This window comes from Cherax quadricarinatus, chromosome 79 (assembly GCF_038502225.1).
Source record: "Cherax quadricarinatus isolate ZL_2023a chromosome 79, ASM3850222v1, whole genome shotgun sequence".
NCBI classification, from domain to species: domain Eukaryota; kingdom Metazoa; phylum Arthropoda; class Malacostraca; order Decapoda; family Parastacidae; genus Cherax; species Cherax quadricarinatus.
Genome location: NC_091370.1, coordinates 18,809,115 through 18,869,114, shown reverse-complemented (window position 1 = coordinate 18,869,114; position 60,000 = coordinate 18,809,115). Strand labels below are relative to the sequence as shown.

The window sequence follows — 60,000 nt, the reverse complement described above, 5'->3', positions numbered from 1 at the left end:
TGCTTTGGGGTCCCTGGGAGCAGGTTGAGGTTTCTCTCAAAACTTAGAATTTAAAGTCCAGAGTTGATAAATGGATGAAGGAACAAGATAATGCTGTCCATACCCTGAAGCAGCTAGTGACGACTCCAACTCTCAAGTGAGCAGATTACACTAAGGCATATTACCCGGAGGCTGATGACAATTTCTATAGTTTAAGCGTTGTCTTGTCACAGAAAGTGGGTTGAAAGCGACACCCAGTGACCTATGCTAGTAGGTTTGACCTATGCTATTAGGGTTGACCTATGCCAGTAGGGGTCGAAGGCTTCAGGAAAGAATATTAAGAACCATAGCACCATGAAATTAAGAGCCATTTGCATTAAAGTGGACTGCGACTGACAAGTTCAAAGACTAACAGGCAGTAACTTTAAAGTTGTCAGTGGCCATAGCCTTAAGATTTACATAAAGTAAAATTTGGGGCTGTGGAACACTGATACGATCCTGTCTTTTCCAGACTTTATTTTGAAAGTGAATCAATGGGAAATTAAGTCAAACACCTCTTTAGATGTGGTGGAGGAGGTGATAGTAGATGCTAGAGAGAGAGAGATAGTGAGGAGCTGATACATCCACTCGCAAAGATGTAAACACATCCGCTTCCTCCATATTCCCTCCCTCCAGTCTGATATGAAGTGAAGAATAAAAAGGCACAATACCGTGACTGGAACAATACACCAATAACCCGCACATACTTGTACCATTAACTAATTAATGGTACAAGTCTGTCCGAAAGATCGTCCTAAGTTTGTTTCTCCTAAGTTCGGGTTAGTTATGTATTGATATGCAGTCTTTCATTACTCTCGTCTCTTCCTATGTATAACATCTCGAATTCCTCCACAAACATTCACAATTTCTCTCAGAACTTGCATAAAACTGCGTCATCAGTAAAGTGCAACTGTGACAACCATCACTTCATATCAAATTCATTATCTTTGTATCCCACACTTTTCCCCACCACCATAACATTAACTTGTTTTACAACCCCATCCATAAATATGTTAAAGCGCCCCAATGGAAATAAGTCACTGACTTTTTTGGGTTATTCTAGGTTCTCTACACATATGCTGTATGATAATCTATGTAACTGTATTTGTGTATACTTGAATAAACTTACTTAAACAATCATGTAGTTACTTATCCCTCTCTAAGGGCTACTGGAATATAATCCCTCTCTAAGGGCTACTGGAATATAATCCCTCTCTAAGGGCTACCGGAATATAATCCCTCTCTCTCCCCTACATACCCTAACCTGAGCTTAAGTATCCTCACTTTTGTAACCTCCTGCCTTTTGTAACCTGCCACCTATTCCATGTATCTGTAAAATCTGTCACATTACTTCCCAATCCATCTTTATCATATGTTTTTATCTATAAATGTGACAAAAGTATGCAGTTATATGCTACAATGTCAACTATTGATCTACACATCCCATGTTCTTCCTAAATCCTCTATACTCCTCTGCAATCCTAATTTTTACCTAACTCTTAATTCTTTCAGTAATAATCTTACTATACACTTAACCAGGTATACTCAACAGGTTGACTCCTCCAGTAGTTCTTGTTACCTTCTGTCATATAAGAAGGAAGTATAAGTTGTATACTCTCTGCTAGTCTATAAGTACCATCCATCCCGTCTTCCAGGCAATATTGAATAAACACACTAACCACTCCAACACTATATCCCCACCTTCTTGTAACATTTCCATCTTTACCCTCTTAAACTCCACACACTGCCTCACGTACTTAAACTACACACACTGCCTCAAGTACTTAAACTCCACACACTGCCTCACGTACTTAAACTCCACACACTGCCTCAAGTACTTAAACTCCACACACTGCCTCAAGTACTTAAACTCCACACACTGCCTCAAGTACTTAAACTACACACACTGCCTCAAGTACTTAAACTCCACACACTGCCTCACGTACTTAAACTACACACACTGCCTCAAGTACTTAAACTACACACTGCCTCAAGTACTTAAACTCCACACACTGCCTCAAGTACTTAAACTACACACACTGCCTCAAGTACTTAAACTACACACACTGCCTCAAGTACTTAAACTCCACACACTGCCTCAAGTACTTAAACTCCACACACTGCCTCAAGTACTTAAACTCCACACACTGCCTCAAGTACTTAAACTACACACACTGCCTCAAGTACTTAAACTACACACACTGCCTCAAGTACTTAAACTCCACACACACTGCCTCATGTACGATTTTTATGTATATAGTATATGTGTTAAGGATCGTGAGACAACCAGTTAGTTGATTATATCCTCTGCCCTCTCGTGCACACCCTCTCGTGCACACCCTCTCGTGCACACCCTCTCGTGCACACCCTCTCGTGCACACCCTCTCGTGCACACCCTCTCGTGCACACCCTCTCGTGCACACCCTCTCGTGCACTCACATCGTGAGTGTCGACCCCAGGCAAGAGCCCTGACCACTCAACATGGTCTAAAACGATGTCATTTTTGGGTCTTTCTCCACTAGCTGTTAAAATTATCAACCAATGCTTCCAGTTATATTTATTACAATTTCTTCCTGCCATTGATAAGGATAATAAACATTAATTTATACAAGTTAGTCTCCTAAAATAATGAAATATATCTTCTTATATGTAAATATATATATTTAGATATCTTAAAACACATTTACATTGTTATATTTCACTCCATAAATCTTTTTCTAAATATATTTACATTTTTTTCAGTATTTCGACTTATTTACGAGTTATTTCACAATATACCCAGTTATATTCCTTAATATATCAAATTATATCTCTAAATATGTCTACAGATATCTCTCAATATACTGATATCTCTAAATATATATTATATCTTCTGATATATCTACTCATATCCCTTAATATATTCATTTCTATCCCAATAAATATACTTGGTATAGCCAAGTATCTTTTTATCTCTTTCAGGCTAATAATAATAATAATAATAATAATAATAATAATAATAATAATAATAATTATAATAATAATAACACTATTAGTAATAATGATAATTATTTTAATAATAAAAATATTGTAATAATAATAATAATAATAATAATAATAATAATAATAATAATTACAATAATAATAATAATAATAATAATAATAATAATAATAATAATAATAATTACAATAATAATAATAATAATAATAATAATAATAATAATTACAATAATAATAATAATAATAATAATAATAATAATAATAATAATAATAATAATAATAATAATAATAATAATAATAATAATAATAATAATAATAATAATAATAATAATAATAATAATAATAATAATAATAATAATTACAATAATAATAATAATAATAATAATAATAATAATAATAATAATAATAATAATAATAATAATAATAATAATAATAAAATACATGGTCACATTACGAACAAAAAAAAATTAATGAGATATGGAAGTAATTTTTGTGTTACCTGTAAACAGAAGCTTAACAACGGGCCGTTGTAAACCTGTTTCGTGACTGTTAGGGGAAGGAAAAAGAAGACATAATCACGCGAAACATGCCTTGATCTGAGCAATGTTTCGCCCTTAAGGTGAGTGAAACGTTGTGAAAAAATACTGATTTATGTATACAATGGTTTTTTTCCGGGATTTGTGGCTGCCAACGTCAGTGTGTGGTTTTTTAGGGGGTTGTATCGCCCCGTAAACCGCGAAAAAACGCAAATCGCGAGGACGAAATCGCAGAAATACGCTTGTTTAAACTTGTCACTCACTTGACACTGGTTCGCGAGGGAATCACACGAGCTCCGAGGCGAGTGAAAGGTGTGGGTGGTGCTGCCCGAGTGGTGGCACTCTGAGGGCAAGGTACTGGCACCGCTGGATCTGCTATACTGGAAGGTTGAGGCAGGCAACACGTATCCAAGGGCAACCAAGTCAGTCCAGCTCAGCTCTGCCACCAGGGGAACGGTAAACAACGCCCAGGTGTACAGCACGGTATGTACACCGACTGGTATGTGTACACACTACGCACATATATGCTACACATGCACACACACACTATAGTCAACTGAGAGTTGACTATAGGATTATTATTATTACGAGGAAGCTGTAAACCCGAGGGGGGAAATGGAGAGTAGTCAGGTTTGATCCTCAGGAGGGAAAAGGGAGGGGGGGGTTAGCTCCAATTCCTCGGATCAAGAACCCTTTTGCTATAATATCTTTCTCTTGTCATTTCCGTAATCTGGAAACGTTGTCAAGGTTAGATGTGTATCACAAGACGAACCTCGGGAGGTTATTGATCTTTTAGGTTCAACCTCACACCTCACACACCACACCTCACACTCTCACCTCACCTCGTTCAACTCACACCCTGATCCATCACGAGGCCTGGTCTCAGACCGCGCCGCAGGGGCGTTGACACCCGAAACCCTCACCAGGTATACTCCAGGTAGGTCTCCACCTAACCCGTCACCTCACCTCACCTGGTGTGACTTTGTCAATGGTCCAAGTCGGACCGAAACGTCGTCGTAAGCTTCTCTCTTTTATGTGCGGGTTATTTGTGTATACACCTCACCTGGGTTCAACATCAACCCACACCTGTATCTGGCTTCTGACACAATCACGCCACAATTGATACCTCAGGAGTTAAGAATATTTATGAATGATAAAGAATCATTTACAACCAAAAAGTGTCAGCCTTCGATACATGGACACAGCTGAGTGCAAGGATTATGGCGGACAGTTTAGAGTGAAGGGCAGAGGCCCAGTTGCTCTTTCTTGTTCTCCTTGATTTATAAGAGTCATCATTCTGTATGACAACAGCAGCACTACCAGCTGCACCAGTGGTTTAGTGAATACAACCATCAATATACATAATTTGTGAGTGTGCTGCGTGACTAAGGCATCAGCGCAGCTTAAGGCATCCTGCTTGGCATCAAGACGAAGCTTTGCTTGGGATTTAAGAAGCTTTTTGGTGGGGGGAAGGGAGGGATAGTGGTTTGGAATGGGGTAATATTCCCTGGAGCTGGGAAGTGTCACTGTTGCCTTACTTGACATAGATCATGTATCTGGTTCATGCGGAGGTCAGTTCCAGTTTTTATGATCCATCTGGAGGAGTGTTCACCAGTGCTGAGGAAAGTTTGGAGAACTTCTGTGCATGGGTTTGCCTGAGCATATTAATTAACACCAATGAGGACGTTTCTTCAGTGACACGATCTGTGATGCTTGGGATATCAAGTTTTTTCCGCGTGTTTAGAATTTTGGCAATACGAGGGCATCCTAGAATGATCCTAATTGCTTTATTCTGCAATTTTTCCAGCCCTCCAGGCTTCCAGTCTGACGCAAGAGCAAGTATTGGTGCGGCATAATCAACCAGTGATCTAATATAAGCAAAATACATCATTTTCACAATTTTAACAGCACCATTCCTAGGATGAAAACCTGCCACAACTCTAAGTGCTCTCAGCCTTTCTTTGTATTTTCGACAGTCTCGTTACAACAGGTCCGAGCAATGGGACCTCAAAGACTAGATACCTGTATCCCTCAAGGGAGGTTCCTTTGACCCTGGTGAAGGGCTCTTGATCTAGGGAATTGAATCTGTGCTCCGGTTCCCTGAATTGAGCCTGAATACCTTCCACCCCCTCCCCACATGCGCTGTATAATCCTACGGATTTAGCGCTTCCCCATGATTATAATAACAATAATAAATACCTGTATCTGGTTACATATTCCAGAAGAGACCCATCTTGCAACTGAACACAGCGAACTGCGCCTCTCTGTACAAGAGGACTCGTGTTAAATTTCTTTATTTTCTCAGCAGAGATAATCAACCCCAGGTCCTGACACCAGGCTAGTACATGGTTAAGAATGTTTTAGGTGTTGGAGAATCCGGAGGAGTGAATCATTATATCATCAGCAAAGCTAATAATTATAGAATGATCGGGCTGGCAAGGCATAGATCATTTAATAAAGCATTAATTAGAATACTGAATAAGTCGGGAGTGAGCACACCTCCTTGTGGAATTCCTAATTTACGATCTTTAGTTACACTTGCTTGTCTTACAAGTTGAACTGAGTTTTGGCCACTAAACATTAATATTGAGTGCAGTGGTGTATGACCCTTGTGGGTTTAGCGTTTATTATTATATTATTATCTTAATAATAGTTGATACTGGTCATTTTAATGATGAACAGCCAGCAGGGATTTAGAGATGGTAAATCCTGTTCTTTGTGGAGTGTTCATGGCTCATATTCCTTGGATCAAGAGACAATGATGATGACATGGGTGGCTGATGGTGACTTGAGTCGGGAATGGATGGTAAAATGATGACTTGGGTGGGTGTGGGCGGCATAATGATAACTTAAGTGGGTGTGGGCGGCATAATGATAACTTGGGTGGGTGTGGGCGGTATAATGATAACTTAGGTGGGTGTGGGCGGCATAATGATAACTTACGTGGGTGCGGGCGGCATAGTGATAACTTAGGTAGCTTTGGGCGGCATAATATGATAACTTGGGTGGGTGTGGGCGGCATAATGATAACTTGGGTGGGTGTGGGCGGCATAATGATAACTTAGGTGGGTGTGGGCGGCATAATGATAACTTAGGTGGGTGTGGGCGGCATAATGATAACTTACGTGGGTGCGGGCGGCATAGTGATAACTTAGGTAGGTTTGGGCGACATAATATGATAACTTGGGTGGGTGTGGGCGGCATAATGATAACTTGGGTGGGTGTGGGCGGCACAATATGATAACTTGGGTGGGTATGGGCGGCCCAATATAATAATTTGCTAAATATCTTAATGACCGTAAGTTAGGTCTCCGCATTTGTTACGTACAGAAGATAAAAAGAAAATCCGGTTATACATACATATTTATATATTTTTAGTTGTGCCGAGCATGTGGCAGAGTCTTGGCGACCCTTTTCCATATTACAGACAATTATTAATGGGTTTTACACCCAATTTATGGAAAAAAAATATTATCCAGATGCCTCTTACAAAGTTATCATTGGAACAATGCTTAGTAACCTTGACTGGTAGAAAGTTTTACTTTTGGGGATGATATACTGCAACTGGGGTATGGGTTATATGTGAGATTTCTTGTCTTGGTGGGTTGGTTGGGTGGGTTGCATGTGTGGGGTTTAAAGTTGGGTTTATTGGGTTAATTATAGTGTTCGGGTGGGGGAAACCAGGGTCGTGGCCGAGGTTACAGACACGGGAGAGCCAGTCTTCGGGAGGTGTCGTCTAAGTCCTTCAAAACCACTGTATTAATAACCCAAATTTTGCTTAAATCCCGCCCACCCTCGCCCATTACATCCCGTGGGCGTGGTAGTCGAGCAGGGGCATCGTGGGGGCAGGTGAGGAAGGCAGCAGAGGGCAGAAAAGAGGCAGAAAGAGTAAGGAGGAGCAGGAGTTTCAAACTTCCGTCAGTGCTTCATGATTCATCCCGGGAGAAAAATAATAACAAAAGTTTGAGGGTTATCATATGTTGGAGCCATCATGTCTAAAGAGTACGACCACCTCTTCAAGTTGCTCATCATAGGAGACTCAGGTGAGGGTGTGGTTGTAGGGAGGCAGGAGACACTCCATATATCACATGTTTATGTATTATTAACCTCGTTCTCCCACCTTACACCTCCCATCTTTCTCTTCTGCTTCTCTCTCTTATTTCTGTCTCCTTCATACAGTTAGGCATCACTTTCTTGGGAATAAATGGTAGTAACAAGAGTTTTACTATAGGCCTGGGGGAGGGGGACTTTGATAGACCTTTGTTACATCTGCCAACACTTGCTTATCTTTTAAACTTATGTGACACTTATTTGCTCTTATTTCCATGTTTTTATAATTATTTAAGTCAAAATAGAACACTAGTTAAATTCTAAGTCACATATGCTACTTAAAACTGGAAATTTCGATCTGAAAATGCCTCAAATTTGTTTCTTTATTGTTTTTGCTAATATGTCTATACTTAGTTGCCTTTTTTTTTAATAAGTTATTCATATTATGTAGTGTTGACCACCTTAAAGCACAGTTTGTTGTGCCTCCCGGCTCGTTTGCATTTTCTTTGTGTAAATAATGAATCGAGCAATGTCGAACTCCGTAGCTCGACTAGTAGCAGCTTCAGCTCACATTTGAAGGACCGGGGGTTAGATCCCAACACGAGTAGAAATGTGAGGCATGTTTCCTTACACTTGTTGCTCCAGTGGTTCATATGTGGACTGCATGCAGCCAGCAGTAACAGCCTGGTTGATCAGGCCCTAGTTCACCTTGAGACCTGGTCATGGAGTAGAGGGGTGTTGGCCCTCCAGAAAACCCTCCAGCTAGTTCACCTAGCAGGAAGTAGGTACCTGGGTATTAGATGACTTCCAGTGGTCACACCCTGGGGGAAGAGGGTCACACGACCCCAATGGAAAGAAGCTATAATGGGTTGCTTGGATGATTTTGGGTCATTAACCCTCCATGTTATTCTGGGGTCACTAACCCTCCATGTTAATAATCATGTTAAAATAGTCTTCTTGTGAAAAATCTATAATTTCCATCACACAAGGTATAATTAAAAATAATTATATATTTTCATAATACTATATCTATAATTGACTTACGTCGTGGACTGGTTATGACTGAATGGGTAAAATTCTTATGAAAAAAATTGTATAGATATCCTAGGTTAAGTCATCATATAAAATAACTTCAAAGTTAGCAATTTATATTATATACATGAAATAATGAACATTGATTTATAATTCCCATTTGTATGTGTTGTATTAATAAAAAGAATTAAAGGCACAATACAGTGACTGGAACAATGCACAAATAACACACAGGAGAAACAAACTTATAATAATGTATTGGTCCAACTTGGACCATTAACTAGTCACATACTAGTGACTAGTCACATACTAGTGACTAGTCACATACTAGTGACTAGTCACATACTAGTGACTAGTCACATACTAGTGACTAGTCACATACTAGTGACTAGTCACATACTAGTGACTAGTCACATACTAGTGACTAGCTAATGGTCTAAGTTGAACCAAAACATTGCCATGAGTTTGTCTTTTATGTGCAGGCTATTTGTGTATTGTGTTGATACAAAACTTTAGTCATTCTCCTCTTGGATCAAACATAATTCCCAAAGTCAGGTAAAGTCATACATTTTCTGAAGATTACACCCTTCAAGGGAAGGCTGTAATCTTTTATTGACCTTCTCTCTGAGAAAAGTGAGAACATCAAAAAACATTATCCATCCCCTCTTCAAATCTTGTATGCCATTTTGTTGATTCAACTCTTGTAAGTACAGTGGACCCTCAGTTTTCGTGTTTAGCCCATTCCAGAGCCATCTGCCAAAAGTGAAATCAGCCAAAACCAAAACCATTTTCCCCATAAGAAATAATGTAAATGGAATTAATCCATTCCAGACACCCAGAAGTATCAACAAAAGAAATTTTTTTTATTTACCTTAAAGATAGAGTTACATGCACAAAAGAATGAACATTACACATGACACTTACCTTTATTGAAGGCTGTTGTTGCTGGAAGGAAGACAGGGAGGAGGGGAGAGGGAAGAGAGGTTATTCTTTGGAAGGGGAATCCCCCTCCATAAGGACTAAGTACAAAGTCCTTATCCGGGGTTACTTCCCTCCTTTGTTTTTTAATGCCGCTAGGACCAGCTTGAGAGTCGCTGGAACCCTGTCACACAAAATATTTGTCCAGAGTGTTCTGTTTCTGGCATCTCTTTAAGATTTGCCTAAAATGGGACATAGCATTGTCATTGTAAAAGTCACCAGCATGGACTGCAACAGCTGTCTCAGGGTGATGTTCCTCCACAAATGAATGCACTTTAGTCCACATTGCACAAATCTCCTTAATCTTAATCTTCTTCCATCTCTCTTCCTCCTCCTCTGAAGCTATTTCCTCAGCTGTGATCAGTTGCTGTTGCAGATGAAGCTCTTGCAGCTCATCAGTGGTTAGCTCTTCATTGTGGTCCTCCACCAACTCTTCCACATCATCGCCACTCACACCCAACCCCATGGAATTCTCCAGTGCCACATTTCATTGCACAACAGGTGTAGGGTTGACAGGGTCAGCCTCAAACCCTTCAAAATCCTTCTTTTGGACACAATCTGGCAACAATTTTCCCCAAACAGAGTTCATCGTCCTGGAAGTCACTCTTGACAACACTGTTTTTCTTGTACACTGGGATTTTCAGAGTGATACACCAGTAAAGCCTTCACTTTGAAATCCCCACTAGCATTACCACACAACAAGAGAGTTAGCCTGTCTTTCATGGGCTTGTGTCCTGGGAGTGCCTTATCCTCCTGCATAATATAGGTTCTCAGTGGCATTTTCTTCCAAAACAGGCCTGTTTCATCACAATTGATCAAATTTTTCAGCCACTTATTTGTCTGAACTGGCACCCTCACTGTGCCTTACAACACTGTATGCCACTTCGCTTCTTGAATTTTTTGAACCAGCCTTTGCTGGCCTTAAATTCACCTACATCAGCACTTGTTTCAGGCAGTTTCTTTGAGATTCTCGTGCAACTGCCTTGTCTTTTCACAAATTATAGACTGCACAACACTATCCCCTGCTGACTCACTCTCTCTGATCCACACCAACAACAATTTCTCCACTTCTTCAATTGTTTGGGATCTCTGTTTGGTTATCGCATTCACCCCTTTCGCAACATCAGCTTCCATGATTTCTTTCCTCTTTGCCACAATGGAGCTGATTGTTGATGGCGACTTCCCATACACCCTGCCAAGTTCAGCAATGCGTATGCCACTATCATATTTTCTTATGATTTTTTTTCAGTTCTACGATGTTCCTCACTTTGTTTACCAAAGCACTGGCACTAGGAGCTAACTTTGGGGCCATGGCCACTTATTTAGCAGTCACACACAATAAACAAGTGGCAAAAGCAATGGATTATTACGAAATGTTTCATATGACCTGGCAGGATATGTTCACTCACGAGAAACAACGCTACATTGGCTGAGAATGTATGTGGGAGGTGGCTTTGTCTGCGTGGTGGGCACTGGACAGGTTCTGTACGATCAACGAAAATGGAGGTAATCAACAAAAACAGAACAAAAAAATGGATGAAACAAAACCGAAATAGGCGATAACGGAGATCGACGAAAACGGAGGGTCCATTGTATGTAAGTTTATTTAGGTACAGGTCACATAACTACGATTATCATACATAGTATTAAGTCAGTGACTTATTTCCATTGGGGCTCTATACACCAAATCTCAAGTAAGAATGTACGCATCATCTTTATTCAGGGCTCAGGATGTGGTCAGACCTCTGGAGACACATTTTACTCTCAATTACGTATAATGCTTTTAAACCATAATCTTAACTTCAGTGGAAAAAAAATTACTTTTTTAACATTTGAAAAAAGTGAGTCAAAATACAATATTAATCTTACATGTTAAATTCTTTTATAAGGTTCTGTGTGAAAGCTTCAAGCACTGTATATGATGTGGTGAGAAACTCACTAATAAACAGTATTTTGTTGTTGTTTGTTTTAAGACTTTGTAGTTGCCAAAAATAGTGAAATGTTCAAAGCTTCAAAACCTGAATGATTTGACCTGACCTTAGCTGCCTTTTCTTCTTCATACCTAGGGCTCTCCTTTTCTTTTTTGCTCACAACTTGACAATGCTTGAGGACAGATTGAAATGTCATCTTGTTTCCATTTCCACTGTGGGTTACTTACAATTGATTACTGGATGAAATGGGTTTAATGGCTTGTGACAGAAGAGAGGTCATAATGCAGCCACCCTTTACATTATTTGACATTTAACCCTTTAAATGGGACATCAAGGCATTTATCTACCCTACTTATATTTACTAAAGTAAATTACATTCCCTTACATAGTAGCATATGTGTAAATTACTCTTTATGGGAAATTTTCCATCTTAAGATAGAAAATATCTTACATTAATAGTCATGTACCGTATTATTTTAAAACTGGAGCATTAATAACCAAGGATAACCCAAGGAGGTTGAGCAGACATCAGTGATATACTGCATAGAAAGCGCCTGGTTATGCAGAGCGTTTCAGACAACTTACGTTAATTTTGTCACCTGGATGCGACTCGCACCAGTTGACTAGCACCCAGGTACTATATGCTGTTAGGCAAATGGAAAGTAGGTGTCTTAAAGAAATGTGCCCTAATGTTTCCACCCATGCCAGGGATTGAACCACAGAAACTCATTGTGTGAGATGAGTGCACTACCAACCCAGCTATAAGCTTAGGTTCTTTCATGTATAATGCTGTGCACAGCAGTCTGCTTACTCAACTGATATCTAGGTGAACAGATTGAGCCCATAAAATGTTATATTTTCAGTTATTGAACTGAGGTATGTGTACAGTAATTACGTATACACAATACACAGATTGGCTACCATCAAAATTTGTCTTGTTGCTACATGTACCCGCCTATTTGTGGTTTCAGGGGCCATTTCGCAGCTCTTTGTTGTGTTGTTGTTATAAAGATTGCTTCACAGTAATATACATACTAAATTACAGTATCTGAAAAATGCACTTACTGTCTATAAATAATGTTATTAGCATTTAAAAATTACTGTATTTATGTCAAAGTTGCTGAGCAGTTATGACTATCACATGAGCAGAGAGATGCCCGGTATAATGCACTATTAAAATCCTATACTACATCTTCCATTTCTTCCCCGGATAAACTGCCTTGTTGAGAATGTGCCATGTTGTATAAATTCAGGTATTTAAGCACAGTAAATGCTGTATAAACTATTATACAGTGGCCACATTGTAAAATTACTTGGTATGTTAGATTCTTTTGTAATTGGCCATCTGGAATAGACCATGGAACAGGTGGGTTTTGAACCCATGACAGGTGGGTCTTCAAACTCCAGGCCAGTATATAAGCTGCTAACCTGGAGTTTTAGGACTTGCTTGCCATGAGTTCAAACCTCGCCTGCTCTGTGCTTTATTTGCAATCATGTTATTACGATTTTGTGAATCTGTAATGGCTCTGATGCAGTTAAATTTTTATTAAATTCATAATCTTCGAAGTCACTTTTAAGCATAATTTTAACATGCTTTCATTTGCAGGAGTTGGGAAGAGTTCTCTACTTCTAAGATTCGCAGACAACACCTTTACGGGCAACTATATCACAACGATTGGTGTTGACTTCAAGATCCGCACACTGGAAGTTGACGGGGAGAGAGTTAAACTACAGATCTGGGACACAGCAGGGCAGGAGCGCTTCAGAACTATCACATCTACGTACGTGTTTACAGCCGTTTGGTGAACCACTTTTGTTATTGATATTCACTTGCATTTACTAATTCGTAAGTGATGTTAAAGTTTTATCAGGTGTGTAATAGAAACAATTTACTTAGTTATACATTTTTATGTTTGGCTTCCATTTTCATTCTTCATGCATTTATACCTTTATTATCTAATATACCTGATCTACTGTAAGTTAGTTTGTTAGTTTAACATCTTTATTATGCACTCCTTACCCATCCTGCGGGCGGTAGTCAAAAACGATTACAGAGGTACATAATGGGTCCAGGGACTGTGCCCCAAAGTTTTGATAGCTGAACAGGTTGCAAAGGCAATGAACCATTCACACACTTAGCATCTTCATGCTATGGAATTTTTGAGATCAGAAATTACGATAAAATCTTTTAATAATGATCATCATAGCACTAACTTTGTACCACTAATAATACAGGTAGAAACTCTTAAATCGGCTCTTTTTATATGTTCGTTATTCCATTTAAAAGGTAATCAAATACAATCCGGAAGAAATATCCCAAAAAATTAGACATAAGTTCTCAATTTTTTCTGATTTGTTGTGTTGATTGGCTCTGTATTTGGATTTTCTGCTAAAATTGGGGCTCTAATTTTTCCTTAATTTGTTTACCTTACTGCCTGTTGTAACAATGCCCCCCAAAAAAAATGTGTAGACATCCCTTGTGACTAATAGTGTGAAGAATAAACTTCAATATGTGTTGTTAAAGGTGTAGCTGGTCGAGAGAGTGGAGGAAGGAGCTTTAGTGTAATGCTAAGTGATTAGTGTGTTAGGTCAAAGGACACATGTGTGATTAATGTAATACTTTATTGTGCCAGTGTTTCACTCTCCAGGAGCTTCGTCAAGCCATTACAAACAGTACAGGGACACAGAGAGTATATATAAGTAACAGTGTGAGGTGAAAAAGCTTAAGCATCACAGTAGGTTAACTGACCCATTCTGGTGGTGGCAGTGGCAGCAGCTGCCACTGCTTCCTCTCCTCCCCCTCTTGCTAGTGCTTCAGATATGACAAAGCTGCTTTTCTTTGGACCTTCCTTTTAATTTGGATGATTTCAAGAAAATTTATGCATTGATCAGTTACAGTATAGAAGTAGACATGAATGTTTCCTCTTGATTCTTCAGTTCAGGTATAGAACATGTTTCTCAAAACTGCATGCACTTAATGTGTTCATTAGTTTACCTTTGACTTTTTTCCAGACAGAAGGTGCTCCACCTTTTGAATTCTTTGCTTGCACGACGTATATTATTCTTCCTTCAGGTATTACCGCGGCACCCACGGAGTAATAGTAGTGTATGATGTAACCAATGGAGAAAGCTTCGCTAATGTTAAGCGCTGGCTTCATGAAATTGAGCAAAATTGTGAAGTAGTCAACAGAATATTAGGTATGGCAAATGCTTATGTTTTCCTGAATAAATATTTACTGTGTGATGCACTATGCTATATACATATACTGTAGTAATAGTACTGTAATGTTTTGTGGCTATGGGTGAAATGTGAGGCATTGAGAATTAAATGTCAAAAGTTGTTCAATAAGTATTTTTTCAAAATTCCTAATTTATTCTTTATTTTTGACATTTTTAACTTGCATATTTAATGCTATGTAAAGGAAAGATTCAAATCATGAAATTTTAAAATTGCTAGTTGATCTTGCCCCAACACTGTACATATAACATAATTTCTATTTCTTATGATATACAATGACTTTCTCCCAGAATGTACTTAGCCTTCCTCTCACAATATAGTCTTAAAGAGCTACAAATCATGATTAACACCTGAAAGTAAATGGTTCCTCTCGTTGCTTAGTTTGGTAAACACTATTTAGTACCTAATTAAACTTGGCAAACCTGGATCTCGCCAACAAAGCCAACACTCGTGGATATAAGGAATTACGTTGTTGTAGCAACAGGAACGGAGCTCTTGTCTTGGTGTTAGGTTTTTAGTACAGAATTTATCATAATTTGTTTATTATTTATTACCTCTTGTATCTCATGCTTCTGTTCTGTTACTCGGGAAAGATTTTCTAGCATTCTTACAGCACTATTTTCATGGGTTACAACTGAGGCTTTTCTGTACTTGTTGATGGTGCTAAGAAGTCTTTTTATAGGTTAGTGGATGAGTTTGAGAATGTGTGTAAAGGTAGAAAGTTGAAAGTGAACATAGAAAAGAGTAAGGTGATGAGGGTATCAAATGATTTAGATAAAGAAAAATTGGATATCAAATTGGGGAGGAGGAGTATGGAAGAAGTGAATGTTTTCAGATACTTGGGAGTTGACGTGTCGGCGGATGGATTTATGAAGGATGAGGTTAATCATAGAATTGATGAGGGAAAAAAGGCGAGTGGTGCATTGAGGTATATGTGGAGTCAAAAAACATTATCTATGGAGGCAAAGAAGGGAATGTATGAAAATATAGTAGTACCAACACTCTTATATGGATGTGAAGCTTGGGTGGTAAATGCAGCAGCGAGGAGACGGTTGGAGGCAGTGGAGATGTCCTGTCTAAGGGCAATGTGTGGTGTAAATATTATGCAGAAAATTCGGAGTGTGGAAATTAGGAGAAGGTGTGGAGTTAATAAAAGCATTAGTCAGAGGGCAGAAGAGGGGTTGTTGAGGTGGTTTGGTCATTTAGAGAGAATGGATCAAAGTAGAATGACATGGAAAGCATATAACTCTATAGGGGAAGGAAAGAGGGGTAGGGGTCATCCTCGAAAGGGTTGGAAAGAGGGGGTAAAGGAGGTTTTGTGGGCGAGGGGCTTGGACTTCCAGCAAGCGTGCATGAGCGTGTTAGATAGGAGTGAATGGAGACGAATGATACTTGGGACCTGACGATCTGTTGGAGTGTGAGCAGGGTAATATTTAGTGAAGGGATTCAGGGAAACTGGTTATTTTCATATAGTCGGACTTGAGTCCTGGAAATGGGAAGTACAATGCCTGCACTTTAAAGGAGGGGTTTGGGATATTGGCAGTTTGGAGGGATATGTTGTGTATCTTTATACGTATATGCTTCTAAACTGTTGTATTCTGAGCACCTCTGCAAAAACAGTGATAATGTGTGAGTGTGGTGAAAGTGTTGAATGATGATGAAAGTATTTTCTTTTTGGGGATTTTCTTTCTTTTTTGGGTCACCCTGCCTCGGTGGGAGACGACCAACTTGTTGAAAAAAACAAAAAAAAAAATCTTTTTATGACCTTTTATCAGCCTGTAAGGGCATTTTTAATACTTTCAGCTTTACATTTTGTAGCTCTGAAAGCCATTTTGTCAGTATTTGTCAGTAATAACTCCCAGATCTCCCTCAGTCTGAGAGTTTTAATATTTCATTTCACATCCTCAAAATTCTTCATGTTGGTTTGATGTGGCTGTTGACCTTTTCCATTACATGATGCATATCTACAAGAAATTTCATCATCCATCTGTCACTCTGACTTGCTCAGTGTATTGGTCATCTTATAGGGATTTCCAGCCATTTTTATTGCTTCTCTTTTATACGATTTTTTCAACATAGACATGTTTATATGAATAAACAAGCAGTTTGAATGTTGTTAAGAAAAGGTTTCTGGTGTAGATCTTACTCTACATCTAGCTTACTGATCCACCCCATAAAGAGATTCACTTGTATCACATCATGAGTTGTGTACTATATGATATCACTTCCAGGTCAGGGTTCTATTAAATGATTCTAGTCATTGAACTCTACCAGGCATAGAACACCATCTGACTTACTAAGGAAAGTTTTCTATGATGTAGTAGAGCCAGTGACTTCCCCACCACCTCCATCATTCCCTTGCAAGGAGTTTTCATGTTGAGTAACTGACAAGTCAAAGCTTGCATCTGTGAGTGCTGGACTGGTTTGTGGGTTCCAAGGGTTGCTTGATACTTGGGAAATATTTGTTTGCAGCTGTTAATGAAATGAGTAGATTAACCACCGGTTAAGTGGTAAGCAGGTCTTGTAGCACTGTGAGGCTTTATATTGTGCGAGTGCAAATTAAGTGTATTCTGGAGCAGGTCGTTGAACCTACTGCAGCATAGAAAACCCTTTTCATAGGTCAAAGGTACTGGTAAGTATACTGTGGTACAAAATTAGTCGAAAAATTGTAAAAATTTAGCAGTGAATATAATTTTAAGTCTGTTGAGAAGAACAGAAATGAAAATTTAAAGTTTTTAACTCAAATGATATGAATTACAGTACAGTATATAAAATTGAAAAGGTTTTATCTGTGTATGATGCATCATGAAAGTACATTGATAACTTATGATTTTTTAATCAGGCCCAATGTCTTTTATAATTTTTTTTTCCATCTTTTAAGTGTAAAACCACCAACACCAGTAGCCTACTTCCTCTCCAAACCAAAACCAGCACCATTCTTAACTTGCACTTTCCAACCAACACTTTCATTGCATCGGCTTCTTTGTTGCTGCTTGCATTTAATCTTGGGCCATGGACCCTTTCTTTACAAAATTCAAGTGAGTTTAAGTACTGATCTCCTCACTGACTTTAGCTAGGGTAGCACATGCCAATAAAAAATAAGAAAATAATATGGAAAAAGATGCAATTATTTTTAATGCCGCATGGCTTATATTTAACTTTTACACTGCATTATTATAGGAAATTAAGTATCACCACACAAATAAACATTCAAATCCGTATTTAAGGATTTTCACAGAAATGCTGTAAAAGTTATCTGAATACATTGTCATAAGTTCATATTGACTGATTCTTCTGGTTCATATGCAGACCATGTTTCAGAAAGAATGAATGAATGGATTTAGAAGAAAGAATAGAATTAGAATCGATCTAAGAAGAATACCAACCCAGAGACTTCAGAGATTGACAAGCAAAATATACTATGTACAAATGTAAGGAGGGAGGAGGTTGATGTTTTGAAAAAAAAGGAATAATGGATAAAAACAACATTGAACCAGATTGTTCATTAAGGTGTGGTAAAAGCAAATTAAATGAAAAACAAAATGACAAGATACTTTAGTGTGCCAAACAGCAAACTCGGGTATCAAAAACTGAAGCTGTTACAGGATATTGACAAGAATAGAACAGTGGGACCAGACAGATAACACCTTGGGTTTTAAAATCTGTGCAGAAGAACATAGCTATCCATTCCTGAAATTATTTGACATTTCAGTTTAAGGTGATAGTCTTGTAAATGGGAAATGGCTTACATTAAGCTATTTAAAGAGGTAATAGGCCTTTCTTAATGGCTTGTAAAAAATAGTATGCTAATAAGAGCCACTAGAGAAAAGTGGATCAAACACTTGGAGGGCAAAGACCTCTTATTAAACTGTTCAGTTTTTATGAAAAAAAAAAAAGCTGTATATCAGCTCTTAAATTCCTGTGTGAGTCAAGTGAATTATTCAGGAAAGAGACACATGGCCAATTTCAATTATTTAGATTAGAAGAAATGCTCAACCCGCACATAGGAGAGAGAAGCTCATGGCAGTGTTTCAGTCCAACTTGGACCATTTACAAGTAACTTGTAAATGATCCAATTCTGACTGAAACATCATAAGCTTTTTTCTATGTGAGAGTTATTTGTGTATTGTTCCAGTCATGGTATTGTGCCTTTTTGTTCTTCTTGATTATAAGAAATATTTGGATAGTTTCATGAGTGACTAACCTAAAAATTACAAAATATAAGATGACTAAAAGACAAATTATTGCATTCGATGATAGATTTTGTTTGATAAGAAAATGTGAACTGTGATGAGAGAAAAAAATGCCCTGATGGAAAATTGTTACCAATGGTGCACCACAAGGATCGTTGCTTGCACCTGTAATATCTTGTATAAAATGTTTAAAGGTATAAAAGCTAAATGAAAATTTTTGCAAATGATGTAAATATCTTGTCCAAAAGTAACTAAATACAAAGTCTGGATAAATTTAGTAAACAGAGAGAGTTTGGGGGATGTAGGAGTAATTACAGAGGAAAGATTGTGACTGATTATATAATGGGAGTCCATGTTGGGATGCAGTTCACTTGCCAGTTGTTGCACAGTGTTTCTGTTATGAGGTGGATGCAAAGTCCTTTAAGATGATCATTTTAGAAAGATATACCTTTTTTGATAATTATCTTGTGTCAGTTAGTCTTTCTTAGATCCATCTCTTGCAAAGGGAGAATATGCCTTGAAATTAGTAAAGAGCTCTTGGTCCAAGTAATTGGAGCTATTCTTACTTGAATCAAACTTGATTATCTGCCACCCCTCCCATTTCCCAGGTATTGTATGACCCTTATGGGTTTAATGCTCTCTTATGAATATAATCCAGGGTCCAAGCAATTATGGACATGTCAGAGAAGGTAAGATTGTCCTTATTATACAGATAACCTACACATAGGAGAATGACGCTTACAATGTTTTGGTCCAGGTAGGACCAAAACGTCTTCATAAGTATCATTCTCCTATGTATGGGTTGTTTGTGTATTGTTCCAGTCTCAGTATTGTGCCTTTTATTCTTTGTCCTTATTGCACAGTAGATTGGCACAAGCAATGGCAGTACAGGAAGTCCTCACTTAACGTAGCTTCGTTCAATGTCATTTCGTTATAACATTGAAGAGAAAAAGAAATTAATTCCCAACCAGGAATGGAAAATATGGAAAGACTTAATTATCTGGATGGAGGCCATGCATCGGCTTAGCTCTCCATGTTCGCTAATGGCCATACAAATGAAAGCTTTAAGTTTATTTGAAGATCTAAAGAAAAAACAGGGCTCTAGTGCTGAAAAGGAAACCTTGTGGCAAGTCATGGTTGGTTTGAATGTTTTAAGAAACTTTTAAAACTGCATAACATGTAGATAACAGCTGAGTCTGCAAGTGCCATCAAAGAAGCTGCAGCTGCTTACCCAGCTTTATTATTATGTCAGTTTCCTCCCTTATGGCTGTTTGTATTCAGTTTTTATGATACTTATTCCCGTTTAATTCTGAAAAACATATGATACCTAAAATAATAAAAATGTCAATAATTGAGTAAATATATGACTTTATAGCACCCCAGAGTGACATACTCTATAGGCATGGTGTCTGCAGCACTACTGCCTCCCTAAATAACAAAAAGGCACAATACCGTGACTGGAACGATACACAAATAACCCGCACATAAAAGAGAGAAGCTTACGACGACGTTTCGGTCCGACTTGGACCATTGACAAAGTCACGTGATTTTGTCAATGGTCCAAGTCGGACCGAAACGTCGTCGTAAGCTTCTCTCTTTTATGTGCGGGTAATTTGTGTACTGACTCCCTCTCAGCTCTCCCTTGCCACAACAACTTGACTCTTGTTTATATCAATTAGCCTACGGTAAAATTGGTTTCATTATACATGTGTTGTTTCGCTTAAAAGTCGCAGTTTCCAAGAACCTATCGACTACGTTAAGTGAGGACTTCTGTACTTAAGACTGATTGCCATAATGTAATATCAATAAACATTTATGAGTAGATAAGCTGAAGTGGTCTAATTACATGTGCCCCAAGTGGCAGAGGAGTAATGAAGGTGAATAGACTGCAATTCTGGAGGTAGAAAGTACAATACCTGCTCACTGAAGGATTTGGTGAATAAGTTAGTGTAGATTGCCATTTGAATTGTGATGTCTGTGTACTTCTTGGAAAGAAAGCAGGGTTGACTATATCTCTTTCTGCAGGCATATACAGATTTTTTCATTTCTATGATGGGATTCTCTAAGTGTATAAGAATGCTCATCTTTTGTGAAATTTGCTCAGTTCTCCTACCAACACAAACACACCCTCATAGAGACCAGTTCCATACACCATTTGTGACAAAAGCATTTTTTTGGTAGCCACAGGATACCATCTGATTTTTTTGTGGTGTGAGGATGTATAAAATATATTTTCAACTTGTTTCATAGAACTTTTAGACAGATTGATTGTAAATTTTGCACATGTCATTTAGATTGTGTAGCTGTTTGACATAGTTTCAAAACAGATCAAAGTGGCACTTTTAAAAGGTGTTGGTTTCATAAAAACTCAATTTTTTAAACTAGCTGCTCAAATAGAACCATTGATGTAACTTGAATAATAAAGTAATCTGGAGAGGAAGATTAAAGTTAGGTCATAACTTAATTGTTAACAATATAAATTGTTTATCATAAATAATTTGTAAATTTTTGTCGGTGAAAAATAGCATGATAGCACTTGCATAATAAATTTCAGTTTTCTCTCTGGTGAATATCCTTGAAGTAGAGCCTCTTCATTAATGATGCTTGTTTTTATATAATAATTGTACAGGAGGGCCCCACTTATACAGCAGGTTAGGTTCTGGGCTACCGATGTAAAGCAAAAATCCCGTAAAGTGAAAAATAGCCTTTTTCCACTTTCAAACGCATATAAAAGCCTGATAACATGTTTACAATATCATATATTAAGTGAGCAATAGAGCTAGGCCTAAAAAGTGCATATTCAGTACACACATTACTTACCTTAAAATGATTTTGTCCTTAGCTTATAGTGTGTGGTGAATATATTTATTGTAGGAAGACTGAATAAATGAAGAATGGATATAATTGAAAACCACCGCATTAGTGAAACTGTAAAATGAAGCTCTGTAAAGTGGAGCACTCCTGTATTAAGTATAGCATAAAAATAAAGCAGGTTTTGAAGCTTAAGCAGTGAGTTGCCTTTAATTTTGACTGTCATTGTGATAGATGGTATAGTGTGTTGTGCAATGTGGTTTTTGTGTGTGTATTGGAGAGACCTGCTGGCCATTGACAGCTGACTCATTGGTATCTCAAGCATTGTATCTCGTTTTGGTTCGCAGCCTTTATATGTTCATTTCATTTTTCTTAGCAAACTTAGTCAATCTGTGATGTGTTACCTTACATTTTTGTATGTTCAAACATGTTGTAAGTTGGTGCATAAAAACTATGGTCAGATTACCATATAAAAATGTTTAACGTAGTATGTACTGTACTGTACTCATGGGATAATGTTTATTAAGTGTGTGTGTGTATATGCAGATTGTCTTCACAGCATGGTGATTCTATGGGCAGTCTTCCTTACAATATAAAAATGGATGCATGCGACTGAAACACAAGTAATATTAAGCTACTGATCACCCATATTTTTAAGTACAATTTAGTTATGCAATTGATTAAAACATTTGTAACAATCAGTAAGAATAACCCTCATTTAGAATTCCCCACACTTCCATGCCACCTGCTGCCTGCTTCTCTCTCGTTTGCTAACACCTTTACATAGTTGGTGAGTATGAAATAGTGTACCCTATTTTGTAATCGTATAGTTTTGGCGTTTAAGGAGCTGTTTGTGCAAGTTAATTACCCAGTTATAGTCTCTCCTGATTTCGGGAATTTTTGCTTTGAATGGTGGTTATTGTTCCTAAAAATGTACGACTGAATTAAATAAGTACGAAGCTCTCTTGCCGTCAGTAATAAAGAAAAGACACGGGTGTAGAGCTAGCTTTTATTTTTAACAATGTTTTGCTCTTGATTTGATGAAAGCTCTACACGATGAAGCACCTGTCTTGTTTCTTTTCTATAGACAAAATGTTTTGAAATTTAAAATGCAAATTCAGTGAAGCAAATTAGTAATGAATATTAGAAAAATTGAGTTACCGACTTGTGACTTTTTTTCTTTTTACCGAGTACCAAGCAATCACACAAGTGTGTTACAACTATCTTATTATTTGTAACCAGAATTTTGGTAACAAAAAAAAATTCAAAAATTACAAAATGGCTTCATGATGCATACACAAAAATAATTCAAGCAGTTACAACAATGGCCTCGTTTACAGAGCATTTTTGTATTTTGTAAAATATTGTTTTAAAATCTAAAAATTGCTGATGAATACTTTAATTGATAAATGGCCAGAGTAGAATCAAAATAACTGTTAACCCTTAAACTGTCCAAACAGATCTATGTTCACATGCGTAGTGCTCCAAAAGTAGATCTACGTTTTTTTACATATTTTCAAATATAACAAACAAAAAAAAAATAGATCAAAGTTTTTTTACATGTTTTCAAATGTAAAAAAAAATAAATACGCATTTTTACATAATTTCAAATGTTGAAAAAACGTAGATCTACGTTTGGACAGTTTAAGGGTTAAATAGACTGTTGGAAAGAATTCCTTTCTCACTAAATATTTGTCCTTTATAAAATTAATCTGGTATTTTTACCTCAACAGAAATTCATATAAAAATGCTTTAAACAGCTTGAGATGTATTAAATTGTTCAGGGAAGAGCTTCCTCTAATGTGGTATACATTAAATTTTCAACTTACAACTGAAAGAAAATTAGGAATGAAACTTGTTGGTTAATAAAGTTTTGAAATTTTCAATTTGCAACTAGGATTTATATTGACAGAAAATCAGGAAGGAAATTTATTAGTTAATGAAGCTCTGAAATCTGAGGTGTATTTTAGGGAACTATGACCCTGTACTGAAATGGTAAAAGGTAAGTGTGAGTTTATATTATCCAGCATGTGTTACAAAGCAGTTTTCTTACTTTTATGATCTCTTACCCCCTTATTACAGTTTTATGAGACATCTTTGTTAAGACATAATTATTTTTTCAGTTGGAAACAAAAATGATTGTCCAGACAGGAAGGTTGTACTCTATGAAGATGCCAAACGCTTCGCTGATCAAATGAATATTAAGCTCTTTGAAACTAGTGCAAAGGACAATATTAATGTGGAAGAGGTAAGTGATTTAGTTTAGGTTGTAGGTGTTAGTATTATTTTCTTTGTACAAAAACAGAGATTTGATCAGAATAGAGATTTAAACACTGGAAAGCTGTTGATTTGGAATAGTGAGAGGTTTAAATGTGGGAAAGCTGTTGATTTGGAAGAATCTTCAGGTAATTAAATCAGTTTGTTGGTTCAACAAAAACAGTAAGTAATGAAGGACCACAAATGCAGAAGTCTGTGAATTTGTAAGCACAACTATAGTCTATACTCATACAAAGAATATTTTATGGTATACATTTTTTTTTTTAACGAACCGGCCACATCCCACGAAGGCAGGGTGGCCCAAAAAGAAAAACATAAGTTTTTTTTTTTTTAAATATAGCAATTTGTACAGGAGAAGGTGTTGCTGGCCCCTTGCTCCCGGCATTTTAGTCGCCTCTTACAACACGCATGGCTTACGGAGGAAGAATTCTGTTCCACTTCCCCATGGAGGTAAGAAGAAATAAACAAGAACAAGCACTAGAAAGAAAATAGAAGAAAACCCAGAGGGGCGTGTATATATATGTTTAAGGGCAATGTGTGGTGCAAATATTATGCAGAAAATTTGGAGTGTGGAAATTAGGAAAAGGTGTGGAGTTAATAAAAGTATTAGTCAGAGGGCAGAAGAGGGGTTGTTGAGGTGGTTTGGTCATTTAGAGAGAATGGATCAAAGTAGAATGACATGGAAAGCATATAAATCTATAGGGGAAGGAAGGCGAGGTAGGGGTCGTCCTCGAAAGGGTTGGAGAGAGGGGGTAAAGGAGGTTTTGTGGGCAAGGGGCTTGGACTTCCAGCAAGCGTGCGTGAGCGTGTTAGATAGGAGTGAATGGAGACGAATGGTACTTGGGACCTGACGATCTGTTGGAGTGTGAGCAGGGTAATATTTAGTGGTAATATTCCATGGGGAAGTGGAAAAGAATCTTTCCTCCGTAAGCCATGCGTGTCGTATGAGGCGACTAAAATGCCGGGAGCAATGGGCTAGTAACCCCTTCTCCTGTAGACATTTACTAAAAAAGAGAAGAAAAACTTTATAAAACTGGGATGCTTGAATGTGCGTGGATGTAGTGCAGATGACAAGAAACAGATGATTGCTGATGTTATGAATGAAAAGAAGTTGGATGTCCTGGCCCTAAGCGAAACAAAGCTGAAGGGGGTAGGGGAGTTTCGGTGGGGGGAAATAAATGGGATTAAATCTGGAGTATCTGAGAGAGTTAGAGCAAAGGAAGGGGTAGCAGTAATGTTGAATGATCAGTTATGGAAGGAGAAAAGAGAATATGAATGTGTAAATGCAAGAATTATGTGGATTAAAGTAAAGGTTGGATGCGAGAAGTGGGTCATAATAAGCGTGTATGCACCTGGAGAAGAGAGGAATGCAGAGGAGAGAGAGAGATTTTGGGAGATGTTAAGTGAATGTATAGGAGCCTTTGAACCAAGTGAGAGAGTAATTGTGGTAGGGGACCTGAATGCTAAAGTAGGAGAAACTTTTAGAGAGGGTGTGGTAGGTAAGTTTGGGGTGCCAGGTGTAAATGATAATGGGAGCCCTTTGATTGAACTTTGTATAGAAAGGGGTTTAGTTATAGGTAATACATATTTTAAGAAAAAGAGGATAAATAAGTATACAAGATATGATGTAGGGCGAAATGACAGTAGTTTGTTGGATTATGTATTGGTAGATAAAAGACTGTTGAGTAGACTTCAGGATGTACATGTTTATAGAGGGGCCACAGATATATCAGATCACTTTCTAGTTGTAGCTACACTGAGAGTAAAAGGTAGATGGGATACAAGGAGAATAGAAGCATCAGGGAAGAGAGAGGTGAAGGTTTATAAACTAAAAGAGGAGGCAGTTAGGGAAAGATATAAACAGCTATTGGAGGATAGATGGGCTAATGAGAGCATAGGCAATGGGGTCGAAGAGGTATGGGGTAGGTTTAAAAATGTAGTGTTAGAGTGTTCAGCAGAAGTTTGTGGTTACAGGAAAGTGGGTGCGGGAGGGAAGAGGAGCGATTGGTGGAATGATGATATAAGGGAGAAAAAGTTAGCATATGAGAAGTTTTTACAAAGTAGAAGTGATGCAAAGAGGGAAGAGTATATGGAGAAAAAGAGAGAAGTTAAGAGAGTGGTGAAGCAATGTAAAAAGAGCAAATGAGAGAGTGGGTGAGATGTTATCAACAAATTTTGTTGAAAATAAAAAAAAGTTTTGGAGTGAGATTAACAAGTTAAAGAAGCCTAGAGAACAAATGGATATGTCAGTTAAAAATAGGAGAGGAGAGTTATTAAATGGAGAGTTAGAGGTATTGGGAAGATGGAGGGAATATTTTGAGGAATTGTTAAATGTTGATGAAGATAGGGAAGCTGTGATTTCGTGTATAGGGCAAGGAGGAATAACATCTTGTAGGAGTGAGGAAGAGCCAGTTCTGAGTGTGGGGGAAGTTCGTGAGGCAGTAGGTAAAATGAAAGGGGGTAAGGCAGCCGGGATTGATGGGATAAAGATAGAAATGTTAAAAGCAGGTGGGGATATAGTTTTGGAGTGGTTGGTGCAATTATTTAATAAATGTATGGAAGAGGGTAAGGTACCTAGGGATTGGCAGAGAGCATGCATAGTTCCTTTGTATAAAGGCAAAGGGGACAAAAGAGAGTGCAAAAATTATAGGGGGATAAGTCTGTGTGTAAATTCAAGAATTATGTGGATTAAAGTAAAGGTTGGATGCGAGAAGTGGGTCATAATAAGCGTGTATGCACCTGGAGAAGAGAGGAATGCAGAGGAGAGAGAGAGATTTTGGGAGATGTTAAGTGAATGTATAGGAGCCTTTGAACCAAGTGAGAGAGTAATTGTGGTAGGGGACTTGAATGCTAAAGTAGGAGAAACTTTTAGAGAGGGTGTGGTAGGTAAGTTTGGGGTGCCAGGTGTAAATGATAATGGGAGCCCTTTGATTGAACTTTGTATAGAAAGGGGTTTAGTTATAGGTAATACATATTTTAAGAAAAAGAGGATAAATAAGTATACACGATATGATGTAGGGCGAAATGACAGTAGTTTGTTGGATTATGTATTGGTAGATAAAAGACTGTTGAGTAGACTTCAGGATGTACATGTTTATAGAGGGGCCACAGATATATCAGATCACTTTCTAGTTGTAGCTATACTGAGAGTAAAAGGTAGATGGGATACAAGGAGAATAGAAGCATCAGGGAAGAGAGAGGTGAAGGTTTATAAACTAAAAGAGAAGGCAGTTAGGGTAAGATATAAACAGCTATTGGAGGATAGATGGGCTAATGAGAGCATAGGCAATGGGGTCGAAGAGGTATGGGGTAGGTTTAAAAATGTAGTGTTAGAGTGTTCAGCAGAAGTTTGTGGTTACAGGAAAGTGGGTGCAGGAGGGAAGAGGAGCGATTGGTGGAATGATGATGTAAAGAGAGTAGTAAGGGAGAAAAAGTTAGCATATGAGAAGTTTTTACAAAGTAGAAGTGATGCAAGGAGGGAAGAGTATATGGAGAAAAAGAGAGAAGTTAAGAGAGTGGTGAAGCAATGTAAAAAGAGAGCAAATGAGAGAGTGGGTGAGATGTTATCAACAAATTTTGTTGAAAATAAGAAAAAGTTTTGGAGTGAGATTAACAAGTTAAGAAAGCCTAGAGAACAAATGGATTTGTCAGTTAAAAATAGGAGAGGAGAGTTATTAAATGGAGAGTTAGAGGTATTGGGAAGATGGAAGGAATATTTTGAGGAATTGTTAAATGTTGATGAAGATAGGGAAGCTGTGATTTCGTGTATAGGGCAAGGAGGAATAACATCTTGTAGGAGTGAGGAAGAGCCAGTTGTGAGTGTGGGGGAAGTTCGTGAGGCAGTAGGTAAAATGAAAGGGGGTAAGGCAGCCGGGATTGATGGGATAAAGATAGAAATGTTAAAAGCAGGTGGGGATATAGTTTTGGAGTGGTTGGTGCAATTATTTAATAAATGTATGGAAGAGGGTAAGGTACCTAGGGATTGGCAGAGAGCATGCATAGTTCCTTTGTATAAAGGCAAAGGGGATAAAAGAGAGTGCAAAAATTATAGGGGGATAAGTCTGTTGAGTGTACCTGGTAAAGTGTATGGTAGAGTTATAATTGAAAGAATTAAGAGTAAGACGGAGAATAGGATAGCAGATGAACAAGGAGGCTTTAGGAAAGGTAGGGGGTGTGTGGACCAGGTGTTTACAGTGAAACATATAAGTGAACAGTATTTAGATAAGGCTAAAGAGGTCTTTGTGGCATTTATGGATTTGGAAAAGGCGTATGACAGGGTGGATAGGGGGGCAATGTGGCAGATGTTGCAAGTGTATGGTGTAGGAGGTAGGTTACTGAAAGCAGTGAAGAGTTTTTACGAGGATAGTGAGGCTCAAGTTAGAGTATGTAGGAAAGAGGGAAATTTTTTCCCAGTAAAAGTAGGCCTTAGACAAGGATGTGTGATGTCACCGTGGTTGTTTAATATATTTATAGATGGGGTTGTAAGAGAAGTAAATGCGAGGGTCTTGGCAAGAGGCGTGGAGTTAAAAGATAAAGAATCACACACAAAGTGGGAGTTGTCACAGCTGCTCTTTGCTGATGACACTGTGCTCTTGGGAGATTCTGAAGAGAAGTTGCAGAGATTGGTGGATGAATTTGGTAGGGTGTGCAAAAGAAGAAAATTAAAGGTGAATACAGGAAAGAGTAAGGTTATGAGGATAACAAAAAGATTAGGTGATGAAAGATTGAATATCAGATTGGAGGGAGAGAGTATGGAGGAGGTGAACGTATTCAGATATTTGGGAGTGGACGTGTCAGCGGATGGGTCTATGAAAGATGAGGTGAATCATAGAATTGATGAGGGAAAAAGAGTGAGTGGTGCACTTAGGAGTCTGTGGAGACAAAGAACTTTGTCCTTGGAGGCAAAGAGGGGAATGTATGAGAGTATAGTTTTACCAACGCTCTTATATGGGTGTGAAGCGTGGGTGATGAATGTTGCAGCGAGGAGAAGGCTGGAGGCAGTGGAGATGTCATGTCTGAGGGCAATGTGTGGTGTGAATATAATGCAGAGAATTCGTAGTTTGGAAGTTAGGAGGAGGTGCGGGATTACCAAAACTGTTGTTCAGAGGGCTGAGGAAGGGTTGTTGAGGTGGTTCGGACATGTAGAGAGAATGGAGCGAAACAGAATGACTTCAAGAGTGTATCAGTCTGTAGTGGAAGGAAGGCGGGGTAGGGGTCGGCCTAGGAAGGGTTGGAGGGAGGGGGTAAAGGAGGTTTTGTGTGCGAGGGGCTTGGACTTCCAGCAGGCATGCGTGAGCGTGTTTGATAGGAGTGAATGGAGACAAATGGTTTTTAATACTTGACGTGCTGTTGGAGTGTGAGCAAAGTAACATTTATGAAGGGATTCAGGGAAACCGGCAGGCCGGACTTGAGTCCTGGAGATGGGAAGTACAGTGCCTGCACTCTGAAGGAGGGGTGTTAATGTTGCAGTTTAAAAACTGTAGTGTAAAGCACCCTTCTGGCAAGACAGTGATGGAGTGAATGATGGTGAAAGTTTTTCTTTTTCGGGCCACCCTGCCTTGGTGGGAATCGGCCGGTGTGATAATAAAAATATAAAAATAAGTCTGTTGAGTATACCTGGTAAAGTGTATGGTAGAGTTATTATTGAAAGAATTAAAAGTAAGACGGAGAATAGGATAGCAGATGAACAAGGAGGCTTTAGGAAAGGTAGGGGGTGTGTGGACCAGGTGTTTACAGTGAAACATATAAGTGAACAGTATTTAGATAAGACTAAAGAGGTCTTTGTGGCATTTATGGATTTGGAAAAGGCGTATGACAGGGTGGATAGGGGGGCAATGTGGCAGATGTTGCAGGTGTATGGTGTAGGAGGTAGGTTACTGAAAGCAGTGAAGAGTTTTTACGAGGATAGTGAGGCTCAAGTTAGAGTACATAGGAAAGAGGGAAATTATTTCCCAGTAAAAGTAGGCCTTAGACAAGGATGTGTGATGTCACCATGGTTGTTTAATATATTTATAGATGGGGTTGTAAGAGAAGTAAATGCGAGGGTCTTGACAAGAGGCGTGGAGTTAAAAGATAAAGAATCACACATAAAGTGGGAGTTGTCACAGTTGCTCTTTGCTGATGACACTGTGCTCTTGGGAGATTCTGAAGAGAAGTTGCAGAGATTGGTGGATGAATTTGGTAGGGTGTGCAAGAGAAGAAAATTAAAAGTGAATACAGGAAAGAGTAAGGTTATGAGGATAACAAAAATATTAGGTGATGAAAGATTGGATATCAGATTGGAAGGAGAGAGTATGGAGGAGGTGAATGTATTCAGATATTTGGGAGTGGACGTGTCAGCGGATGGGTCTATAAAGGATGAGGTGAATCAAGAATTGATGAGGGGAAAAGGGTGAGTGGTGCACTTAGGAGTCTGTGGAGACAAAGAACTTTGTCCTTGGAGGCAAAGAGGGGAATGTATGAGAGTATAGTTTTACCAACACTCTTGTATGGGTGTGAAGCATGGGTGATGAATGTTGCAGCGAGGAGAAGGCTGGAGGCAGTGGAGATGTCATGTTTGAGGGCAATGTGTGGTGTGAATGTAATGCAGAGAATTCGTAGTTTGGAAGTTAGGAGGAGGTGCGGGATCACCAAAACTGTTGTCCAGAGGGCTGAGGAAGGGTTGTTGAGGTGGTTCGGACATGTAGAGAGAATGGAGCGAAACAGAATGACTTCAAGAGTGTATCAGTCTGTAGTGGAAGGAAGGCGGGGTAGGGGTCGGCCTAGGAAAGGTTGGAGAGAGGGGGTAAAGGAGGTTTTGTGTGGGAGGGGCTTGGACTTCCAGCAGGCGTGCATGAGCGTGTTTGATAGGAGTGAATGGAGGCGAATGGTTTTTAATACTTGACGTGCTGTTGGAGTGTGAGCAAAGTAACATTTATGAAGGGGTTCAGGGAAACCGGCAGGCCGGACTTGAGTCCTGGAGATGGGAAGTACAGTGCCTGCACTCTGAAGGAGGGGTGTTAATGTTGCAGTTTAAAAACTGTAGTGTAAAGCACCCTTCTGGCAAGACAGTGATGGAGTGAATGATGGTGAAAGTTTTTCTTTTTCGGGCCACCCTGCCTTGGTGGGAATCGGCCAGTGTGATAATAAAAATAAAATAAATAATTCAGGGAAACCGGTTATTTTCATATAGTCGGACTTGAGTCCTGGAAATGGGAAGTACAGTGCCTGCACTTTAAAGGAGAGGTTTGGGATATTGGCAGTTTGGAGGGATATGTTGTGTATCTTTATATGTGTATGCTTCTAAACTGTTGTATTCTGAGCACCTTTGCAAAAACAGTGATAATGTGCGAGTGTGGTGAAGTGTTGAATGATGATGAAAGTATTTTCTTTTTGGGGATTTTCTTTCTTTTTTGGGTCACCCTGCCTCGGTGGGAGACGGCCGACTTGTTGAAAAAAAAAAAAAAATATATATGTGTAGTGTGACCTAAGTGTAAGTAGAAGTAGCAAGACGTACCTGTAATCTTGCATATTTATGAGACAGACAAAAGACACCAGCAATCCTACCATCATGTAAAACAATTACAGGCTCTTGTTTTACACTCACTTGGCAGGAAGGTAGTACCTCCCTGGGTGGTTGCTGTCTACCAATCTACTACCTCTTTTATGGTATACATTTTTTTTTTTTTTTTTTTTTTTTTTTTTTGTCTCAACAATTCGGCCGTCTCCCACCGAGGCAGGGTGACCCAAAAAAGAAAGAAAATCCCCAAAAAGAAAATACTTTCATCATCATTCAACACTTTCACCACACTCGCACATTATCACTGTTTTTGCAGAGGTGCTCAGAATACAACAGTCTAGAAGCATACACATATAAAGATACACAACATATCCCTCCAAACTGCCAATATCCCAAAACCCCTCCTTTAAAGTGCAGGCATTGTACTTCCCATTTCCAGGACTCAAGTCCGACTATATGAAAATAACCGGTTTCCCTGAATCCCTTCACTAAATATTACCCTGCTCACACTCCAACAGATCGTCAGGTCCCAAGTACCATTCGTCTCCATTCACTCCTATCTAACACGCTCACGCACGCTTGCTGGAAATCCAAGCCCCTTACCCACAAAACCTCCTTTACCCCCTCTCTCCAACCCTTTCGAGGACGACCCCTACCCCGCCTTCCTTCCCCTATAGATTTATATGCTTTCCATGTCATTCTACTGTGATCCATTCTCTCTAAATGACCAAACCACCTCAACAACCCCTCTTCTGCCCTCTGACTAATACTTTTATTAACTCCACACCTTCTCCTAATTTCCACACTCCGAATTTTTTGCATAATATTTACACCACACATTGCCCTTAGACAGGACATCTCCGCTGCCTCCAACCGTCTCCTTGCTGCTGCATTTACCACCCAAGCTTCACACCCATATAAGAGTGTTGGTACTACTATACTTTCATACATTCCCTTCTTTGCCTCCATAGATAACGTTTTTTGACTCCACATATACCTCAACGCACCACTCACCTTTTTTCCCTCATCAATTCTATGATTAACCTCATCCTTCATAAATCCATCCGCCGACACGTCAACTCCCAAGTATCTGAAAACATTCACTTCTTCCATACTCCTCCTCCCCAATTTGATATCCAATTTTTCTTTATCTAAATCATTTGACACCCTCATCACCTTACTCTTTTCTATGTTCACTTTCAACTTTCTACCTTTACACACATTCCCAAACTCATCCACTAACCTTTGCAATTTTTCTTTAGAATCTCCCATAAGCACAGTATCATCAGCAAAAAGTAACTGTGTCAATTCCCATTTTGAATTTGATTCCCCATAATTTAATCCCACCCCTCTCCCAAACACCCTAGCATTTACTTCCTTTACAACCCCATCTATAAATATATTAAACAACCATGGTGACATTACACATCCCTGTCTAAGACCTACTTTTACCGGGAAGTAGTCTCCCTCTCTTCTACACACCCTAACCTGAGCCTCACTATCCTCATAAAAACTCTTTACAGCATTTAATAACTTACCACCTATTCCATATACTTGCAACATCTGCCACATTGCTCCTCTATCCACTCTATCATATGCCTTTTCTAAATCCATAAATGCAATAAAAACCTCCCTATCTTTATCTAAATACTGTTCACATATATGCTTCAATGTAAACACCTGATCTACACATCCCCTACCCACTCTAAAACCTCCTTGCTCATCCGCAATCCTACATTCTGTCTTACCTCTAATTCTTTCAATTATAACCCTACCGTACACTTTTCCTGGTATACTCAGTAAGCTTATTCCTCTGTAATTTTTACAGTCTCTTTTGTCCCCTTTCCCTTTATATAAAGGGACTATACATGCTCTCTGCCAATCCCTAGGTACCTTCCCCTCTTTCATACATTTATTAAACAAAAGTACCAACCACTCCAACACTATATCCCCCCCTGCTTTTAACATTTCTGTCATGATCCCATCAGTTCCAGCTGCTTTACCCCCTTTCATTTTACGTAATGCCTCACGTACCTCCCCCACACTTACATTCTGCTCTTCTTCACTCCTAAAAGATGGTATACCTCCCTGACCAGTGCATGAAATTACTGCCTCTGTTTCTTCCTTAACATTTAAAAGTTCCTCAAAATATTCTCGCCATCTACCCAATACCTCCATCTCCCCATCTACTAACTCCCCTACTCTGTTTTTAACTGACAAATCCATATTTTCCCTAGGCTTTCTTAACTTGTTTAACTCGCTCCAAAATTTTTTCTTATTTTCATTAAAATTTCTTGACAGTGCCTCTCCCACTCTATCATCTGCTCTCCTTTTGCACTCTCTCACCACTCTCTTTACCTTTCTTTTACTCTCCATATACTCTGCTCTTCTTATAACACTTCTGCTTTGTAAAAACCTCTCATAAGCTACCTTTTTCTCTTTTATCACACCCTTTACTTCATCATTCCACCAATCACTCCTCTTTCCTCCTGCCCCCACCCTCCTATAACCACAAACTTCTGCCCCACATTCTAATACTGCATTTTTAAAACTATTCCAACCCTCTTCAACCCCCCCACTACTCATCTTTGCACTAGCCCACCTTTCTGCCAATAGTCGCTTATATCTCACCCGAACTTCCTCCTCCCTTAGTTTATACACTTTCACCTCCCTCTTACTTGTTGTTGCCACCTTCCTCTTTTCCCATCTACCTCTTACTCTAACTGTAGCTACAACTAAATAATGATCCGATATATCAGTTGCCCCTCTATAAACATGTACATCCTGGAGCCTACCCATCAACCTTTTATCCACCAATACATAATCTAATAAACTACTTTCATTACGTGCTACATCATACCTTGTATATTTATTTATCCTCTTTTTCATAAAATATGTATTACTTATTACCAAATTTCTTTCTACACATAGCTCAATTAAAGGCTCCCCATTTACATTTACCCCTGGCACCCCAAATTTACCTACTACTCCCTCCATAACATTTTTACCCACTTTAGCATTAAAATCCCCAACCACCATTACTCTCACACTTGATTCAAAAACTCCCCACGCATTCACTCAACATTTCCCAAAATCTCTCTCTCTCCTCTACACTTCTCTCTTCTCCAGGTGCATACACGCTTATTATAACCCACTTTTCACATCCAATCTTTATTTTGCTCCACATAATCCTTGAATTAATACATTTATAGTCCCTCTTTTCCTGCCATAGCTTATCCTTCAACATTATTGCTACTCCTTCTTTAGCTCTAACTCTATTTGAAACCCCTGACCTAATCCCATTTATTCCTCTCCACTGAAACTCTCCCACCCCCTTCAGCTTTGTTTCACTTAAAGCCAGGACATCCAGCTTTTTCTCATTCATAACATCCACAATCATCTCTTTCTTATCATCTGCACAACATCCACGCACATTCAGACTTCCCACTTTGACAATTTTCTTCTTCTTATTCTTTTTAGTAATCTTTACAGGAAAAGGGGTTACTAGCCCATTGTTCCCGGCATTTTAGTTGACTTTTACAACACGCATGGCTTACGGAGGAAAGATTCTTATTCCACTTCCCCATGGATATAAAAGGAAAATTAATAAGACCAAGAACTATTAAGATAAAATCAAAGAAAACTCAGATGAGTGTGTATAAATAAATGTGTACATGTATGTGTAGTGTGACCTAAGTGTAAGTAGAAGTAGCAAGACATGCCTGTAATCTTGCATATTTATGAGACAGACAAAAGACATCAGCAATCCTATCCATACATAGTTACATATAATATATTAAGGTATGAACTCCCATCATTTAGCTCTTCTATGTGAGTATAGAGGTCTGTTATGACTGCAAATGTTTTCTTAATAAAATTTGTTATGGTGCCAAATGTTAGAGTGTCTGAGCTGTGAGAATTCCTCTTCCTGGAGTCTGTTTTTTGCTAATATGTAAAGCTTGCATAATTTTGGACTTCATTAACTTTTGAAAAAAAATACAAAAATAAAATAGTATACATTTTACAAGCTTGTGTAGTGTGAATATAAATAGATATGGCTTCATTTATTTAATTAGAATCATAGAGAGTCAATTTATTTTGCATTTTTTTTTGAGATGCATGTACATATCTAAGTACAGTGGACCCCCGAGTTTTAACGGCATCGAGTTTCATGAAATCCGACTTTCGGCAAGTTTTTTCAGCTAAATTTAGCCTCGCGGTTCGTGATTAGACTTGTGATTCGGCGACTGTCTGGTACCCGTCCGCCCGTCACCACACACACAAAGCCAGTCTCCTGCACTATTCACGCTCAGTGTGCCATTGTTTACCAGCACGTGACCATCACCCCACGAGTTCATACAATACATTTCGTAATAATCCACTGTTTTTTGTGATTGCAACTGCTAAATAAGTCACCATGGGCCCAAGGAAAGCTAGTGCAAGCCCTTTGGTAAAGAAAGTGAGGAACATGATCGAATTCAAGAAGGAAATTATTGAAAAATATGAGAGCGGAGTGCGTGTTACAGAACTTGCCAGGATGTATGGCAAACCCCATTCAACCATCACTTCGATCGTGGCGAAGGGAAAGGAAATGAAGTGTGCTGTTCTTGCAAAAGGGGTAGATATGCTGACAAAAAAGAGATCGTCTTCTTCAAAGATTAAGGACATTTGTGCAAAGTGGACTTAAGTGCCGACATTTATGGATGAACTTCACCCTAACAAAGCTGTTGTAGGCCGTGTTGGCAGCATGTACAATGACAGTGTTGTGCCCCACTTCAGACAAATCTTAAAGAAACGCCAGCAACAGAGTTCTCTGGACAGATATTTTGTGCGACAGGGGTCCAGTGACTCTCAAGTTGTTCCCAGTGTCTTTAAAAAACAAAGAAGGGAAGTAACCCCAGATAAGAACTTCATACCTGATGTCTTAATGGAAGGAGATTCTCCTTCCAAACAATAGTGTACACCTTCCTCCTATCTCCTCCTCCCGTCTTCCATCTACCCAGAAGTCTTCAGTAAAGGTAAGTGTAATGTTATTATTTTTTATATGTATGTACTTGATTTCTCATTGTTTTCAGTATGTAAATCTTTATTTAATTTGAAAAAAATATTTTATTTTAATATTTTTGGGTGTCGGGAACTGATTAATTTTATTTCCATTATTTCCTACCTGGAGTTTACCTGGAGAGAGTTCCGGAGGTCAACGCCCCCGCGGCCCGGTCTGTGACCAGGCCGCCTGGTGGATCAGACCCTGATCAACCAGGCTGTTGCTGCTGGCTGCACGCAAACCAACATACAAGCCACAGCCCGGCTGGTCAGGAACCGACTTTAGGTGCTTGTCCAGTGCCAGCTTGAAGACTGCCAGGGGTCTGTTGGTAATCCCCCTTATGTATGCTGGGAGGCAGTTGAACAGTCTCGGGCGCCTGACACTTATTGTATGGTCTCTTAACGTGCTAGTGACACCCCTGCTTTTCATTGGGGGAAAATGGTTTCGCCATTCGGCAATTTCAACATTCACCAGGCTTTCTGGAACGGATTAATCACGAAACTCGGGGCTCCACTGTACATTAAATGTTAATTTACCACCTATACATTTTTATACATTATTAGTGATGAACTCAGATTAAGTTGTAATAAACAGCTTGATGAATAAAGAGAAGGATGGACGAGGAGCTCAAACTGTGGTCCTTCCTATTAGAAGCCCAGGCGGCCAGGACAGAGCAGTGGACTGTCAATTTATGGATCATGGTTCGAGCCCCTCATCCATCCTTTTGTTTATTCATTATTAGTTGTGAAAATGATTTCACTTTTTTTTTTTTTTTTTAACTCTAGGGCTGTCTCCTGCCAAGTTAGGGTGTCATATTTGATTATTAGTTGTGTAATTATACTTGTAACATTGCAGATGTTCACAGTGATGACTAAGATGGTGTTACAAACAAAGAAGGAGCAGAGAGATAGGCAGACCAACACAAGTGACCCAGTGCGTCTTCATAATCCTAAAAAAGGAAAAGGAAAGCAGAAATGCTGCTAGCAAATATAGAATGGTGAGAGCAAACATTTGTAAACATTTTAGCTTGGTGTGAGTGGAGACAAGGAGTTTTTGAGATTTGTTGTGCTGTTGGTGTGTGAGCAAACTAATATTTATGAAGGGATTCATGTAACTTGTGTAGCCAAACTTGCATGCTGGAGGTGGGAGGTACTGTGCATTGCCTACATTCTTAGTGCTAGGTTGTAATTTGGTGGATCTTTACTGCTCACAGCTTATCTGAGTGAGCTGAGCTCATGGCATGGAACTACGGGACTGACCCTGGGCTTTAAGCCTTAGTACAACAGGATCCACCCTGAAGGGTTAACAAAGCTATACATATGACTATCTTAGATAAACAATAAGAGTGCACTACTCAGCACCCAATAATTTTTTGTGTGTGTTTTCAACATACTGGTCTTCTTCTGCCAAGGCAGAATGATTCAAAAAAGGAGAAAAACCTTATAAAGCTCTTTTTCTTTTTTACACTTAATAATGTATACAGGAGAAGGGGTTACTAGCCCCATGCTTCCGGCATTTTAGTCACCTCTTACAGCACGCATGGCTATAGAGGAAGAATTCTTTTACCCAATATATCATATTAGTCATTTTTTAATAAAGTATATTATTTATACCCCTCAAAGGAGGTTCCTTGGTGCTGGTAAGAGTCTTTTGATTCTTGGAATTGGACTTCTCCTCCTCCTCATAATCAAACTTCATTTCCTACCATTCCCCAAGCACTATATGACTTGTAGGGATTTAGTATTTTCTCTCAAATGTGATGACAATATTTATAGGACTGGTAACATACCTTTCAACAATTGTAATAAATTATTTTTTAATTGTTTTTCAGATGTGTGAGCAGCAGGAGCGAGGGAGGCAGGGTATAAAGCCCTTTCAGCCCCTATAAGAGTGTGTCTTGGAAATATATTAACTTTCAATTATAATTAATGTGTGAGAGGAGAGAATTTTTTGATAGTTATTAGAGAAATACCATGTGTACGTGCTTGCATGTGTGTTGTCACAGAAATATATGAAAGACCTTATAATATATATCTATTTTTTTTTATACCATATGTCTAAAACAAATTAGGTTTGTCAATATTTTATCTAATGCCTCGTTGACTACTGCCTTTTCACGTTAAAAGGACAGTGTGGTATCTTCTGTTCCCAATATTCTTGTGTAAATGTCTTAAATACTTCCTTTAGAACATAAATGTTTTTTTTTTTCAGTGGTTTTAGCTATATTTAAAAAAATTTAGAGAGAAAGATAAGAAAACTTGATGTACAGTAGATAAAGACTTTTCTGAAATAAGGGCGTTTAGCTCTACTGTCATATTTTCAATCTTTGCTTTAACATTAAAATATTAATGACAAGACACTGATGACATTGTACAAACCCCTTTGTATTTTTTTTTTTTTAAAAGTGAGCTTGACTTTCCATGGTTAGTTGAGTGTGTGAGTCAATGCATCTCATTTTTAATACAGAAAGAGTGATATACAAATATTATAAATTATGAAATTAATGTTTATTATTGGCGTTGATGAAACGGACAATAGTAATATATGAAATGTATAAGCTATTTTAATGGGAGCATATTATTTTCCTAATATTTGGGATAGAGGAGCATCCTGTCTGGTTTCTAATGAAGTTCAATACTCTGCCCATAAGGTGAACTTTGTACAACAGTGGCGATAAATGCCATATTTTGATAGCGAATGATTGCCTATGCACAACATTGATTATAGTATTTGTGATGGCTTTGAATGATATGTAATATAATTGTCAGCTGTATGTATTACAGTATGACCCATTTTAGGTTGTTCCTTAAATGTTTTGTAATTAATATTGATGCACAATATTCTACTTTTCATAATGCACAAGCCACTTATACATCCCTTTTAAAGCATGTCAATTTTCTTATTATTTCAAGGTTATTATTGTGAACTGACCTTATTAAGGTGCATGGCAGATCAGCAGACAAGCCAAGCCAGGTTTATATTTTGAGTTTACACTTGGGTGTACAGGTCTTTAAATCCAGCACCCCTCTGTGGAAAATGTTCATTGTTTCATAATTGCTTTCTTTAAGAAAGTGATCCAATCTTATTTGTTTTCATTCATGCCTATGCCCATGTCATCTGCTTGTGGTTACTTATACAAATCAGTGTTACATCACTACTCATGTCTCTTTCCTCTGTCATCTCTTGGATATCATCACTTGTAATCCACCTTGTGTATCATGTCTGAAATGATTAGCATATATACTGTCTGTCAGCTCATTGTTACCCTGCAAGTGTTAACTATTGCACCAGTGTTGACACCACTCCGGTACCTATGAGACTGTCGTATCATTACAAATGTCGAGTGTCTCATTTGTCTCACAGTGCAGTTATATGCCAGCTGTGTTTCATTCTACTCTATACGTTGTTTGTAATTAACCCATAGTCTGGAGAGGAAACTAGACAAAATTTTGGTTTGTCCTAGATCATTATAGTCCCAACGAAAAGAAAGAGAAAAGAAGAAAGGCAAAAGACAGGTCAGGTGAAGAGGAGAGGAACTTTGTCCCATGGAGGGCTCAAATTCATGGCAAGTCAGTCCTAAAAATAAGACTACAGGTGCTTGACTTATGGTGGGGTTACATTATGGTGAACCCATCGTAAGTTGAAAGTATCGTAAGTAGAATATATATATGATATGATAAATAAATAACTAATGTTTCTGAGTAAGTAAATAAATAATTACTGTAACTAAATACCAGTATTTAAAAGTAAATCAATGAATGCAAGTTATCCTATCAATAAATGTACAATATTGTACAGTACAAAATGTGCATCGTTATTGCACCATCATAGTCAAAATATCTTTAGTGGAATCATTGTAAAGCAAGAAGCATCTGTAGTCAAAGAGGAGAGGAATAAGTCAGGTGATACATCAGTTTGCTCTCCAAATTTTGGGTTGTGAATTTTTCCATCTACAGTATTGACTTGTTCTTCTAAACACCATTTTTCATTCTAGTCTTGTATTTGCTTGTCATACAGTTCTGTATCATTAACTCATGCCTGCACACTTAATACATTTAGAAAGTGCTGTAGTAGTAGAGTAGTTCATAAAGTGTATATTGCATACTTGTTATAATTTTAAACTGCGACACTTTGATACACTAGGTACAGTATTAAAAAGACGTCTAGATCTCTATTGTGTAACAGTCGATAGCAAGCTATCTGTGGTCAGTTATGTACTCGAGAGAGATGGCTGTTACTAGCTCAATACTCACTTGTTAGGTTGCTTGAGGACACTGTGTAGCATACAACAAGAATGTGAAGGTTGATCTTTCATGACAGTCGAGGGCTCGGTTAATGTGTTCCAGCTTCAACGCCTCGTTCAAATGTGAGACATACCACATTTATAAATTTCAATTTACCTTACCTATGATATATATAAATACACTGAAAAGGGTGATCTTTCTCTGCAGTTGCATCTACAGATGATTTGAACAAATTATCACAAATTTTCAGAGTAATATGTGCTGCTTTGGCAGAGCTATCTCATGGTAATTGGAGAATTATATTTTGCTTATCAAATTATTTTCCTTGGCAGCCAGTAGATGGAGTTGCTATTATTATATAGTGATAACTTAATTGTTTTCTGTCCAGTGAAACTGATTTCTTGGGTCACATTTATACTGCAGTATGTTAGTTATCTTTCATATAATTTCACACTTTTTCAAAAATTACTTTAATTGCCTCTTGACCAAATCCCCTTTTTTTTCCCATAATCTTTCCTTGCACTTCATTATATGCCTCTTTGCTCTCATTCATACTTTCTCACTTGTTTTGCTACTTTCAAAATATCATAACACAAAAACAACAGTAAAATAGTGACCAATTAGTAAAGGGTTTTGGGAATATGAAAGAAAGTGATAAGTGGGATAAATTGGGATAAGGGATGTGCTGAGCAAGGTGGCAGGATATGTTCAAGGATTTTTATTGAATAAATTTAGGTCTTCAAAAGGGAGCTGGACAGGCACATAAAGTCAGTACCTGACCAGTTAGGCTTATGTGTAGCCAATAGCAACAGGCTGGTTGTTATTAACAGGCTTGTTGATCAGGCCCTGATCCACCGTGAGGCCTGGAAATGGACTGGGCTATGGGGCGTTGACCCCAAAACACCCTCCAGATATATATCAGAATTGTGCTACTCTTCTGTTCTATATAATAGACTAAGCTTTTGTAAATACATAGACTTGCTGTTGTGTGTGACAATAAGATGGTAGGAACAAAACATTGATAAGATTTCTTGACATTCAGTCACAGGATGGGTCTCCTGCATTAGGCAATGAGGTGTCAGTTTAAGCTATTAGATTTCAGTAAGGTGATGAGGATGTCGTCAAGCATTCCACTGTGGGTTCAGTAGCTACAGCGACTGGAGGATACAAATAAAAGTGGATATCAATGAAGAGGAGAAATGGGTGTACAAGCAAAATAAAGTTGGGAAGATATCTACACTGGGAAGCCATCCCTTTAACCCTTTGACTGTCGCGGCCGTATATATACGTTTACGAGGCACCGTGTTTGACGTATATATACTCATAAATTCTAGCGGCTTCAAATCAGGCAGGAGAAAGCTGGTAGGCCCACATGTGAGAGAATGGGTCTGTGTGGTCAGTGTGCACCATATAGAAAAAATCCTGGAGCACACAGTGCATAATGAGAAAAAAAAACTCCGACCGTTTTTTTTTTTTTTAATTAAAATGCAGACTTTGTGGTCTATTTTCGTATAGTATTTGTGGTTGTATTCTCGTTTTCTTGGTCTCATTTGATAGAATGGAAACTATATTATAGAAATAGAGGTGATTTTGATTAATTTTACTATAAAAAGAACCTGGAAATGGAGCACAAAGTAGGGGAAATGTTTGATTTTTGCCGATGTTCAAAAGTAAACAAATGATGTCATTGTCCAATAAATGTCCAAATAGCCATTCTAATATGCAGTCATGAATGGGTTGATGTAATTTTTACAATCATTACAGTATTGCAGTAGTCTGCATAACAGTAAATCTATTTTTTGTTTGAATAAAATTTCAAAATAAAAAGCAAGAGTAATATCAGAGGGGCCTGGAGACATGACTGATGAGCAAAGAAAATGTTATTTTAGAGCCAGGAATGTCTGCATTGTTCATTCTGGACCTTATTTTGAAATTGTCATATTTTTTAATTTTCGTGAAATTGGCCAAATTGCAAATTTCTGACCATGTTATTGGGTAGTTGGAATTGGTAAATGGGCAGTTTCTTGTACTCAATCGATGGAAAAAATGGAGTTCTGAAGAAATAGCTATGAGCTTGGTTGACTGGAATAATGGAATTAGCCGAAAATAGGGCTCAAAGTGGGCGAAATCGCCGATTTGTAAATATCGCCGAGGTCGCTAACTTCGCAAGAGTGTAATTCCGTCAGTTTTCCATCAAATTTCGTTTTTTTTTTTGGTGTCTTTACGATCGGGAAAAGATTCTCTATCATTTCATAAGAATTTTTTTTTTTTTTTTTTTTTTTTTTTTTTTTTTTTTTTTTTTTTTTTTTTTTTTTTTTTGCGACACCAGGAGACACCTCAGGATTGGGGGTTGCGACAGTCAAAGGGTTAAGGAGGCTACCTGATGGTAGCAAGGTGCTCTTGATTCAAGGAATTGAACCTGACTTTCCTTGGATCAAACCTGATTGCCTCTCATTTTGAAAGGTGCTGTATAACCCTTATGGGTTTATTGCTTCCCCCTCCCCCATAAATATAATAATAATGGGCCAGGATGATACACATTGTGCCACCCTTCTAATTAATGCAGAAACAACCTAGATATTTTGAGCTTGTTTTTACTAGCTAAATCTTTTCATTGTTTTTACTTTGTTATGCATTTCTACTTTGCAGTTTTTTCATTAATCATTGCTTTTAGAATTGAGGCAAGTAGCTGCAGTTGGGAATTGTATTGCATGCAATTAACAGATCAGCTTGCAACATTTATGCACAAATGTTTTACATCTTTCACAATTAAGAGTGAAGCATGTGAAGATGGTTATCATTGAAAGATTTGAAGGTCACTCAGCACCTGCTTCCAAAGATGGTGATAGTGAAGAGGCTTTAAGATTTGATCTGGGTTTAGCGGTTAGTTTAATTGCTATAATAATAATTTTGAGTTTTGTTTGCACCGTCGTGCCTTTAATGTGTGAAATAACGTGTATTGTAATTGGAATGCTTAATCTTAATGGAAGTAAGGCTTTTATATATTTGCTTATAAATTATTGCATAACTGGTTCTCACAGGAAGTCAGATTGAAATATTTGCTGTGTTGACATGGAGGAAGAAGACTAGTCACCTGTTTTCTAAAATCTTTTAAAAATATTGCTTTGAAATTTAACAAAATAAATACCTTTGATATTGATTAAGCACTTGCCTATTGAATATTCTCAAATGCATTATTTTAATATATGAAAAATTGTTGTCATTGGTTTGATGATAATCTGTGCTTGCAAATAATGACCAGTAATCTCATTATCTCATATGACAGTTGCATTCTGGTTATCTTGTCATGTATTGATGGATAAAAACCATTCCTTAGTTAATTTATTAAATATTTTTTGTTAGGCCCTTAGAAATAAGACTTCATTGCAGTAATAAATCACAACTAACTTGCAGCTTGGAGAGAAAACTTGAACAAGGTTAGAGTAGAGACCACAATATTGTCTGTGCAATAGTTGCATCTCTAAATTATTGATAGTTGTAAATTGTTCTTTCCTCAGTATTGTGACTTTCTTTCTTCGTGCCTCTATGACCCTTGTGAGTTTAGTGCTTAGTTTTGATTGTAATAATAATATAATAATGATCATTCTTGCAGTAATAAGGACTACTACAATGGCACATACAATAAAAGTATAGAAAAGTAAAATTAAAAAAATCTGAATATAGGTTTAGTGCATCTCGTGAATGTATAGATAAAATGAACATCGAAAAAAAGATCCCAGTATCAAAATAGTGGTATTATGATGCATTATGCTTCATTAGGTAGGAGTTGAGTCTTATGATAGTGAGGTAGTGCACACACAGCTGGACAAGACAAATCACTAGACTTGCTATGTACTGCCTTACATCGGTCACCCACTTTGAAAAGCTCCGTGAAACTATAAATAGTTAAATCAATATTTTACTGAATTAACTATTGTATTATAAATGTGACCAGAGAAAGTAAAAAATATTTTATTGTTTTATAGATATATTGATTTTTTGTCTACACAGTATAATAAAAAATAACATTGGCATTTCATTACAAATATGTCTTAAATAATAGTGTGGGTTTTTTTTTTCTCAACTTTATAGTATTTTAGAAAAAAATATTAGACCTAAAGACATGTTCATGATGAGAAATATTTATTGTATACAGCATTTACTTTCAGGTTTTAGTTCTTTTCTCATTAAATGATATGTAATTGGTGATATACTATTAATTTATTATTAAATGACATTGCTGTCAAGAAAATGATAGTGTATTGTGAAGGTAACAGTGTTAGCATATTATGCTCATAAGTAAAGCTGATGACACTGTGCTCTTGGGAGATTCTGAAGAGAAGTTGCAGAGATTGGTGGATGAATTTGGTAGGGTGTGCAAAAGAAGAAAATTAAAGGTGAATACAGGAAAGAGTAAGGTTATGAGGATAACAAAAAGATTAGGTGATGAAAGATTGAATATCAGATTGGAGGGAGAGAGTATGGAGGAGGTGAACGTATTCAGATATTTGGGAGTGGACGTGTCAGCGGATGGGTCTATGAAAGATGAGGTGAATCATAGAATTGATGAGGGAAAAAGAGTGAGTGGTGCACTTAGGAGTCTGTGGAGACAAAGAACTTTGTCCTTGGAGGCAAAGAGGGGAATGTATGAGAGTATAGTTTTACCAACGCTCTTATATGGGTGTGAAGCGTGGGTGATGAATGTTGCAGCGAGGAGAAGGCTGGAGGCAGTGGAGATGTCATGTCTGAGGGCAATGTGTGGTGTGAATATAATGCAGAGAATTCGTAGTTTGGAAGTTAGGAGGAGGTGCGGGATTACCAAAACTGTTGTCCAGAGGGCTGAGGAAGGGTTGTTGAGGTGGTTCGGACATGTAGAGAGAATGGAGCGAAACAGAATGACTTCAAGAGTGTATCAGTCTGTAGTGGAAGGAAGGCGGGGTAGGGGTCGGCCTAGGAAGGGTTGGAGGGAGGGGGTAAAGGAGGTTTTGTGTGCGAGGGGCTTGGACTTCCAGCAGGCATGCGTGAGCGTGTTTGATAGGAGTGAATGGAGACAAATGGTTTTTAATACTTGACGTGCTGTTGGAGTGTGAGCAAAGTAACATTTATGAAGGGATTCAGGGAAACCGGCAGGCCGGACTTGAGTTCTGGAGATGGGAAGTACAGTGCCTGCACTCTGAAGGAGGGGTGTTAATGTTGCAGTTTAAAAACTGTAGTGTAAAGCACCCTTCTGGCAAGACAGTGATGGAGTGAATGATGGTGAAAGTTTTTCTTTTTCGGGCCACCCTGCCTTGGTGGGAATCGGCCGGTGTGATAATAAAAAAAAAAAAATAAAATAAGTAAAGTTGATCTTTGAAAGGCAAGTCCACTTACCGACCCCTGAGTCTGCCTGTGGCTTTATTACTACTGTTTTGTTGCCAAGATTTCCTTCAGTTTTGACTCCCAAAATGTCATCTCTTGTTTTGTCTTCATAGTTTGTTTGGCTGCGGTAAGGTCAGGGTTTCTTTCATTGCCAGCCAATTATATGTGAAGTGTTTGTATGTGTGGTATGATCACAGCTGAGGAATTCATTCCTTTTAGGAAACTGACATCATGCTCAAAGTGAAATTATGTATAATAAGTCATATCAATTAGAGAATGAGTGCTAGTATTCTAATTATATTCCTGTTGATGGTATGATGTTAATGTTTCAGTTTTCCATTTGGTATAAGTTAATGTCTAAAAATTTTATATTTTTTCGTCAATCTGAGTGTTGTCTTAGTGTATGGAAATTATTTCATAAATTAATGTAACGTTACACTGCATTTGATTCCAGTCCAAATTTGGAGCCAAGATATGTAAACAGTATTTGAAACATATGTTGCTCTCTTGTTAGTTACAGGAAACACATGGTAAGTGAGCAGCATTTGTTGGCTTGTATAAAGAATTTATTGAGCACTTATTTCTTCACTATGTATATATATATACACGTATATATATGAAGCAGCACCAAACAATGACTTTTGGACCATTTATCAGGGATACGAGCGTTTACATGTGACACAAACTATTTTTTTTCCACATTTTGTGTTGAAGCTTTGGTTTTCTTGTTTGTGTATATTTTAATGTACTCGAGGCTGAATACACTAATAGTAATGAATGTGGCTTGCAGTATTTTCAGCAGTCTCTGGCTTACTTCTTAATGCTATTCTTGCTATTTTTTTTTAACATCTTTCATCTAAATTATTTTGACTTTGAAAAGTTTCATGGAAATGACCATGGGACTAATGCATTATATACAGTCACTTATTACCTCCACATACAGTGGAAGTCACACACGAATGTACTCATACAGAGAGATATACGTAATTTTCAGACACAACCTGTGCTTTAACAGTAATTAATAATTATTAGTGCTACAATATTTAAATTGATAGATAAAACTAAATAAGCATAATTCAGCTTTTCCAGTTCATTTTCTAAAATTTCTTAAGATATATTTGTAGATCAAAAGATTTGCTATTCATTACCAAATTATTATTTGTTGACTATAAATATTTGTAGAATATTCATTGACTTAGGTTGCAAGAGTTGTGTTTTGTCTTCACAGACATATTAATCACCTGCTTCCATTTCTAGGCTCCTTTAAAACATGCTTCCCCACCATGACCTGATGTGTCTGCAATTTGTTTTTTATCATGGGATTTTTTAAATACATGTAATAAAATGTGTGTTCTTTGTTGTGGCAAATAATATCATAGTAGCCATAGATGTTGGTGCCACACAAAGGTATTAATAGTATTAGTAATGATTTATTCATTTTGTTATATTATCATATTTTTCATTATAAAATTTATTTTGTCCTTTTTTTATTATTGGTATTAATATCATTGATTATGCACTTATATATCAATGCAGTTTTAAGAGTGTTAATTTATGTGAATTGCATTTCATTTTGTACTCCAGAAGGCAACCATGCAATACTTGCCTCATTCAGAATGAGACTGGTGAAAGGAGGTGGCTCTTGGAGTATTCTTCCATACATTACCAGTTGGCACAGATAGCCATGTACTGTATGCATGTGTACACACTATATATGTAGTCCTTCGTACTCGAGTATAGGTTGTTCACCATGTGGTATTGTTGTGAATACTTATGCTGTGAATGGAATTTCTATGTAAGCACAGTATATAGGTTACCCAGCTGTGTTTCCCAGTGCAATGTTTTGTCTTATTAAAGCTTCTGTACTCACTTCAGGTATTTATGCCTTATCAGCATGTTGCCTCTCCTTTATTGAAAAACCCACATTGCTTTAGTGCTTTACATTAATATAAGATTATTTTTCCTGGCTTCCTTCAGTCTCGGTTACAATTATTTGTACATTACCAGTACCGTACACGTACTCTAAAACTCGCAACTAATTCACATCTTAATGGTTCATCCTGGAACAGTGGCACTTGCAACTTGATGATAGTTTAAAATGGACAGAAACATCTTAAGTTTCCTTTCCAAATTATAGATTGTGAATTGCTGCTTGGTATTGACCTTTATTCTGTATGCTAAAGCTTATGTATAAAAAAAAGAAACTTGAGCAGCATTAGGAAAGTATTAAGCTAGCCCTTTCATTGTCAGGACCTCAAAATTACAAGTGCTGACAAGTGTTGGGATTTTTTTTTAAATTCTGGAGGTAATGACGCCGAAAATATAAAATTTGATGGAAAATTTTCGGAATTATGCAGGTGAAAAATTGCATAGACAATTTTACCAATTTGAGTCCTATTTTAAGCCAATTCCATTACTCAATTCAGCCAAATTCTTTGCCATTTCACTAGTATGCCTTTCATTTTGTCAATTGAACACAAGAAACTGCCCATTTAGTTATCAGAACTATCCTGTAAAGTGTACAGAAGTTAGTAATTTGGCCACTTTTACACAAAATTCAACAAATTCCAATTTAAAAATAGAGTTAAAAATAAACAATGTATGTATTCCAGCAAGTGAAGCATCCTATCCTCTGTTCATTATTCACTTCTTCAGGCCTCTCCTATACTACACTTGCCCTCCATTTTGAATCCATCTTTGCAAAAAAAAAAAAAATTATTTTTACCCTATTTCTCATGTAATAAATATAACCAGGAACACTTGGTCATGGTTTAGGGCATCTCAGTAAGGTAGACCTTGTAAAAACCCATAAAACAAACTGGGAAAAATCATCAAAAATATAATGTTTCCTCTACTCTGAACCCTGTTTCAAGCAACAGTACTTCTAGTCCTGAAACCAACCTGTATCATCTCTGTTTCAACAGTATGTCTTCCATTCTATCAAATGATACCAAGAAATAGCCACTAAAACCTTCTTAGAAAACACCACAGAATTGCTGTTTTAAACCAATCACAAGTTCAGAGGTTAGCTATTTTCAATCATGCATCACATGGGGCAAGATTTTTCTTTATACTATGCACTAACCGCACAGACCCATTCTCTCATATCTAGGGCAAAATTTACTGCTCGTAACTTATTTGAGGGCGACGTGCTTAAACTGTAGAGCTACACGAGCGTCGGTAACGTTGATATACACAAGGGAGAGTGAAAGGGTTAAAGGAATATTTTGCCAACCAGGAGCTTTATCAATCCAAATTTATGGATAAAGTAACTGGTAAGTGAAACATTTTATAAGGGTGTTTAAGGGAGGAACAGTTGAGCCTGACAATGATGCAGCAGCCAACTTGTGTGTCTGTTAAGAGCAAGGTGAATGGAGAGAGTAACACTACAGTTTGTAATAAAGTTGGTAGAATTACCGACAATATGTAAAGTAAAAGGACACAAGTGCAACTAATGTGACATTTTATTGTGGCAACGTTTCGCTCTCCAGGAGCTTTATCAAGCCATTACAAACAATACATGGACACAGAGGGTATATATAGGCTCAGAGTGAGGTGCAATATTAGTGAGGTACCATTTCGATGTTCACTAGTGGTGGTAGTAGTAGTAGTAGTAGTAGTGACAAAAGTAATACAATATGGTAGAGCAATTAATTCGTACATGAGAAAAAGGATATAAAAGCTATTACTTGGGTAACATAAAAATAGGTTGGACAAATATAGACTGGAAAGAGGCAGCTTGTTTCAGTGTTCACTCCTTGTATGTGCTTGTGTAGTATAACAGGAGAGACTATGTGATGGCAGGGTTTACTGTTTTCAGGAGGATTCTTGCTAAGACTTCGGAGATGGTGAAACTGCCGTTGTTTTGTTTAATTGTATTCGAAACTGCGATCAGTGCTGATTCGAGGCACTTGCGTCTACGGAAATTAGTTTCTTTGATCACTAATTGGGCGTCTCTGAATTTCACGAGATGATTGGTGGAATTTCGGTGTTGTACACAGGCGTTGTTCAAGTTATCGTTCCTACACGCGTAAATGTGTTCATTGAGGCGGGTGTCGAGGTTTCTTGCTGTTTCACCTACGTAAATCTTGTCACAGCCTCCACAGGGTATAGTGTAAACTCCTGCATTGACTGGTTCGTGATGCTTGGATTTTGTCCTGGTTAGATCCTCTTATTGAAGTGCTAGAAGCGATGGCGACTCTGGTGTTAGCTTGTGAAAGTACTTTTGAGACGTTCAGTGCAACCTGGCTGTTGGGAAGAATTATAACTTTGTTGGGAGTGGTGTTGGTGCGTGGAGAATTAATGATCTGAAGAGCTCTTTTCTTGCAGTCTTTGATGAAAAAAGAAGGAAAATGTAACTCAGTGAATGTTTGGTGAATGTATGTACATTCCTCGTCAAGAAACTCAGGACTACAAATTCGGTATGCTCTTAGGAAAAACCCGATGATGATGCCTCTTTTGGTCTTGGTATCTTGACTGGAATAGAAGTGTGTGAGATCATTTTTATTGGTGGGTTTCCGATTTCAAGAAACCTCGACACCCGCCTCAATGAACACATTTACGCATGTAGGAACGATAACTTGAACAACGCCTGTGTACAACACCGAAATTCCACCAATCATCTCATGAAATTCAGAGACGCCCAATTAGTGATCAAAGAAACTAATTTCCGTAGACGCAAGTGCCTCGAATCAGCACTGATCACTGTTTCGAATACAATTAAACAAAACAACGGCAGTTTCACCATCTCCGAAGTCTTAGCAAGAATCCTCCTGAAAACAGTAAACCCTGCCATCACATAGTCTCTCCTGTTATACTACACAAGCACATACAAGGAGTGAACACTGAAACAAGCTGCCTCTTTCCAGTCTATATTTGTCCAACCTATTTTTATGTTACCCAAGTAATAGCTTTTATATCCTTTTTCACATGTATGAATTAATTGCTCTACCATATTGTATTACTTTTGTCACTATTACTACTACTACTACTACCACCACTAGTGAACATCGAAATGGTACCTCACTAGTATTGCACCTCACTCTGAGCCTGTATATACCCTCTGTGTCCATGTATTGTTTGTAATGGCTTGATAAAGCTCCTGGAGAGCGAAACGTTGCCACAATAAAATGTCACATTAGTTGCACTTGTGTCCTTTTACTTAACACTACAGTTATAACACAAGAGTGTGAGATAAAGCTTGTATATTACTGGCCACCTGCTATCCCAATTAGTCCCTTATGATGGAGGAGTGGAGATATATTGCAATTTTTGAACTGTAGTGTCAGCATACCTCTGACAAGACAGTGATAGTGAGTGATGATGGAATTGTTTCTTCATTTTTGGGTCGCCCTGCCTCAGTGGGAAACGGCCAATGTGTTAATAAAAAAAATGGAGGGTTTGCCGTGTGTGAAATGAAATATCGAGTGTGATTTTGTCGTGAATGCACCCAAGAAGGAAGATTGAAGTCTTGTAGGTATACTGCATTCATAGATTTCAGCCCCTCAAACATATTATGCATTAATAAGTTGGCCTATAATTTTTACCTCTAAAATTTGGTGTTTGAACCTAGACCTATACTCGAGTATATACATTGTGAGTTCTTAGTTGGTCAAATAAGCCAAAATCACTTAAATCATCGTTTAAACTTGTACCGTACATTTGCATGAATTAATTATATATTTTTAAATTTTGCACCAAATTAGTTTATCAGGCTAATCTAACCTTGCTAGAAATTTACATGCATCTTAAGGTAAGGTGATTAAATGTCATTCGGTGTCATCCATTCTCTTACTGTCTTTTCAGAAGTGTTGGCATCAGAACTTGAAGCCTTGACCTTCAACACCTCCCTGTCCCATCTTCCTGCCTCTGGTACTCTAAAGTCTGGCTAATCAGTTTTTTGAATCCCTTCATAAATCCTATATTAAATATATTTGCTTGCCCTCCAACAACACTTCAGATGTCAAGAAATGACTAGTCTCCCCTCTCTCTCTCTCTCTCTGATCTAACAAAATTAAATTGCATTTCATTCATGCTAAATAATACTAATGAAATTCAGACTGACCCAACTAAGTTGATGAAGATTAAGCTATGATATACATATATTTTAGCAAGAGTGTATTTAAATGTGAAATTATATTTATATTTTAGGACTTGATGTGCTGTTGGAGTGTGAGCAAAGTAACATTTATGAAGTGATTCAGGGAAACCGGCAGGCCAGACTTGAGTCCAGGAGATGGGAAGTACAGTGCCTGCACTCTGAAGGAGGGGTGTTAATGTTGCAGTTGTATAACTGGTGTAAGCACACCTCTGGCAAGACAGTAATGGAGTGAATGATGAAAGTTTTTCTTTTTTGGACCAACCTGCCTTGGTGGGAGACTGCCAATGTGTTAATTAAAAAAATACTTATGAATGCATAAGAAAAACTTCAAAAATCTATTTTAGGAGAAATTTGGCTTGTTTGACCAAATCCATTAAAAAAAAAGTCGAACATACAATGCATATACAGTATACACACACTATATGTATAAACATACTCCATACAGTATTTATGTATTTATACTAGCTGCAAAATGTTAAATTACTTCTTTGCTCATATATTTATATGTTAAGTGCTATACTGTATGTATTCTTAAATCATTTCTTAATTTGTTTTTGTAAAGGAATTTGCTTTTATTCTTATTTTCCGCTGATGTTCAGTAGGGCAACGGATTAGTGGGAACCTCTTAAAATTGATATTATAATGATTAGATCTATAAAGTACATTGCAGCATGTCACAAGGTTTGTATATGATGTAAATAATGTCACGTGTATTGATGCTTTTCATTTTCCCTTTTGCTCTGAATAATTTTTGTAATCTCTTCATCTGCAACCAATGATCCATATTTGATTTGTATCTTGTTATTTTATAGCTTGTATATTTTTGTTTCTGCATAACTTAAAGATTATCACAGGTAGAGTAATACACCTCTGGCCACCTCGGGTAAATACAGTGGATCCCCGGTTAACGATATTTTTTCACTCCATATGTATGTTCAGGTGCCAGTACTGACCGAATTTATTCCCATAAGGAATATTGTGAAGTAGATTAGTCCATTTCAGACCCCCAAACATACACGTACAAACGCACTTACATAAATACACTTACATAATTGGTCGCATTCGGAGGTAATCGTTATGCGGGGGTCCACTGTATCTTGTTACAGTAACGGGGTTTTTGATCCGAGAAACTTGACCCATTCCATTCCTCGGATTAAATCTAAATACACTCCCCAACCCTCCCTCCCCACTTAGCCTTGTTATTGGGAGAAATTCCATGTTTTGTGAAATCCCCTAGAATGTTGAGAAATGGTTTACCAGCTAAGGTTAAAGATTAAATATAGGGAGTACATGTACTTAGCTGATAAGACAGCTATCGTCCACACAGCCACCCCTGCAGACGAGGTCTTGAGAAGCTGTCTCATCCACTTCTTAACGGGCTGAAATAAAGTATATTAGGTATGATTATAAATTACCCCTAGGGGGTGTTATGTCAGCATATTTCATTCAGTGATTTCTGACATACTTGTGTGGACTCAAAAGTCTGCACCTCACTGCCGACTATAGGTTGATTACAAACTCCTTGCGACACAAGAACTGCACAGTCCCCCGTACTACAAGAAATCTGCAACCCACCTTGCTCTTGTAGCATGAGCTATGGTGTTTTTTACACCCTCGACAGGTATCGGTGACTTGATAGAAGCTGAAGTGTCCTTGGATGTCCACGTCTTCCCTAGTCTAGGAATACGCACACTGGTACACTTTATTGTCTTTATTGTTCACAATCTTATCACTAAAAAAGCTGATCACACTTCCCTGTAAGTGTTTATTGTGTTTTGTGAGACACATTGTTCACACTAACGCACGGATCAGTGTTCTTTGTTGGTTATCCTGGTGTCAGTGTGACTCCCAGTAGGGTGAAAAGTAATCTGACCTCACAGCCTCCTATGCCGCTGCAGTGCCCCTCGAACATAAAGGAAAAGCTGACCTAGTACTTTTTGCTTCCTTGTCAAACTTCTTCCATGAAGCAAAGCAGAATGCTTGATTCTTGCTGTCTTAAGCATAGACAACAATATCCACTATGTTTACCATGGTAATAAAGTGGGAGCAGGATTTTCCTTAATTGTCCTGCTAAGGTAAGAGATGGACTGTCTCATATTAAACTACACTTTGCAACACTGGACTCTTGCAAGGAGCGGCAGTCGCTTGACCACGTCACATACTCGTATTGCATCTGGGATCAACTACTTGCTGTAGCAGTAAACAAGATGCTTGCCCCTTCTGAGAAGGCTGGGCCCCTCAGGACTGAAGGGAGCTGATACCCCCCCTCCTGGAGAAAATTTCTCCACATAGAAAGGAGGACCATTATCTCTCTTCTGACATAGCTACCATTGGTAGTTTTGCATTGATTGTATCACTCGACCTGATGGAAATTGTATTATCTTAGGGCTTATCAGGTGAGCCTGACTGCAGGACCAAGTATATATCTCAGCCTTCCCATCAGTTTCTTTTATTTTTCAGGGTTTCTGGACAGCAGTGTTAAGAGTAACTAACAGACTTAACATTGGCAACCAGAGTTTGTCTGAGAGAGGACAACAAATTGTTTTCCATCAAACCAATCACTATCAGGTGTGGGGACACCAGGCTTGCACATTTATGAATTAATCACTTATGACTCTCATGAATACCATATGGACAGAAGGCCAGCACTTCTATGAGGACTACCAAGTGGTTTAAATAGTTTGCCTTATATTAATAGACTGTCCTCTCTGATAGCATGCACAATTCACTTCTGATATCTTCACTGCCATGACTCAGGACAGTTAAAGTGAGCATGTTGGTCTGTTTTGGATATTAAAGTATTTTTGATGAACAGGTTACTTGCAGCCTTCAATGAACCTTATGTAGTCAGTTGACTTTAACCCCCCATTAACCAACCAACAGACTGCAAGTGCATCGATGGGCAGCCACATTTTCTTGCTACGAGATTGAAACCTCAGTAGATTTTGTCAGTTGCATACCATTGTGATCCCCCGATCACTCTAATGCCCTTACTTTCTAACTCGCTCCGTTGTCCACTCCACCCTTGCTACTCTATAATCCTGCACTATCTCCTGCCCCACCGCAATGTATGACACTTGTAGGTTTAGCACTTCATTTTTATTATAATAATGCGATCTCCTGACTGCAATGAAATTAGTTTGAAGCCAGTCATGTGAAGGATCCTTGGACCTGATTTTCCTGTCTTTGGATCAAACCTGATTTCCTCCTAAGTGTATGACTCCTATGTGCCTAGCATTCCATCCCCATGAATGTAGTAACTGTGCAAATAATACCAGCATTGTATGACCCTAGTGGGTTTAGTGCTTAGATCTGATTGTTGTGATAATAATAATAGAAACAATAGAGCCAGATGTCATGGAGAAGCGTCCAGACACCAGGAATGACAACACAAGGAGGTGCTTTGATGCTGGTAACGGCTCTTAATACACAAAATTTTATTTGTATTCACATACTTTGTCTAGACGACCACCACGAGTTTAGTGCTTTACCCTGATTAAAATATATATTCTCATTGGATTGAACCCGATTGCCTCCCATTACCCAAGTTCAGTGCTTCCCCATGAATGTAATAATGTTCACGTAACTGAGACACGTCAAACTTTCTTAGCCACAGTTAAATACAAATTTTGACGAAATATAGTTGTGAAGTGTTGAATTAGTTGGTCTGAAATGTTTCACATAACAAAGGGGTTTTCCTTGAAACAGCTGCATAATCCTACGAGTTTAGTGCTCCCCCTTGATTATAATAATTTCCTTGAAGCATAAGTAATATAACCTCAACTATCAAGATATGTAACTGAACACCCCTCAAGGGAGGTTCCTTGATGCTGGTGAAGGCTCTTGATCTAGGGAATTGGATCGGTGCTCCTGATCCCTGAACACCTTCCATCCCCCCCTACAGGCGCTGTATAATCTATACGGGTTTAGCGCTCCCCGATGATTATAATGTAACTGAACAAGTTACTAATCCATCCATTGTAACTTCCCAGTATGTTTTAAAGTAATAAAGCCCCTCGAAGAAGGTTCCTTGATGTTGGTGAGGGGCTCTTGATATACCGTATTGGACCAATGCTCCAATTCCTTGAATCAAGCCTAAACGTCTATCATTCCCCCGAGACACTATATGACCCCTATGGGTTTGGTGCTCCCCATGGATGTAATAATAAAGAAAAGTATTGATGTTGAAGAGGGTGGGTTTATGGGTTTAGCGCTTTGCCATGATTATAATAATGAAGATGTGTGTCATCGAGATAGGTCAATCAAGGTGTGGCGTCTCCAGAGACTTATTGGGCTGTCACATAAGCAATAAGTCTGAATAACAGATAAGATTTTGTTGGGATTTTTAACCGGGAGGGTTAACCACCCAGGATAACCCAAGAATGTCAGTGCGTCATTTAGGATTGTCTCTTATTTTCATCGTGGTCCTTAAGTCTTCTTCCCCAGGATGCCACGCATTCCAGTCGATTAACACCCAGGTACCTACTTACTGCTAGGTGAACAGAGACAGCAAGTGTAAGGAAACACGCCCAATGTTTCCACCAATGCCGGGGATTAAGCCACGGACACTCAGTGTGTGAGGCGAGAGCGTTGTCTACCAGGCCATGGGACTAAGTAGACAAAGAATGAAGTTGTCGGTTTAGGTGACGTTCCTACTGAGTCTTCCCTTTAAGGCCCGGGTTTGGTGTTTAGTTTTGTATGTGATAATAATCCCTTTAAGGTGTCATCAAGATGAGGGGATCTTGATCCAAGGAATTGAATCTGCCCTTCCCTTTGACCGAACCTGATTGCCTCCCATTCCCCAGTAGCTGTATGACCCCTGAGAGTTTAATGCTTTCCCATGAATATAATACCCTGATGGAAGGAGTCTGGTAGATTGAGAGCCCTGACCTGCGCTCTACTGCATGACCCACAGGGATCATAAAGCAGTGTATGACCCTCAGGGGTCATAAAGCAGTGTATGACCCTCAGGGGTCATAAAGCAGTGTATGACCCTCAGGGGTCATAAAACAGTGTATGACCCTCAGGGGTCATAAAGCAGTGTATGACCCTCAGGGGTCATAAAGCAGTGTATGACCCACAGGGGCCATAAAACTGCGTATGACCCTCAGGGGTCATAAAGCAGTGTATAACCCTCAGGGGTTATAAAGCAGTGTATGACCCACAGGGGTCATAGAACTGCATATGACCCTCAGGGGTCATAAATGTATGACCCACAGGGATCATAAAGGATTTTTGGGAAATGAGCCAATCAGATTCGATCCAGGAAATTATAGCTACAATTATTAAGCGCTTCTTGTTTTATTATAATAATAATAATATAGCTACAATTCCCTGGATCAAGAGCCCTGGTAAAGGTAGGCAGTGCAACAAGCCTCACGTTTTCTATACTGTGTCCAGGTAAGGCCAGGAGGGAGGGGGGTGATATTTATACTACAGTGGTGCTCTGTGTCACCCTCTGGCACTAGTGTCACACACACTACACCACCTTACCTACACTCTCACGGTACTCACCTATTTGTGGTTGCAGGGGTCGATTCATAGCTCCTGGCCCCGCCTCTTCACTGATTGCTACTAGGTCCTCTCTCTCCCTGCTCCATGAGCTTTATCAAACCTCGTACTATGTATGGTTCCTGCCTCCACTACATCACTTGCCAGACTATTCCACTTCCTGACAACTCTATGACTAAAGAAACACTGTCATGCTCAGTGTGTCTGCTCACAGAGATGATGATACCACCCATGACAGACAAGAATTATTAGTTGTTTTAACTTTCAAGGCTTGAATAGTAAGATATTATAAGGACCCCAATGGAAATGAACCACTTTGTCTGGCTTTTTGGGGTTATCCTGGGTAATTTATACTATGTATGATAATTGTACTTATGTGTATCTGTGTCTAAATAGTCTTACAATGAATTCCTTCACTGTTTGTACAGCTGGAACTTCATGGGTGGAAGAGGCTGTGTGTCCGTGTGGTATTTTTTGGGCCTGTCACTGTTATGTTGACACCCATGAGGTGGCACATGATATGGCACTGTCGCTAGAGCTCACATGACCCCTGTAAAGGAGTGTAATTGACGTGTTAATGAAATAACAAATAGAAAGGTCCATGAAGGTATATAAACAGGGTGAGGCTGGAGGAAGAGGCAGTGCTGGCCTGGCCTTCATGGAGTGTGGACGTGTGCTTCACGCCTCTCACACTTTTATATACTTTTTTCTTGTGTTATCTGATGTGTTTTAGTTATGGCCGATGTGTGTGATACAAGTTTATTATAGACACATAACTACTGAGGCCACACGCAAGAAAGGTGAAGATAATACCAACTGTTGAGGCGCTGGAAAAACTTGATAATGGACCCAGGGAAAAAATAATGACGATTAGTTTACATCAGCTGAGTTAACTAAAGATTAGTTTACACCAGCTGAGTTAACTAAAGATTAGTTTACACCAGCTGAGTTAACTAAAGATTAGTTTACACCAGCTGAGTTAACTAAAGATTAGTTTACACCAGCTGAGTTAACTAAAGATTAGTTTACACCAGCTGAGTTAACTAAAGATTAGTTTACACCAGCTGAGTTAACTAAAGATTAGTTTACACCAGCTGAGTTAACTAAAGATTAGTTTACACCAGCTGAGTTAACTAAAGATTAGTTTACACCAGCTGAGTTAACTAAAGATTAGTTTACACCAGCTGAGTTAACTAAAGATGAGTTTACACCAGCTGAGGTAACTAAATATTAGTTTACACCAGCTGAGTTAACTAAATATTAGTTTACACCAGCTGAGTTAACTAAAGATGAGTTTACACCAGCTGAGTTAACTAAAGATGAGTTTACACCAGCTGAGTTAACTAAATATTAGTTTACACCAGCTGAGTTAACTAAAGATGAGTTTACACCAGCTGAGTTAACTAAAGATTAGTTTACACAAGCTGATTTAACAAGATTAGTTTACACCAGCTGAGTTAACTAAAGATTAGTTTACACCAGCTGAGTTAACAAGATTAGTTTACACCAGCTGAGTTAACAAGATTAGTTTACACCAGCTGAGTTAATACAACTCAGTTTATTACATCAAGGGTATTTAAACAAGTCACGAATTTCAGTCATATAAAAGACTTAAGGAGAGATGGGAGAGCCTGGGTGCTCATAAAGGCTCTTGATCCAAGAAACTGGAGCTACCATCCTCTTCCTCGAACCAAACCTGAGTGCCTCGCTAGGCACTGTATGGTCAGAATGGGTTTTATCGGTTCTCCATGAATAAAATAGTGATAAATTTCATTTATATATATATATATATATATATATATATATATATATATATATATATATATATATATATATATATATATATATATATATATATATATATATATATATATATATATATATATATATATATATATATATATATATATATATAATTAAAATTAATTTGTACGTTTGCTATAAAGCCTATTAATTTACAATTACAAAAAAACAGAAAAGGGAACTGAGAAAAAGTACATAAGAAGCATTTTTGGAGAAGTGGGAGAAGAGGAGGCGCAGGAAGTCATGGTATAGGCTGAGGTGAAGGCCTAAACTACACCATACGAGGTTGTTACACCTCAACCCATCGTTAGTCACTCGGTAAGTTCAGAGCTTATTTCTTGGGTAGTTTTGAAAATTTGGTCCCCTCAAGGAAGGTTCCTTGATGTTGGTGAGGGGCTC

The 60,000-nt window shown here is 38.2% G+C and overlaps 2 protein-coding genes across 8 annotated transcripts in view; both read left to right on the top strand.

Moving 5' to 3' along the window:
- Positions 1 to 7,388: 7,388 nt before the first annotated feature.
- Rab35 (RAS oncogene family member Rab35) lies at positions 7,389 to 38,793 on the top strand. Its single transcript, XM_070102021.1, has 6 exons — positions 7,389 to 7,576; positions 13,131 to 13,305; positions 14,598 to 14,722; positions 23,890 to 24,014; positions 37,441 to 37,582; positions 38,417 to 38,793. Exons 1-5 carry the CDS (start codon positions 7,525 to 7,527, stop codon positions 37,567 to 37,569), a joined length of 606 nt encoding a protein of 201 aa, XP_069958122.1. The 5' UTR covers positions 7,389 to 7,524; the 3' UTR covers positions 37,570 to 37,582; positions 38,417 to 38,793.
- A 19,647-nt stretch (positions 38,794 to 58,440) lies between these two features.
- Positions 58,441 to 60,000, top strand: part of LOC128702808 (myoferlin) — a 138,323-nt gene continuing 136,763 nt past the window's right edge. For 6 of the 7 annotated variants that reach the window (XM_070102017.1, XM_070102016.1, XM_070102015.1 and 3 more), the window contains exons 1-2: positions 58,441 to 58,598; positions 59,774 to 59,919. The gene's annotated coding sequence lies outside the window, so the exon portion shown is untranslated. Of the gene's footprint in view, positions 58,599 to 59,744; positions 59,920 to 60,000 lie in introns of all 7 variants that reach the window. The other variant, XM_070102011.1, reaches the window with a different exon arrangement.

Excerpts from the sequence above, each read along its gene's own strand:
- Rab35 (XM_070102021.1), top strand. The coding sequence starts at position 7,525 with ATGTCTAAAGAGTACGACCACCTCTTCAAGTTGCTCATCATAGGAGAC. Across the intron at positions 13,306-14,597 it reads TTCAGAACTATCACATCTAC|GTATTACCGCGGCACCCACG; the intron begins GTACGTGTTTAC and ends TTCTTCCTTCAG. Across the intron at positions 24,015-37,440 it reads ACAATATTAATGTGGAAGAG|ATGTTCACAGTGATGACTAA; the intron begins GTAAGTGATTTA and ends GTAACATTGCAG.